Source organism: Nilaparvata lugens, chromosome 14 (genome assembly GCF_014356525.2).
Source record: "Nilaparvata lugens isolate BPH chromosome 14, ASM1435652v1, whole genome shotgun sequence".
In the NCBI taxonomy this organism is placed as follows: domain Eukaryota; kingdom Metazoa; phylum Arthropoda; class Insecta; order Hemiptera; family Delphacidae; genus Nilaparvata; species Nilaparvata lugens.
Genome location: NC_052517.1, coordinates 22,029,081 through 22,101,169, shown reverse-complemented (window position 1 = coordinate 22,101,169; position 72,089 = coordinate 22,029,081). Strand labels below are relative to the sequence as shown.

Sequence of the window (72,089 nt, the reverse complement as noted above, 5' to 3'; positions counted from 1 at the left end):
TGTTCTGTCCCAAAAATTTAAACTTTGGGCGCTCATAATTATCTGAAAAAGTAATGATTGGAAAAAATATTTTTCCTGAGAAACCTTTTTCATTTTGATAGCTTGATGATATACAATTCGAAAAACTTTGAAAAATAACACCAGTAGAAAGTTTATTTTCAGCCTTTGCACAGTCTTAAGGGAGTTTTCCCAGGGATGAGACCTAGTGCAATCAAATTTTTATATCATAAACCTACTATGTTCCAAATTTCGTGAAAGTTGTTAGAGCCAATTTCGAGATCTGTTATACATAAATAACCAGATATAAATAAATATAATCAAGCAGATATAAAAATACAGAAATTGTTTTCTTAATTGACCGAGTGAAGTGAGGTCTAAGATTCAAGTCGACGGTTTGGCATTTCTCTTAATGTTTGAATGTTTATATGTTGTGCATTTACAGCAAAATGCGGTAATAGATTTTTATAAAATTTGACAGGTATATTCCTTTTTTTAATTTTTGGAAATTTTGCATTTTAAGGATAATGTAAAAGCAAAAAGGAGCCTCCTTCATATGCAAATATTAGAGTAAAAAGCAGACTATAGAATTATTCATCATAAATCAGCTGACAAGTGATTACACAGATGTGTGGAGAAGCCAGTCTATTGCTGTATTTCCATAAGGTCCATAGTTTCAATCATGAACTTGTGGATGAGAATACTGTGTGATGTCTACTGTTCACAGAACTACTAGTATAATAGGATTGGAAATTACTCATTACTTTACACTAATATTACACACAAACACACTCTTCATCTAAGTAGAAACGTTCCCACATTTTTTCAACTTGTTCAATGTTTTTGTGGAAAAATCAAGTTGAAGACTAGCTGCATTTAATTAAATAACATCTTTTTCGCCCCACTTGAATGTAATGAGCTGGTTTTCGTGAGTCATATGGAGGCCGAAAGTGATTGTTTTCTGACCAGGCCGGTAAACTTTTTATGGCCCTAGGGCTGTAAAATAACCTTTAAGTCAGCTGATTCTGATTTGATGTGAACGTGTTTACAAAATAGTTTATGAAACAAAATCAATTCTATGCTTCTAGAATTGAATAAAGTATTCTGCAATAAGATACCATTATTTTATTTGGTAAATAAGATATATTATGAACTATTCAAATTCGATTTTCAGAGTAGGATAGAACTTCTAACCTCAACTTTCGCAGTCAACGATGACAAGCATTGTTGACTAAACAGCTGATCAAAAAACGTTTCATTATTTGTGTTTATTGTTCAAAATCAAACCATTCATAAAAATACCATCTTATTGCCATTTGAAAGAATAAAAAAGTATAATCTCAACCTCCCATTTAAACATAGAAACATAAAATTAAAACATAAAACATAATTGAACATAATCTTTTAGGTTATTTAGACAAATTGAGATCCTCACCCTGTCATGGTCAATAGATTTTTATGAAATTTGACAGGTATGTTCCTTTTTTTAATTGTGCGTTGATGTATATACAAGGTTTTTGGAAATTTTGCATCTCAAGGATAATATAAAAGAAAAAAGGAGTCTCCTTCATACATCAACATCAGAGTAAAAATCAGACTATAGAATTATTCATCATAAATCAGCTGACAAGTGATTACACAGATGTGTGGAGGAGCCAGTTATTACTGTATTTGTATAAGGTCTATAGTTTCAATTAAAGAGGTATGCATCTTTAAGCTGGGTTTACACACAGCCTACTATAGATATTATTTAAAGTAAGCCATGATTTACACCAAAGTTGAAATTGAAATTCTTCCAAAAAATACATTAAATTACAACATATTACAATGTATAACTGAAAATAGTGGAAAAATATTGCTTTAAACAACCCCTGAGTTACTACAGTGTGGGCTCGTTCATGTTCCATATGCATTTTTTATTCTCTTGATTAGTATGGTTACAGTGTTAAACAAATATAAGAATTAAACGAAAATAAAACAGCAGAGCTCTGCATGAATAGAAACGTAAATATAAACTATAAATATAATGCCTTCAATATGAATAGTAAATATGATCAGATCCAGTACTAGAAACTATCAAGTTGACGTACTTTGTGAGCACGTTGTTATTGACATAATGTTAATAACTCAATCCTTATGAATTATATTAGATTGTACAAACTTGACAAACACACATCTTCATCATGTGTATGATAAGTTATGTCCAATCTAATAGAATCTATAAGGATTGAGTTATATACATTTTGTTAATAACTTTGGTCTAATTGCAGCTTTAAGGTATTTGGTTCCAATATTTTGTTTTGCAGTCATGATATTATGCATGCCCATTAGTATCAATATTCTCACCTTCCAAAAACCTAATATAATAGGTGATTAAAAATAAACAAATTAGCTAAATAATGCTGGAGAAATTATAACATTTTTGATTGTGAAAAATTAATTTTCATCAGATAGAAAGATTATCACAGAACTGGATAAATTATATCATATGGAATACAAATTCAAATGTGAAATGAGTTTGTTAACATTTAAAACAAGTGACATCAGGTACTTGTGGATGAGAATACTGCGTGAGGTCTACTGTTCACAGAACTACTAGTAATAATAATTTCTCTGATTGTCATTACTCTGAGAGCAGTACGGAATTGGTTACATGATACTGGAATTTACCAGGCCGAGGAGCTCATTGTAAATAGGATATAGGAAAACTACTGTCATCTTTTTATAATATATCTATAAGTATTATATTGTACCTAACCTTCATAACTGAAATTATTAAATAAATTTTTATACATGTTTTAGAAAATTATTATGATCACCCCAACTACAACTTATTATTATAGTGGAATATCATAATTAGGACTAAGTTTAGTATTAGCAACTTTTGTATGAATTATATAATAATTATGTATATGTTATGTTATATTGATTCATATTCACAGAAATTACCGCAAGAGGCATTTTTCTCCAGTGTGTGACTTTGAATGTCTGATAAGGATTGATTTACGAGTTGTTTTGTAGTCACACAAATTACAGCTGAAGGGTCTTTCTCCTGTGTGTGTCATTAGATGACGGATGAGAGTTGATTTCCGTGTTGCTTTGTAGTCACACAAATCACAGCTGAAGGGTCTTTCTCCTGTGTGTGACTTCAAATGTCTAATAAGATTTGATTTGTGTATTGCTTTGTAGTCACACAAATCACAGCTGAAGGGTCTTTCTCCTGTGTGTGACTTTAAATGTTCGATAAGATGTGTTTTCTGTATTGCTTTGTAGTCACACAAATCACAGCAGAAGGGTCTTTCTCCTGTGTGTGTCCTTAGATGAATGATAAGATGCGATTTCCGTGTTGTTTTGTAGTTACAGAATTTGCAAGCATGTTTTCCAGCTGTGTGTATTCTACAATGAAGATTCAATTCTCTAGTGCTGCTGAATGCTTCATCACACAACTGACACTTTGTTAATTCACTATCAATCACATTCTTCCTTGCATTTTCGATATGTAAGTCCACCTCATTGCAATTTTTTTCAGAATCTTTCATCATAAAGTTTCCAGGAGTTGCATCAACAGACCTATCAGAGCTTGAACCTTCTCGTTCCTCAAAGTATGGTATACACAGTCCAGATGATACACTTTCACTTTCATAATTCTCAGATACTCCATCAGAAGAAAAACCTTCAATTTGCATCAATGCATCTGAATGGTCTGTTTCAAAAGATTGTTGTTCCTCCTTAATTTCCCCAGTTTCAAATTTAATTTTTTCAACAACAGAGAGGTCAGAATTCAGTCTATCTGAGGAGAGAGAATAGATGCTTTCAATCTGCAGACAGGTGTCACTCTCTTGCTTTATTTCTCCACTTCTCACTCCAATATCTACTCCACATTGTTGTTGTTGTTCTTCTTCTTCTTCCTCATCTTCTTCAATTAGTTCCTCTGGTTTGATCCGAATTATTTCAATGGGATGTTTGGAGTAATTGTGGTCCAAGTATACACTTTGATTATCCACATTGAGTTGGATGTGATGCTTATCTTCAATGGTGTCTTGATGTTGATCTGGTTCATGGATTGGCCAATCACAGTTGTCCATGTCTAGTCCTTGATGTTGTGAATGGGGCATTGACCTTGAGTTGTCTTGACCTTGACCATCCAAGTAGTCTGGCTGCATCTGGATTGGACTGGATCCACTGTGGCTTCCACACTCTTCTCCCTGTAAACAAGTCAGTGGCTGAGTTAGTCACATTTGGTGGAGTATTTTGACAAATAAGTTAACACTAATTTATGGCTTGAAACAGATTTAATGAGCTTGAATTTAATGAATGAACTTTCAAATAATGGATTTGATAGAGTACTTGGATAGTACATAAGTTACAACTATTTCATGGTTTATAACAGATATATGATGAATGAACTCTCAATGAATGGTGTTGGAATAAAATTTAGGATGAAATGAATATCAGCCTTTGATGGTGTATCTCTGAAGTGGGATTGACATTGGTCAACTTCATTTGAATTTAAGTTTTTCAACATTAGTGTAAAATAGGCAATTTAAAAAACATGTTCAACATCTACAAATTTTGAAGAAGAGTCAAGTTCCTGTTCTTGTAAACTTGATGTCAAGTTTGCAAATTACTTTCATTTTATACAAAATTTGAATTCAAGTATCTTGACTAATGTAAATTCTACTGGAGGGTTTGCTTTAACTAAAGTTTGTTTGAACTCGACTTTATCAACTTCTGACAAAACCAAGCTTTTGATTTCGACTTTCCCCCTGATTACTATGAGGTAGAGCCTGAAACACTACCATCAAACTGGCTAACTTGAGACAGTTTTCAACTTTGACTTGAAATTCAGTTCCATTATTATTTTAATAGTTTATTTCTCCTGTGATCAAAACTTAGGTCTTTAATAATACTTCAAATATATACATTCAATTTCATTATTATTCCAACCTGTTCTGAAAAAAAATTAAAAAATATGGTGTCCCGAGTTACCCGCAGAGGTTGGGTAACTTGGGACACCAATATTATTTGCCTGAAATAAGACAATTGGGTGGTTGAAGGCTAACTTGGAACATTAGATTTTAAATAATATGTTTCATAATATTCATAATAAAAATACTCAAACTGTAAAATAATATTGATAAAATAATTGTGTGTAATAATTGAGTGTTCATAATAGAAGTTATTAAAGGCTCAATTTCTAGGTTAGAGATAGTAGATTGTTATGACTGTTAAAAAAGTATCTTAGCTCTTAATTAGATGTTCAAAACGTTATTAAATATTTTCAATGATGTGTTCCCAACAAATCCACAATGCCAGAACTCGGAATGAATTGCACAAACAGCTGGTAAGTTGGAATTGGAGGGAAGGGGTTGAACTGTCCCAAGTTAGCCAGTTAGACGGTACTGTGAAGTTCACATATTGAACCTTCTAATAATCATAACCTCATCAGTAATATTGTAGAGGGAGGAATTGGCTTATACATGCATTAAATAGGAAATAGGCTACATGATTGACACTTCATCACTATTGAAGGGATCAACTTGCAGTTCCACATTATTAAGCTACAGAATTTGACAATAGTTAGGGTTATAGGTATTTTTTGTTCTTATTAATCAATCAAGTTTTCATTTTATAATTAAAAGCAAATTCATTCAATTTGTGATTGAAAGTAAACACAACAAAAGATCCAAACCAAACAGAGAGCTTTCTCCAAGTGAATCACTGGTATGATTGGTAGGTTATGGAGTCGAGACAAATCCAACTCTCTCAGCCTCCTTCTATTTGCTGAGAAATCTCAACATTAACAAAGATTACAGATATTAACTTGATTTTGATAAAATAATAGATAATTATTTATTATTTTGATGTTACCTGGATGAAGCAGATTGCATTTCAAAATACAAAAGTTTCCTCAGGGCAAAGCATGGATTACCTGCCAGTCATAGATAGGCTATTTGTTCCTGTTATTAGTAGGCTAATATAGCATAGTGCTTTTAATGGTTTATAGGCTATAAATTCATCATAATAAGTAAACTTTAATATTATTAGAACTCGTTTAAAAAATATTTGGGCGTGATACTTGATAGGACACTTTCATTCAAAGAGCACCTAACAAAGACAGCAAAAAACTAAAAACCCGAAACAATATTATGCAAAAACTTTGCGGAACATCATGGGGAGCTTCAGCATCTACATTACGCTCTACAGCCCTAAGCCTTGTCTTTTCAGCTGCTGAGTACTGTGCTCCAGTCTGGATGAATAGCTCTCATGTTCATAGGGTTGATGTTCAGCTAAATAACTCAATGAGAATGATGGGTGGTGTTCTAAAATCTACCCCTGTGGAATGGCTCCCGGTGTTGAGTCACATCCCACCCCCAAATCTTCGACGCATGAATGCCCTTACTAGAGAGTACAAGAAGATACAGGAAAATCGAAGCCTGCCAATACATGAGGATATACAAGATGCCAATCAGAGACGTCTGCAATCTCGTAAGCCACCGGTTAGGACGGCAATTACAGCCTTAGATTCAGGTTTCCGTATAACTGAGGCCTGGCAACAAGCGTGGTCAGCAAAGCAGAACATTGACATCCCATTTGTAACCAAAAGGCCACCAGGCTTCGATTTGCCTCGTAAAACATGGTCGGCATTGAATAGGTACGAACTCATCATGGTAGATGTGCCTATCTGATGCATAAGTGGGGAAGGCTGACTCCCCTTTCTGTGAGTGTGGAGCAGTCCAGACTGTGAGACACATAGTGGAGGAATGTCCCAGATCAGCATACACAGGTGCACATGAAGATTTCCTGGTGGCTAAACCAGCATCAATAGCCTACTTAAATACCCTGGAAGCATGCCTCTAATTTCCAGGTCAAAAGTGACTAAGATATTTTCATTCGATTTATATATGAATTTTCTATTGTTTTCTTTTTTTTTTTCGAATTTTGTGATCATAAATGTGTTGTGTATACTGCCATACGCTAAATAAATAAATTAGTAGGCTAATATAGCATAGTGCTTTTAATGGTTTATAGGCTATAAATTCATCATAATAAGTAAACTTTAATATTATTAGAACTCGTTTAAAAAATATTAGAAATTGATTGGTTTTACAGGTTATGTTAGTCGTAGGTTCTTAATTTTCATACAATAGTAATACCATAATATGAAGTAGAATGCTACTTACTCCTAAATCCATCGCAGGGGAGATAATATCATTATTTCATTTTTAATTTTGAATACGAAAAGGGGCAATAGTATTCAAAATTTATGTAAATGAACAAATACCAGCAAACTAAAATATTATTTTCGACTACAGTATTATGAAATGAATAGATCTCGATCTCGATATATCTTGATATATCGATATTTTCACCTCGATAGATTCATCGATATTTTTCTACCGATGTATCAGTAAAATATAATCGATTATTGGTCTTCCAATGTTTAATTTTTACTTTCCTTGCCCTATTACCAAAGGTAAGGAAAGTATTGCTTTCCGAAAAAATTAAGGTACCTCAATTTCCAAATTTCTATACGTTTCAAGGCTCCCTGAGTCCAAAAAAGTGGTTTTTGGGTATTGGTCTGTATGTGTGAGTGTGTGTATGAGTGTATGTGCGTCTGTGTACACGATATCTCATCTCCCAATTAACGGAATGACTTGAAATTTGGAACGTAAAGTCCTTACACTATAAGGATCCGACACAAACAATTTCGATCGAATGCAATTCAAGATGGCGGCTAAAATGGCAAAAATGTTGCCAAAAACAGGGGTCTTCGCGGTTATCTCGAAAACGGCTCCAACGATTCCAATCAAATTTACACATAAAATAGTCATTGATAAGCTCTATCAACTGCCATGAGTCTTATATCTGTAAAAATTTCATAAGCTCCGCCTCATCTATGCAAAGTTTGATTCTAGATTCCCAATTATCTGGCTTCAGATACAATTTGAACGAAAAATTTCATGAGGAAAATATTGAGCATGAAAATCTCTACAATTAATGTTAAGTGACATTTTCACCTGAAATTGGAAATAAGCTTGAAATTTGAGAAAATGTGATTATCCGATTGCAAACTGTTGGCAGCTGTTGATTATATTGAATCATTCACTATTAAGAGATAGCAGACTTCGTGTATCTCCAGGGTTATTGACCTGTCACCAGCTGGCTCTGATCTGTGAATAGTAGACTTAAGATGCGCGTGAACACTAGCGTCTGGTGATCAATTTTCATAATGGCAAGAATGTTGTGTGAGTGCACCACACCACACCAGATTTTTATTTAATTATATCTTACATTGATATCTTCCGATTTTTGGGGTATCATTCAAAAAGCGAGTTCCCTATTTCTACTTTCAATTCTACATGTTTAAAATTTTAATTAATAATGCCGTTCAAAAGTTATTGGTTATACTTAATACAAAAATTATTGGTTGTGATATACACTGATTAAGATCCATGATGTTTTAATAGTTTTAAATCTTAAAACTATACTGTCATGATATTCACATAAAATAAATACATGACCTCCTATAGAATTGAATTTTCCACAAATTTGATTCATATCAAAACTATTGAGCTATGTCTAACCACTTAAAAGTTATTGACAAAATACTGTAGAAGAATCGAAAGCGACAGTGCAATAATTGTCATGTTTTGAATCTCTATATAACACTGTATATTCAAATAAGTTTATGAACATTTTAAGGTAAACATATTAACTTATTCTCTACAAATATTATTATATTGATGAAACACTTCAAAAAAATTCCATGCTCCCTCAGCAGTTTTCCCATTTTTGATGCTTAATATCTCTCTTTCATTTGAGTATTTTTGATACACCATCTTGTTGCAAATTTTGTTCTCTTCAAAAAAAGGACAGCACAGTAAGTGAAATCAAGCTTCCGTCTATAGTGAGGTCCACGTTATAATGACAGTATTTGATCAACTTTGGTTTTGCTATTCTTGTCTATCATTCGACTTAGCCGGTGGTACTATCCTTTTCTAGGTCCACAACGATGCCAATTATGTTTTTGAGAGTGTAGAAATATAATTAATTAATGCAGAGAATCGGCATCGCTATTCTTCTATCTTTATCCACTGCCATTATAACGTGGACCTCACTATAGAAGTTATCAATAGAAATGCACAAACGAGTGCAACGATAATGTGGATTTTCCCGTTTTTCAAGCTATATAATTTCTTATTTATTCAGACTCTATCATCTATCTAACTACATTATCTTGTAGAAAATGTTGTTCCATGGTTTGTTGAAACCATTCAACTACTACAGAAAAAATGCATAAAAGACAGTATTCTATTATGTTTTATTCGTATAGTACTTCTGTGGATTTGTCTCACATCATAAATCTTTGATCAATCATAACTTTCTTGTTTATGAACCGATCCTACTCAACTACAGTTTAGTTTATGCAGCATTTTAAGAGCTATGTTTTCAATTCAAATATATTTTCCAATAAAATCGACCGTTTTCGTGTACACTTGAATTAAATGGTGGTAATACACCCATTCATACCGAGAATAAAATAATCGATGTATTTTTCATGATATTTTAGTATTCATGCTAGTTTCAAGTGTCAATAGATCATAATGAGCATTATTTATTATCATTTTATCACCATAATATTCGAGGTAATTGAAAATATGTTCCAGACTATTTCAATATAGAAAGTAATCTTTCTATAAGTAATCTTTCTAATGAGTATAGATTCAAATGTTAACGAGAATCGCTCAATTCAAATTGGCCGCCAAAGCGGTATTTCACTCGTAGTAGTTCCGGAGTTTACCGCTAGATGTCGTGGGCTGTATCACCTGATTCTTGACCCATCACTGGCAGCTTTTCTACTGAGAAGTGAGAACTGATTCATAGCTGATACAACTTGGGAGAATTTTGGTGATTGTTTCAGTATTTTGATAATAACTTCTAAATGGTTAATCAAACTCCAATTTTACAGAGAACCAATTTTGAAGAGAACAAAATTTCCTACAAGACAATGTAGTAGGTTTGATAATAATTTGCGACACTGATAAAATATATACAGTACTAGCTTTACAAACGGCAACACCCGTATTGTGTTGTACTTGTTTGTAGATTCTCATTAATAAATTCTGAACGGCTCATTGGAGCTTTATTCTATTGATGATCATTTTTGAAGAGGACAAAATATTCAACAAAATGGTGTGATCGAAATACTTGAAAATTTCTTTACAAAGGAGTAATAGATTATCAGAAATGGGGAAAACCGAGTGAACGTTCAAGAGTTGTTATAGAGACTAATATTATGACAAGCAGTTTTTCAAATTAAAGTTATTTCTTTGATTCACATTTTACTTGTATATTGTCAACAATCTTTTTTGAAGTTATCATCCTTCAAATTGATAAAGAAGTAATATGCTACACCAAATATTTATTACTGAACCAATCAAATTATAGTTCTATAGTGAGGTCCACGTTATAATGACAGTGGAGAAGATAGGAGAGAAACGTTGCCGATCCTCTGTCTTGTCAATGCCTTCTATAGATGGTAGCTGATACAGGTTTATTGATGTAATATTAACTGTTCATTCTCGTTCAAAATAATCAATTATATTTTATTAAGCAAGAAATTAAATTTTTAAATAATTTCTTAATGAATTTTTATAATATTTTATTATAATATAATAATATTAATATTTTTAATATTGAGATGAAATATTTTGTTAATTAATTACTAATTCTACTTTGTTGAAAGACGGTCTGGCAACAGAGCAAAGCGAGAAAGAGATAACGCTATCCGCTTTGTTGAATAATAGATAAGGATAGCAATAACATTGCTAATCAAACACTGCCATTATAACGTGGATTTCACTATAGTAACAGTGTGTGTGTGTGTGTGTGTGTGTGTGTCTGTGTACACAATATCTAATCTCCCAATTAACGGAATGACTTGAAATTTGGAACTCAAGGTTCTTACAATATAAGGATCCGACACGAACAATTTCAATCAAATGCAATTCAAGATGGCGGCTAAAATGGCAAAAATGTTGTCAAAAACAGGATTTTTCGCGGTTATCTCGAAAAGGCTCCAACGAGTTTGATCATATTAATACCTAAAATAGTCATTGATAAGCTCTATTAACTGCCACAAGTCTTATATCTGTAAAAATTTCAGGAGCTCCGCCCCATCTTTGCAAAGTTTGATTTTAGTTCCTCAAATATCAGGCTTTAGATACAATTTAAACAAAAAAATTCAATTGGAAAGGATTGAGCATGAAAATCTCTACAATTAATGTTCAGTAACATTTTTACCTTAGATTGAAAATAAGCTCGAAATTCGAGAAAATTTGATTATTCAATTGCAAACTGTTGGCAGCTGTCGATTCTATTGAATCATTCACTATGAAGAGATAGCAAACCTCGTGTGTCTCCAGAGATAATATATTATCCTGTCACCAGCTGGCTCAGATCTTTGAATAGTAGACTTGAGATGCGCGGTAACACTAGCTTCAGGTGATCAATTTTCATAACGGCAAGGAAAGTTTTGTGAGTGCGCCACACCAGATTTTTCTATCAAATAAAAAAATTAATATATTTCAAGCTGTCATCATTGGTTAAATGAAGGAAGCATTGGTATAATTTATAAGGAAAACTGACAGTCTAAACTGAGTCTCACAATACCTTCTATTAAAATATTTTTCTGAAAGAAGAAGCAAGCAAAATTTAGTCATATGAATCTCAAACATATGAGCTATTACACTGTTATAATTTTATTCAATTTCTAACTTGTTCAAGCATATTAACCAAAGATTATGATGTGTTTGCATTACTCTAATGATAATAACGTCGCTATTTTCATAATGAAGAAAATCAACAACCACGGATAAGTATTTAGAAATATTATTTATTGTATCTATAATTTTATCACTGATCACTCTTAATCGATTCTACAATTTATTGAATAATAATTTGCGAAATGGTTTCAAGGATCTGTTCTGGGATAAAAAACTTTCAACTGAGACAAGGGTTGAGAGGATGGTACAGCTTCAGTTATGATAACACGTTAAATCAAAACAGAAGTGCAGTTCATGAGTTTGGGAAATGCAAAGATATTTCGCACAGTGCTAATTCGAGATTGGTGAGAACTGGAATAGACGATGCTCAAAACACTTACAATAATTTGGCTTACAAGAAAACAAACTTTCATCGATATCAACAATCAAAATTATTAGATGAACAACAAAATGGTGAAGCTTCAAACAATATTTATAAAAAATCTCAAAATATCAAACAATTTTGTGTTTCCAAAAGTTGTGATGAAAAACCACTAAGAAATCACAATGAATGCCAGAGCCTCAAATATCTGAGATTTCAACACTCACAAAACCAAGTAAAAACAAATATTTTGAGCCAGAAACAAAAATTATTCAATGGTCATCAATATCAACTCAAGGAATACTTGCATGGGTATCAGAATTTTGGATCCCCAGCACCATATATTCTTGAAACGTGTTTGGAATCAAGTAAAGATGAAGTAATCTACAAAGGACATGTGAACCAACTGAAACCAGCAAGTGGAAATAGAGTATTCTTCAATGAAAATCAACCAAAACACAGCAATAACTGCCTTGAAATTCCACATCAGAATGTAGGAGCTTGGAACTTATTTGGCATCAGATACCCAATAAAACCATCCTCAATTTTGTATCAACCCCGCCGATACCTGAATTTAGGACCTGAATACTTAGGAAACCGACTAAAATCATCCACAATTCTGTTTCAACCCCGCCGATACCTGAATCTAGGGCCTAAATACTTGGGAAACCGACAAAAATCATCCACAATTCTAGGACCTAGAAAATCATTTGATTTAAAAAATCAACTAAATAAAGCATCCCCCAATGTGTATTATCAACCTTGCCAATACCTGAATTCAAGAGCTAAAATCTCATCAAATTTCGAAAACCAACTAGAAGTATCTACAAGTTTGGGACCTAGAAACGACATCAAAAACCAACTGGAACAATCCACAAATTTGTGCTATCAAAGATTTCTGAATCTAGGAACTGGAAACTTATTAAACTTTGAATACAAATTGAAACCATCCACAATTCTAGGACCTGAGAGCTCATTTGACATCAAAAAACCAAATAAAATCATCTCCCAGTTTGGACTACCTACCCTGCCGATTGCTCAATTCAGGACCTAGAACCCTTTTCGACTTGAAAACCCAACAGAAATCATCCACAATTCTGTACTATCAACCCTGCCGATTGTTCAATTCAGGACCTAAAACCCTTTTCGACTCGAAAACCCCAACAGAAATCATCCACAATTTTGTACTATCAACCCTGCCGATTGCTCAATTCTGGACCTAGAACCCTTTTTGACTTGAAACCCCAATTGAAATCATCTCCCAATTTGGACTACCAACCCTGCCGATTGCTCCATTCTGGACCTAAAACCCTTTTTGACGAAAAACTGAAACTGAAACGATCGACAAATGTGTACTACCAACCTAGCAGATACCTGAAGATCATGGAATACCAGGGTGACGAGATTCTGCAGGAATCAGGCATACCAACCGGCAAGTTTGTGGTGGTGAAGAATGCTGACGATGCGGAAAAGATGGCCGCCAGTCTGGACACTAATGACTTCATGGTGAAAGCGCAGGTCCTGACCGGTGGGAGGGGGAAGGGAAAATTCAAGAATTCAAGAATCAGTGGAGTCAGAATTGCTACGTCACCGGCTGAAGTGGCAAAGACCTGCAAGTAAGGGATGCAATTATAGTGAGGTCCACGTTATAATGGCAGTGTTTGATTTGCAATGGTATTGCTATCCTTGTCCATCATTCAACAAAGCAGATAGGGCTATCTCTTTCTCGCTTTGCTCTGTTGCCAGATCGTCTTTTAACAATGTAGAATTGATAATTAATTAACAAAATATTTGATATTAATTATGAAATTATTGAAAAATATAATTTCTTGCTTGATAAAATATAATTGATTATTTAAACGAGAATGAACAGTTAATATTACATCAATAAACCTGCATCAGCTACCGTCTATAGAAGGGATTGATAAGACAGAGGATCGGCAACGTTGTTCTCCTATCTTTCTTCACTGCCATTATAACGTGGACCACACTATATACTGTTTTCCTCTTCTTCTTTTCCTACATCTACACCTTTCAATAATGCTTCTACACCTTCTTCTACTTCTATTTCTTCTTCTTCTCATTCTTCCACTGCTTTTGCTGCTTCTCCTTCACCACTTCCTCCACGATTTTCTCATTTCCCCTTCTCCTCATTATTCTCCTCCTCTTCTTCCTATTCCTTCTACCTCTTCTCTTGATTTTCCTCCTCCTCTTCCTCCCCCTTCTCCTCCTACTTTACCATCTCCTCCTTTTCATACTTTTCTTCTTTCTCATCCTTCGAATCCTCCTCTTCCTCCACCTTCTCTTCCATCTCCTTCTCCTTCTCCTAGTTTATCATCTCCTCCTTCTCATACATCTCTTCTTTCTCGCATGCTTCCAATCCTCCTCTTCCTCTTCCTTCTCCTCCTTCTTTTTTTCTTCTTTCTCACCCTACTCATCCTTCTCCTTCTTCTCTTTCTCTTCATTCTCACCCTACTCTTCCTCCTCCTCATCCTTCTCCTTCTTCTCCTACTACTTCATCATCTCCTCCTCCTCCTCCTCCGCCACCACTTTATCCTCCCTCCACTTCTTCTATTTCCTCATCGCCCTATCCTTCTCCTTTTCCAAATGAAAAGAAAGAGACTGAGGAAGAGGATACGCTAGTAGAGATAGTAAAGCAAGAGGAGAAGAAGAAGAAGAAGGAGCAGAAGAAAGAGAAGTTGGAGAAGAAAGAGGAGATGAGGGAGAAGGGGGAGAACGTTGAGAAGCGTATAATGAGTAGCGGGAAAAGGAGGTGGAGGAGGAGGAATTGGAGAAGGACAAGAAAGGCAAAAAGTAGAACTTAAATAATATTATGAAACAGAGAAAAAGGTAGGAAGGGAGCAGAAGGATAATATTGTTTTTAAACTGTATGAATTCAGGGCTACTTTCCTGTATATATAAATAAAAAAGAATTATAGTACCCTTTGAAATAAATAATGAAATAATAGAATAAAAATACAAATTATAACAACTAGTTTTGGTGATCACACCGATAGCCTGACGATGGTGTGATCACCAAAACTAGTTGTTATAATTTGTATTTTTATTCTATTATTTTATTAATTTCAAAGGATACTATAATTCTTTTCTATAGATATGGATAATATTGTATTTACCTTTTTCTTTTTAATCTTTCTCCTCCTTTTTCTTCTTCTTCTTCTTCTCCTCTTCTTCTTCTTTTCCTCCTTTTTCTTCTTCTTCATCATCTTCTTCTTCTTCTTCTTCTTCTTTTTCTTCTTCTTCTTCTTTCTTCTCTTCTTCTTCTTCTTCTTCTTCTTCTTCATCATCATCTTCTTCTTCTTTTTCTTCTTCCTCTTCTATTTCTTCTTAGTCTGCTTCTTTTCTTCTTCTTCTTCTTCTTCGTCTTCTTCTTCTTCTTCTTCTTCTTCTTCTTCTTCTTCTTCTTCTTCTTCTTCTTCTTCTTCTTCTTCTTCTTCTTCTTCCTTCTTCTTCTTCTTCTTCTTCTTCTTCTTCTTCTCTTCTTCTTCTTCTTCTTCTCTTCTTCTTCTTCTTCTTCTTCCTTCTTCTTCTTCTTCTTCTTCTTCTTCTTCTTCTTTTTCTTCTTCTCCTCTCTTTGTTTCTATTCATCTCTTTTTCAACCTGCGTGCCTGCCTTGTTGTTGCAGGAAGATGCTGGGTGATTACCTGATAACCAAGCAGACGTCTGAGGATGGCATAGTGTGCAATGCAGTGCTGGTGGCCGAGAGGCACTTCCCAAGAAAGGAGTTCTACTTTGCCATCACTATGCACAGGGCCTTTGACGGCCCGGTCGTTATTGCTTCCACCCAAGGTACAATAGAAACAAAATTTGTTTTTCCTACAGTTACGTTGAAAAGTGGCCATTGCTGCACTGATTACAGAACGCAAAGAATCACTTTTCCGCTCTAGTGCGGGAAAAATTTTTCTGCACTCCAGATTTGCAACATGGCAACGCAAAATACTTAGTAGGTTATATGGAGCAACAGTGCAGCAAAATCAAAATGAAGTTGGTAACAGTGACTGCTGTGGCTGCTATAGTGAGCAGAGGTGCAACCAAGCACAACGCGCTAATTATTATTCATTATATATTATAACCAAGGACAACGAGGACTTTAGGATTTTAGGATTAAGGTTTTTATCAATAATAAAATTACACAGAAAAACATTTGATGGATTTCAGCCAATTTTACCCATAATTACCCACTTTTCATATTCAATGGTAACTGTAGGAAAAACTTAATGTGAAATATGTGCGCAAAGTTCCTCTGCTGCACTCAAGAAACCATTCCGTAAACGTTTCTTTCGGTGCAGCAAACTGTCACTTTGCGCACTAGTTGCACAAATAACTATTAAAATATTGCCGAATAATGAATAATGAATTTCTATTGTTTTAAAATATCGTTCATCTATACTAGTAGTTTGTATGTACAGGAAACTCAATAACGAATTGAAAAGGGAGACAGATTGATTGATTGAGTACTTTATTTATGTAGATTACAATATATACTGGCTTATACACTTATATCCAATAGCTTACAATACAGCAAAATTATAGATGAATTTACATAATATAGACTAAGAAAATAATTATTGAACTGTATATGATATGAAAAGTAATTTGTAATATAATAACTATAGATAATTATATTGTTATGCATCTACATAAATTGGCGGAGCTTTGGACATATCAATGTCCATTCTTCGGAAAGAATATTAAAAATATCCTCCCCACTAACTCTCTACCAAAAACAGAGACAGAGATTGATTGATTGATTGGGTACTTTATTAATGTAGATTACAATATATACTGGCTTATACACTTATATACAATAGCTTACAATACAGCAAAATTATAGATGAATTTACATAATATAGACTAGGAAAATAATTATTGAACTGTATATGATATGAAAAGTAATTTGTAATATAATAACTATAGATAATTATATTGTTATGCATCTACATAAATTGGCGGAGCTTTGGACATATTAATGTCCATTCTTCGGAAAGAATATTAAAAATATCCTCCCCACTAACTCTCTACCAAAAACAGAGACAGAGAGAGCAAGGCAGATATGGTTAAAGGACAAGTGTGATGAAATTGAGAAACTAGAAAAGGAGGGTAAGTTTGAAGAAATGTATAAAACGGTAATGGAAATTGTATCCAAGAGGAAACAAGGGGGAACTCGAATGGAATTAGAGGACAAGGATGAATCACAATGAGGACAATGAGGCATCACATTGAACAGGTGTCATCATTCAGGTACCTTGGGTGTATGATTAAAGAGGATATGCGATGTGATTTAGGAGTAAAAGTGAGAATTGCAAGAGTAAAGGAGGCATTCAGCAATATAAGGAGATTGGTGAGTAGCAAAATGCAAATAGAACTGCGGAAGAAGATGGCTAATTGTGTGGAGCGTGGCTCTCTATGGAGCGGAAACCTGGACTCTCAGAAAGCAGGAAGAGAAGTGATTGGAGGCCTTTGAAATGTGGGTGTGGAGGAGGATGGAGAAGATCAGCTGGATGGATAAAGTGAGGAATGAGGAGGTACTGCGTAGAGTAGGAGGAAATAGTTATTTGTGCAACTAGTGCGCAAAGTGACAGTTTGCTGCACCGAAAGAAACGTTTACGCCCGAGCCGTAGGCGAGGGCGGAATGGTTTCTTGAGTGCAGCAGAGGAACTTTGCGCACGTATTTCACATTAAGTTTTTCCTACAGTTACCATTGAATATGAAAAGTGGGTAATTATGGGTAAAATTTCCTGAAATGCATCAAATGTTTTTCTGTGTAATTTTATTATTGATAAAAACCTTAATTTATTGTCAAATTGAATAAAAATGTTGTCCTTGGTTATAATATCTACTTAATGCTGTGCGCGTTGTGCTTGGTTGCACCTCTGCTCACTATAGCAGCCACAGCAGTCACTCTTACCAACTTCATTTTGATTTTGCTGCACTGTTGCTCCATATAACCTACTAAGTATTTTGCGTTGCCATGTTGCAAATCTGGAATGCAGAAAAATTTTTCCCACGCTAGAGCGGAAAAGTGATTCTTTGCGTTCTGTAATCAGTGCAGCAATGGCCACTTTTCAACGTAACTGTAGGAAAAATGAATATTATGGCAGTGATAAGGAGACGAAAGCGGAACTGGCTGGGACACTTGCTGAGGCATGGCGGACTACTTGTGGAGAGGAGACAATGGAAGGGACTGTGCAAGGAGGGAGGGTGCTGGGACGAAAAAGAGTGAAGTTGGTGGATGATATCAGGGAGGAGGGAAAGTACTCCAAGATGAAGAGAATCGCACAGGACAGAGAGGAATGGAGAAGGAGCAATCATGTTTAGACCTGCCCTAGGGCAGAACACCAGTAATAATAATAATACTAGTAGTTCTGTGAACAGTAGACCTCGCGCAGTTATAAACCACAGCCTCCTCTTATACTGTCCATCAGAGTAAATCCTGTCTGTATGTGGTGTCGGCGAGATATCGGTGTGAAAACGGCTAATGGCTGTTGGGGTTGGTGTATCAAAAATGCTAACATCAAAAGCTGATCTCCTTCAAGACATACTGGCAACAGGACAGCCCGAGTTCAAAGCAGAGAAAGGTCGAGAGAAAATACTATGTAATTTTGGTTATTTATTGCATGCGTTAGTGCATTCAATGAGGGATGCAATTAATAGTCCACACAGCAGCTGATTTTTCACAAAGTTACATTGAGGTATTGAATTGCATGCAACATGGCATGCAATTTATAATCCACTCAATCTGTAGGATAATTTCCATCTGTAGGATAAATATACTAGTAGTTCTGTGAACAGTAGACCTCACGCAGTATTCTCATCCACAAGTACCTGATTGAAACTATAGACCTTATGGAAATACAGCAATAGACTGGCTTCTCCACACATCTGTGTAATCACTTGTCAGCTGATTTATGATGAATAATTCTATAGTCGGATTTTTACTTTTAATATTGGCGTATGAAGGAGGCTCCTTTCCATTTTATATTATCCTTCAAATGTAAAATCTCCAAAAAAAACCTTGTGTATACGTCGACGCGCAATTAAAAAAAGAACATACCTGTCAAATTTCATGAAAATCTATTACCGCGTTTCGCCGTAAATGCGCGATATATAAACATTTAAACATACAAACATGAAGAGAAATGCAAAAACCGTCGATTTGAATCTTAGACCTCACTTCACTCGGTCAATTAATAAGGATATGAATGATTTTCTCAAATTGTTTTGTTTTTTCGTAATTTCCAGGACTTGGAGCTGTCTTCAGCAAGACTACGCACTTTGTATGTTTTAAACATACAAACATAAAGAGAAATGCAAAAACCGTCGATTTGAATCTTAGACCTCACTTCGCTCGGTCAATAATACTATTTAACCTCAAAATTGTTCCAGCAGATTTTTACCTTAAATATGTGTAATGTTAGTTCGCCTCCATGGTGCACATTGGGTAACGCTAAATGGACTAGCAAATGATGGCGGTCAGACAAACTTATGTTCTCCTAACCGAAAACTACATAACATCTCAAAGAATTTGGAAACATACAGTGTATATCTTAGGCATTTGAGACTCATGAGCTATATATTTGTTGTGTATCTGCCATAAACTAAATAATAATAATGATAGGCCTACTAGCAGGTAACCCGTGCTCCGCAAGGATCTTTTTTATAACTTGACAAACTGCAAACTGGGAAAATGAAATCTTGGAAAATTGGGATTAGGTCTATAACCATCCTCGGTTAATTAAGAATCTATATGCAGAATGTCAAGTTAATGAGTTGAGTAGTTGAGACGTGATGATGCGTCATTCGTGCATTTCTTATCCCGTACGTGTAAGCCATGAGATTTCGTGTCCCATGAATGAAATTTGAACATTAATTCTGAAAAATCTATAAGGAAAATTGAAATTTGATCTTCGAGGTGCAAACATCAATTTTCCTTCTAGATTTTTCAGAATTGATGTTCAAATTTCGACATTGAAACTTACCCATATGATCCGATATCACAATAGACATTTATAATTTATCATTGTTTATTTTCAAATTAACAGGAGGGAGACCTGAAATAATTTTCTCAATTCTTGCTTAACTGAGGAATTTAATCTTATTTGAAATGAATATTGGAAATTTGCAACATATCATTTTTTTTAATAATTGTTATTTTTGGTCTGTTGGTTATAGGAGGAATGGACATTGAAGAGGTAGCCATAGTCGATCCTGAAGCTGTCCTTTATGAACCAGTTGACATAATGACTGGACTAAAAGTCGAGCAAGCCTTGGAGATCACGAAAAAGTTGAAAATTGTTGAAAAACCTGAGAGTTTGGCTGAAATACTGGTCAATTTGTACAAGGTGAGTGATTTCTTGGGGTTTGGAAGCCACCTAGAATGTGACAGATAAAATATGGTTGAACTAGAATACGATATACAACACAATATTATATACTTACTATTGCAATTCAAATTGCTTTTTCATCCAAATATCAACCAATAATTATTATCCACTTCATACTTTGGAAAATTTATTGAAAAGTATAAACATACAATTATATTACTTGAATACAATTCTTCATAGCATGAAAAAAATGTGTGTAGAGTTGGAAAAGGATAGTGCTATCTATCTATACTAAATTTATCTCTATGAAAACACAAACCCATAATTGATTTATTTCAATAATCATCACCATTACACTTTCATAGATCCTCATCCTTCTTTGTCAAAACCCATGTCTCTGCTCCATACAAAACAATAATTGGCTTTATGACTGTTTCATATACTTGTATTCCCACTCTCTTGGACAGGTTTTTGGATCTCAAATATTCATTCATTCATTTATTGTATAAAATACTATAATCATAATACAATTATGACATTGGAGGAAAAACTAGGCTGAGCCTGTACTATTTCTCTCCAAAATGTTGATAAAATGTTAATGTTGTCCAAAAGTTGAAATTAAGTAATCACACACTGCTTCGTGAGCAGTGATATTGGGTCAGAGCATGATAGCACCTGTTTGCGGCAGCTAGTTTTGCTTTTATATCAGTCTTGAATGATACTTTTTTTGGAAAAGTAATGAAATCTTTTTTTGGTTTGCAGATATTCGAGAAAGACGCCATCCTAGTAGAACTGAACCCGTTAGCACTGGATATACACAATAATTATCTGTGCCTAGATTGCAAGATGGAATTTGATGAGAGTGCCGATTACAAGCAGCCTGAGATTTTCGCCAAGAAAGACATCAGCCAATTGGATGCCAGGGAATTGGCAGCCATTAAGGAGAACATAAACTATGTGGCCCTTACTGGTAATATAGGGTGTATGGTGAATGGAGCGGGGCTTGCTATGGCTACCATGGATATCATAAAATTACATGGCGGTGAGTAAGAATTAAAGATTTTTCTTTTAATTTTCAAATGTATATGGCCTTCTAGTATAACCGTTTGTTGTCCTCCTCCTACTTTACCTCCTCCTCCTCCTTGTAAACAATTCCTTCACCTCCTCCTACTCCTCCTCTTCCTCTCCCTTCTCTTCCTTTTTGGTAGAGAGTTAGTGGGAAGGATATTTTGAATATTTTTTCCAAAGAATGAACATTGATATGTCCAAAGCTCCGCCAATTTATGTACATGCATTACAATATTATCTATAGTTATTCCAAATTGCCTTTTTCATATCATATACAGTTCAATAATTATTTTCTTAGTCTATATTATGTGAATTCAACTATAATGTTGCTGTATTGTAAGCTATTGTATATAAGTGTATAAGCCAGTATATATTGTAATCTACATAAATGAAGTAATCAATCAATCTCCCTCACTCTCTCTATCTCTCTATTTTCCAGCCCCACAGTTAGATGCCATCTTCTTCCTCTCTATCTCCTTTTACTTCTCCTCCTTCCATTCCTAATCCTGCTCCTTCTCTACCTCCTCATCCTTATCCTCGTGCATGGTGTCAGAAGTTTAATTAGACCTTTAACAGAAAAGAAAGGAAGTGGAAGGATAATGGATGAACGTTGAAGAATAATGAATCATGAAGACGTACCTATAAAGTGTCCTGATTGATACTCCTACTAATCTCCATTAATTCATATTATTTTCTAAACTGTTGACGGTCACAAATCAAACCAAGCCGTATAGTGTAGGTCTATTTCTTTTAAATTTATCTGATACTAGCAGAAAACACGTTCTCCGCAAGGTTCTATTTCAAAACTTGACATACTGAAAACTAAGACGTAATGGTATCTTGAAGAATTGAAAATAGGCATATAACCATCCTCGGTTAAATAAGAATCTATGTGCTAAATGTCAAGTTAATCAGTTGAGTAGTTGAGACGTGATGATGCGTCGGACATAATTTTCCTATCCCGTACATGTATAAGCCAGTTCATTCCTTTATTATAGTAGTTATAGATGAAAAAGGGTGAGATCACATTGGATGCGTGTATGTGCAAGTGTGAGTCATGCATATGAGCAAGCGTGCAGATGAGAAACAACATTGATATATATAGTCTCTATATATATTCTCTATATCAATGAGAAACAAAATGTGGAAAGAGCAATAGAACACTCACACTGATCGCTTGCCCTGCTGGTTGCATGCAGTGTGAGCAGCTGCATGCAAGTCACAACATGTTCCAATTTCAATGGCAATTTTCAAATTCTGTTTCTTGACTCATGCATGTTTTTTGACTTGCGCTTGCATTCAAGTGATTACACCCTGATATTTTATATCATCTACCTATCATTTCCTAAAACTTCCCCAATTTTCCCCAGGAGAACCAGCCAATTTCCTAGATGTGGGCGGTGGAGCAACTGTGAAAACAGTGGAGACGTGTTTTGAAATAATCACCAGCAACAAGAATGTGGACTGCATCTTTGTCAACATTTTCGGGGGCATCATGAGGTGTGACGTCATTGCACAAGGCATTGTAACAGCTGCTCATAAACTCAAACTTAAGCAACTTCCAATTGTCTGTCGGTTGAGAGGAACGAATGTTGCTGAGGCGAAAGCGATAATTGCTGCATCTGAAATGAGGATTTTGTCAATTGATGATTTGGATGAAGGTGCTAAAATAGCAGTGAAGGTTTCCAAGATCAGACATTTGGCTAAGGAAGCGCAATTGGATGTGAATTTCGAGTTGATCGGGATTTAGGTTAGGTTAGTTTTTGTTAAAAGTTTCGTTAGTTTTGTTATTAATGTCAAGTTTTGTATAATAATTTATGATTTTGAGTCTTTTTTATAAGAGAACAAAATTGTAACAGCCTCACATATTACAAGCTCAAACTCAAGTGACTTCCAATTGTCTGTTGGTTGAGGGGAACAAATGTCACTGAGACAAAAGCAATAATTGCTGCATCTGAAATGTGGATTTTGTCAATTATTGATGATTTGGATGAAGGTGCTAAAATAGCTGTGAAGGTTTCCAAAATTTGCCATTTGGCCAAGGAAGCTCAGTTATAGATGTCCAATTTTTAGTTGATCAGGATTTATTTTAGGTTAGTCTTGGTTACATGTAATCAATGTAACACATGCATTTGACTAAGGTCAATTTGGTTGATGTTAACTTTGTTTGTGATGTTAAATTCTGTTGTTGATTATCAATTTATGGTTTAAATAATTAGACATTTGGCTAAAGAGGCTCAGTAGGATGTCAATTTTGAGTTGATTGGGACTTTAGTTAGATTTGGGTTAGGTTGGGTTGTATAAATTTACTTCAGTTTTGGTTGAATGTAGGCCTAAAGTTTATATTGTTTATTTCGATTGATGATTTATATGAAAGAGGTAAGATGGCTGTGAATGTTTCTAATAGACATTTGACTAATATCCAGTTGCACCAAAGCCGGTTAAATTTGAACCATGATTAATTTCATGAGAACCAATCAGAGAAGCCTTAATTTTACGAGAACTAATCTGAGAAGGCCTTTTTGATAAGACAGCTTCTCTAATTGGTTCTTGTGGAATTAACCACGATTAAAATTTAACCGGCTGTTGTGCAATTGGCACTAAGAATGCACAGTTTGATGTTGTTGATTGGGATATTCTGTATTTGATTGGTTAGGTTGGGTTGAGTTGAAGTTATAATAGGTTGTAGCTTTATTATAGATTTTTATTTCATAAGAGGACCAACGTCAATGAGGCAAAAGTGATAATAGATGCATCTGAGATGAGGATTCTTTCAATATTGTATTATAAATATCAATGTATAAATAAATTGAGACAGGAAACACATGACATAGATAGATTTAAAAAACTTAGAAACTTACATTATTGTTATGCGCTTGAGATGGTTGAAGAAGGCAACACAGCTCGTCGAAAATTTCGAAACAATAATGTAAGTTTCCAAGTGTTTTTAATCTATCTTTGTCGTGTGTTTCCTTAAATAATATTGTGTCTTGTAAATATAATATTGTGTTAAGACGTGTGTCTTAATAAATATTATAAAACTGTAAAGTGTTTCTGTTATGTGCTACAAATTTATAAATAAATACATAGATGAATAGATAAATAAATATTGATAATCTTGACAGAGGGACTTGGATATCTGTCAAAGTGAAATTCGAATTGATTGGGATTGATTTGATTTGTGTGAAGTTGGGTTCAGTTCTGTTTAATTATACCTTATTTTATTGAATGTTTATTGATTTTAGCTGTATTGTTCATAATGAATAAACGTGAAATATTGAATCACTTAACTTGTATGGGTTACTTTTGTTCAAATTAAAAATATAAAAATCAAGCAATAAAAATCTTGAAGTACCCTTTCTTTTTAAAAAATTTAAAATACCTAGTTCAACAACTTCCTAGTTTCGACACTCAGGTCATATTTTCTGATATCACTATATATACCATCTTTAATAGTTGTTGAACTATTTTAAAGTTTTTGAAAAGAAAGGGTACTACACGTTTTTTATATTGTTTTTATTAATTTATAAAATTTGAACTATGAGTATATTTCAATCAGTTTTGTTCTTTATTTTGGGCCTTCAAAGGTGTTGAGGTAGATTGATATAGCCTACCAATAAATATCATAAATTTATACTATAATATAGGAAAGAACTAGCTTATAGGCTACACGTAGGGGATGGGGAAATGATGTTAGATGCATCAACACGTCTCAACTACTGGACTGATCAACTTGAAATTTTGCATGTGGGTTCTAAAGGTAGACGCACACAGATCGTCATCAGACGGACGTCACGCATCGGACGGATCGGATTATTAGATTTGATGCATTGCTTTTTCAATTGGAGTGCGCATACCTATCCGCATCCATATAGGTATGCGCACTCCAATTGAAAACAATGCATTTTTTTTTAAAACATCTTTATTGCCCATAAAAACAAAATACAAAATAAAAACTTACAAAAGAAATATTCTAGATTATAATATTATGCTATTTTACAAATAAATTAAAATTACATGGCACCACCCAGCAAGGGCAAAACCCTGACCGCTGAGTGAGCATTAAATCTAATCATCCGATCCGTCCGATGCGTGACGTCCGTCCGATGTCGATCTGTGTGCGCCTATCTTTAGGTACTTTTACACCAAAGTTATCAACAAAATATGTTAATAACTTGATCCTTATAGATTCTATTAGATTAAAACGGAACTTGACAAACACATAATGTTCATCATGTGTATGATAAGTTATGTTCAATCTAACAGAATCTATAAGGATTAAGTCATTAACGTTTTGTTAATAACTTTGGTGTGAAGCCAGCTTTAATTAACCAAGGATTGTTGATAGGCCTATTTTGAATTCTTCAAGATATTATTACATTTATTACATTCCTTAATCACAACATCAAATTAATGATTGGGAGAGAATCAACAGGATAAACCCAAAACTGTTCCTCTCCCTAATTTTGATAAAAATAGTCCAAATGAGGTTATGAAAACACTTTTATAAAGATCACAAAAATTTACAGTCCAAATAGACATTATACTAAAAATGTTGTATTTCGGTTGATCAGAAATATGAAACAAATTATTATTACACTTGAAAATGCATTAATAAATTGAAAAATATTATTAAAACACTTGATAAATTTGAAGCCAGAAAAATCACAAAAACATTCACTATCCACTAATATTAAATATTAGTAAATATTAAATATTATTAAAATACAAAATATTACATCCACTTTTCAGTTTGTCAAGTTTTAAAATAGACAGTTTGAGGTTGAGCATTGGTCGAATGAGTGGCATTGATATTATGTTGTAGATGATGCTATTTGTAAGGGGTGTTGTCAGTTTGTAGTGAATCTTAGGGTCACGTCAACACGTCAACTTGTCCCCTAAAACCAGTTTCAAAAGGGCACAGGTTGACGGGGTGTCAAGTAGTCGGGGTCGCACCTAGTCGCGTTCTCGAATCTTACTATAGTGAGGTCCACGTTATAATGGCAGTGGATAAAGATAGAAGAATAGCGATGCCGATTCTCTGCATTAATTAATTATATTTCTACACTGTCTAAAACATAATTGGCATGGTTGAGGATCTAGAAAAGGATAGTACCACCGGCTTTGTCGGATGATGGACAAGGATAGCAAAACCAAAGTTGATCAAATACTGTCATTATAACGTGGACCTCACTATAGGGTATTGAGAATGTAAAACATTATCGACTTTCCAGTTGTTTACTAGTTGCTAGGCAACCTGACAACTTCATTGTTACTTCTGTTTACTACTTCTTTTTCTTCTTCTTCTTCTTCTTCTTATTCTTCTTCTTCTTCCTCTTCATCTACTTCTTCTCCATCATCATCATCCTCTTCTTCTTCTTCTTCTTTACCACTTCACACCCCAATCTTCTTTCACTTCCCCTGCTCATATACAGCTAAAACTCTTGCTCCTCTTCCTACTCCACGTCTTTCTTCACCTCCACCTCCTCCTTGACCTCATCTTCGTTCTCCTCCACCTCCTCCTCCTCCTTCTCCACCACCTCCTCATCATCCTTCTCCATCACCAACTCTTCCTCTTACTTCATCTTCTCCTACCTCTTCATTTCACTTTCTTCCTCTCTCTTTCAACTCTGCTAATCATACTGCATTACTAGCTCTGCTCCCCCTCCTACGCCATCAACTCCTCCTCCTCCTTATTCACCACCTTCTTCTACTCCTCCTCCTTATTTCTCACCACCACCTTCTCCTCCTCATTCACAACCTTCTTCTTCTTCTACTCTTTCACTCCACGACAACCTCTGCCATCTTCTCCTCTCCTCTCACACCTCCTCCTTATTTCTCACCACCACCTTTTCCTCCTCATTCAATACCTCCTTCTTCTTCTACTCTAAAACTCCACGTCAACCTCTGCCATCTTCTCCTCTCCTCTCACACCTCCTCCTTATTTCTCACCTCCACCTTTTCCTCCTCATTCAATACCTCCTTCTTCTTCTACTCTAAAACTCCACGTCAACCTCTGCCATCTTCTCCTCTCCTCTCACTCCTCCTCCACCTCCACCTCCTCCTCATCCACCTCCTCCTCATCCTCACCCTTCTCCACCACTTCCTCCTCCTCCTTCACCTCCACCACCTTCTAATCCTCCTCCTCCTTCACAACAAAACCGTATTCAACCACCGTCTGTTTGCTCAGTTGCGACTAACATTCATTGTGAACTCCATCCATATTTTCCTCCAGTTCTTCTTCTTCTCCTCGTTCTTCTCCTTCTTCTTCTTCTTCTCGTTCTTCTCCTTCTTCTTCTTCTTCTCCTTCTCCTTTTTCTTCATCTTCTTCTTCTTCACCTTCTCCTTCTCCTTCTTCTTCTTATCCACATTCTTCTTTTTCTCCTCTTCCTCCTCCTCTTCCTTCTTCTTCTCTTCCTCCTCCCCTCCTCCTCCTCCTCCTCCTCCTCGTTCTTCTCCTTCTTCTTCTTCTTTTCCTTCTCGTTCACATATACATATTGTTTTTCTTTGTCCCCATTCTTCTTCCACCACCTACCATTGTTCGCTGTGGATTATTCTCTTTTGTCAGCAGATTCGTCCTTTGTCCTTTTGCTGTGTCCTTGCCGACACATCCTTCCGTTTTGTTGTCCTGTGGTTGTTTGTTGACGTGGTCTGTCCTTCGGACTTTTATCAATGGCAGCCGGTGGTGGTAGTAGCACAAACAGGTTTTACTCGGTGTCAAACCCAACCTGGAAGACAAGTTTAGTGAAACTATTGAACGGATTTTGGAAAATCATCGTAGAGAAAACGAGGAAATTAATAAAAAACTGAAAGAATTGTGAGTGTTTTTAATGTTTCAACTATTTCTTATCATAATTTGTTGATGTTTTATCGAGGTTTGTAAATCTATGAAAGAATTGTGAGTTCTTTTTAATGTTTCAACTATTTCTTATAAATTTTTCATGTTTTTTCGAGGTTTGTAAATCTATATATATAAAAGCGAAATGGCACTCACTCACTTACTGACTGACTAACTCACTCACTCGTAGAACTAAAAATCTACCGGACCAAAAACTTTCAAATTTGGTAGGTATGTTCAGTTGGCCCTTTAGAGGCACACTAAGAAATCTTTTGGCAATATTTCAAATCTAAGGGTGGTTTTAAAGGGTTTAAAGTTCGTCTTTAGCATGTATATTCTTCTTCTTATTCTCTTAATTATAATTGAAAAATGTCCATACCATAATTATGTTAATATAGAACTATAATCTAGAGAGAGTACCTCTTCGAAACAGTTGTTAACTGGTAACTAAATTAATAATTTTGTCAGGTTGGCATTAAGTTGAGTTGACTTTGTTAGGTTGGCACCAAGTTGAAGATTAAATCCCGGAAAAATTGATTGGGCACTGCTACCTCAATCAGAGCTATTCCTGGGAATATTATATTACTAGCCGTCAGGCTCGCTTCGCTCGCCATATCCGTTTAGCCAGACGTTTAGTCTGGACCCCCGACTGGATCGTCCTAACATAATATGATAAAAATACTCAAATGAAAAATGAAGGCAAGCGAAGCGAGCCTGCTGATCTCATTCTTGGACGATCCAGTCGGGGGTCCAGGGGTGAAGCCCCCTGGCTCGACGGATATGGCGAGCGAAGCGAGCCTGACGGCTAGTGGTTCAATATTACAATACAGTAGGGAAACAATAGCGTAAGTAGATATTCCATGGTATAGGGAATTTATGTCGCAACTTTTACTGTTATCTCAAGCCGATTACTGTTGATTATTGTCAATTTTTACTGTTTTGTTGGGGTGATAGTGTATGAACGGCACAATTTGAGAGACTACTAGCGTCACACAGTTGCTTAGGAAAAACTATGTGGACTTTTGGCTTGAGATAACAGTAAAAGTTGCGACATAAATTCCCTATACCATGGAATATCTACTTACGCTATTGTTTCCCTACTGTATTGTAATATTGAACCACTATACCATGGGATATCTACTTCGTTATCTATGGGTATCTGCTATCGTTTCTCTGTGATATTATTTTGTAGATAAGGGCTACCTTATCTAGAAAGGTAACTCACTCTTTTTAAAGTTACATAAAAATTGAAAAGTATTCTTAAAATGTATGTATTTAGAGCTACTTACTTTTAGTAGCCACTTATTTGGATGTGATTTTTTGTGTAGTTGAGAAGTTGATATTGTGGTAAATATTAAATAAAAAGACTACATAACTGTCAAAGTAGAACTATTTAGATCTATATAGTGAGGGTTCACGTTATAATAGCAGTGTTTGATTAGCAATGGTATTGCTATCCTTGTCTACCATTCAACAAAGCAGATAGCGCTATCTCTTTCTCTCTTTGCTCTGTTGCCAGATCGTCCTTCAACAATGTAGAATTATCAATTCATTAACTAAATATTTCATCTTAATTTTGAAAATTCATTATGAATTATTGAAAAATATCATTACTTGCTGAATGAAACATAATTGATTTTTTAAACGAGAATGAACCTGTATCAACTATCGTCTATAGAAGGCATTGACAAGACGTGAGGTGGAGGAGGAGGAGAAGGAGGTGGAGAAGAAGAAGGAGGTGGAGAAGAAGAAGGAGGAGGAGGAGGAGGAGGAGGAGGTGGAATGGAGGGGAAGGAAGCAAAGAAGGATAGCAACACCAATGTTAATCAGATACTGCCATTATAATGTATAGAACAAGAACAACCACAACATGATACAGTATCAACACAATATGATACAGTATCATCTCAACTTGATACACAACACTGTGATTTGATACATTCGCTATCTGCTTTGTGGAATGATAGACAAGGCTTGCAACACTAATGTTAATCAAATACTACCATTATAACGTGGACCTCACTATAATATTAACTATACCATCTAGTACCGCTAGTATCGGGTATGAGAAAATTGTATTAAAACTAGAAATTGCATGTTTTTTTAAAATCAAATTACAGTCAGTCTGTAAAGGCCTGACTGACAAAGAGTAATTAAATTTCCCAAACTATAGCATTGTATGACATGCTGTAGATATAGTTTCTTCCTCCTAATATTTTCCTTATCATATTTCTATCCACCACCTTCTTCCTTCTATTCCATTCCTACTCTCCCTCTTCCTCCTGATTCTTTAGGAATTATTGTAGTATCTCCTGTAATATTCCTATTTTTTATATGCATGCAATTGGATCACCTGTCGTCATCATATCATACACTTTTTCCTGTCATTTCTTTTATTTTCTGCAACTCCTTCTTCTCACCCTTCTTCTTCTTCTTCTTCTTCTTCTTCTTCTTCTTCTTCTTCTTCTTCTTCTTCTTCTTCCTATTCTTCTTCTTTCTTCTTCTTCTTCTTCTTCTTCTTCTTCCTCTTCCTCTTCCTCTACCTCTCCCTCTTCTTCTTCCTCTGCTCCTTTAGCTGACATTTCCCGATACCTTTATGTTAGCACAAATTTTTTGTAGGTAGCCTACCCTTGCGTGAATTTATGAACAGTATGATAGAAAGTATTCTAATAGACCTGTCTATCAAATAATGTATTTCATGTCATACCTACATTTTTTGTCAATTTTTATTTTGCTCTTATTGTCTTGGAACATCCACTATTATGCTGAGAAAATTGTGAATATGCAGCAGTAGATTTTAGGCTTCAGTCTCTGAACTACTGTGCTGGTAGCTACATCTTTTCGTTTCCAATTTCTTTTACAACTTCTCCATCTTCTTCTCCTTCTTTTTTTCTTCTTCTTCTTTTTCTTTTCCTTCTTCTTCTTCTCCTCCTCAATCTTCTTCTTCTTCTTCTTCTTCTTCTTCTTCTTCTTCTTCTTCTTCTTCTTCTTCTTCTTCTTCTTCTTCTTCTTCTTCTTCTTCTTCTCCTCAATCTTCTTCTTCTCCTCAATCTTCTTCTTCTCCTCAATCCTCTTCTTCTTCTTCTCCTCAATCCTCTTCTTCTTCTTCTCCTCAATCCTCTTCTTCTTCTTCTTTTTCTCCTCAATCCTCTTCTTCTTCTTCTTCTTCTTCTTCTTCTTCTTCTTCTTCTTCTTCTTCTTCTTCTTCTTCTTCTTCTTCTTCTTCTTCTTCTTCTTCTTCTTCTTCTTTCTGTACTACTTCTTCTTCTTCTTCTTCTTCTTCTTCTTCTTCTTCTTCTTCTTCTTCTTCTCCTCCTCAATCTTCTTTTTCTTCTTCTTCTTCTTCTTCTTCTTCTCGTCATCCTTCTCCTTTTAGTACGGTACTTCTCTCATCAAAACTGCTGCATCTTCTATATTTTTCTATTCTACTGTATTCTTCTCATTAGAACAAACGACAAAACCAAATGTATTAGAAAGATTTTAAATAAATTTGAAATTTTCCAGACGTACCCACCCTCCGGAGGATATAGAAAAGCCTGAACTACCCTATACAAGTGACAGTGAAGAATTTGAGGAATTTGTGAAAGAGTCTACTATTAGAAATAAGAATCTGATCAAGGTAAGAAAAGAAGTTTGACATCTTCCAGTCATCTTGATATAGTATTATATAAATGTAAAATCCCCACATTTTAACAGTAGGCTATCTAATTTACATGGAGCCTATTTATAAGAACACTATATCCTATACTATTAAACGAGCAATTTCTGTTTATATGTTCAGATATTTAGATGTTTATATGTTTTCGCCCCACTTGGAAGTAATGAGCTGGTTTTCTTGCGTCATATGGAGGCCGAAAATGATTGTTTTCTGACCAGGCCGGTAAAAATTTTACGGCCCTAGGGCTGTAAAATAACCTTGAAGACAGCTGATTCTGATTTGATGTGAACGTGATTACAAAATGGTTTATGAAACGGAATCAGTTTATGCTTCTAGAATTATTGAATAAGTATTCTGCAATAAGATACTATCATTTTATTTGGATGAATAGAATACAGATAATATAAATAATATAAACTATTCAAATTCGATTTTCAGAGTAGGATAGAACTTCTAACCTAAACTTCCGAAGTCAACGACAACAAGCATTGTTGACGTTGACATTCAGATTGGTCAAATTTCAAGTGTGCTAAAACAGCTGATCAAAAAACTTTTCATTATTTGTGTTTATTATTCAAGAATCAAAATATTTATAATAATATCATCTTATTGTCATTTGGAAGAATAAAAAGTATAAACTCAACCTCTTACATGATTGAACATAATCTTTTGGTTATTTAGACAAATCAGAATAAAAAATAAAAATACTTGGACAATTTCCTGATATTCAGATTACCTCAGATTTGCTACAGCTATCACCTTCCTGTTTTGCTTTCGGAAGTGCCTAATAAACAATTATTCTCATATTAATATAGTTTATTTTTCTGTGTGGCGAAAAATAACGTTCTCACCATGGGCAAAAATGTTTTTTCGGCTCTCAATCTTTTCTAGTCCTCGGCTTGAGGCCTCGGACTTGAAAACCGATTTCGAGCCGGAAAAATCTCATTTTCGGCCCTAGGTGCGAAATATACTATTGTATTTCACCGGATCTCGAAAACAGCTCTAACGATTCGCACAAAATTCAGAACATAGTAGGCTTATAATATAAAAATTCATTGCACTAGGTCTCATTCCTGGGAAAACTCGCTGAAAGACATTAAAAGGATTTATTCATCCTTGGAAAAACAGCTGGTAATTTTGTCGTCTGTTGATGACTGAAGTTAGTGAGCGAGTGCCTGTGTGTGGGACTGAGACAAAATATGGCTGTTGAACTTTTGTAATCATTCAATCAGGTACTTAGTGCCGGTTGCAAAAAAGTCGGGCTATTTTCAATCCTGATTAATTCCAGTAGATCCATCTTTTTTTAATGGTCTTCTCTGATTTGGTTCACGTGAAATTAATCAGGATTGAAATTTAACCGGATTTTGTGCAGCCAGGCCTTTGTGAGGGAAATTTTTGCATTCCTCTGGGAATTAATCTCAATTTTTTATTCTTTTGTACTCCAGATCGAAGCTCGGTCCCCGATATTGTTCTAATGAACCGTAATAAAATATTATTTCACAATAATATTAAAGGGTTCTAAAAAAAAATAAGAATTATTTATCAAATAATAAGTTACAGTATGTTTGAAAGATCAAAGATCTCCTTTGAAATGAAAGTAACAATAAATTATGGCAAGTTTAAAAACGGTGGTGAATGATAAAAATTTGAAATATTGCAACGTACCTCTATTTAATTATAATGAGAACCTATAATTTACTCATAATATCAAAGAGAAAATATAGAACAGAAAAATATTCTATGGTATAGGTCGTTTATGTTCCAAATTTCTTCTCCAATTACTGTCGACTACTGTCTATGATTAGTGTGTTGTTGGGAGTGTAAGAGTGTAAGAAGGGCACAGTATGAGAGACTACCAGCATCACATAGCTTCACCAAAAACAACTACTAGGACTATCGGCTTCAGTTAACACTCACATTTGCAACATAGACACCCTATACACTGTCTATTATTAGTGTGTTGTTGGGAGTGTAAGAGTGTAAGAAGGGCACAGTATGAGAGACTACCAGCGTCACATAGCTTCACCAAAAACAACTACTAGGACTATCGGCTTCAGTTAACACTCACATTTGCAACATAGACACCTATACACTGTCTATTATTAGTGTGTGTTGGGAGTGTAAGAGCACAGATAAACTAAGTCCTATAGTATGGGACAGTACCTATATATGGTAAGAGTGTAAGAAGGGCACAGTATGAGAGACTACCAGCGTCACATAGCTCACCAAAAACAACTACTAGGACTATTGGCTTCAGTTAACACTCACATTTGCAACATAGACACCCTATACACTGTCTATTATTAGTGTGTTGTGGGAGTGTAAGAGTGTAAGAAGGGCACAGTATGAGAGACTACCAGCGTCACATAGCTTCACCAAAAACAACTATTAGGACTATCGGCTTCAGTAACACTCACATTTGCAACATAGACACCCTATACACTGTCTATTATTAGTGTGTGTTGGGAGTGTAAGAGCACAGATAAACTAAGTCCTATAGTATGGGACAGTACCTATATATGGTAAGAGTGTAAGAAGGGCACAGTATGAGAGACTACCAGCGTCACATAGCTTCACCAAAAACAACTACTAGGACTATCGGCTTCAGTTAACACTCACATTTGCAACATAGACACCTATACACTGTCTATTATTAGTGTGTTGTTGGGAGTGTAAGAGTGTAAGAAGGGCACAGTATGAGAGACTACCAGCGTCACATAGCTTCACCAAAAACAACTATTAGGACTATCGGCTTCAGTTAACACTCACATTTGCAACATAGACACCCTATACACTGTCCATTATTAGTGTGTTGTTGGGAGTGTAAGAGCACAGATAAACTAAGTCCTATAGTATGGGACAGTACCTATATATGGTAAGAGTGTAAGAAGGGCACAGTATGAGAGACTACCAGCGTCACATAGCTTCACCAAAAACAACTACTAGGACTATCGGCTTCAGTTAACACTCACATTTGCAACATAGACACCCTATACACTGTCTATTATTAGTGTGTTGTTGGGAGTGTAAGAGTGTAAGAAGGGCAGAGTCTGAGAGACTACCAGCGTCACATAGCTTCACCATAAACAACTACTAGGACTATCGGCTTCAGTTAACACTCACATTTGCAACATAGACACCCTATACACTGTCTATTATTAGTGTGTTGTTGGGAGTGTAAGAGTGTAAGAAGGGCACAGTATGAGAGACTACCAGCGTCACATAGCTTCACCAAAAACAACTATTAGGACTATCGGCTTCGGTTTACACTCACATTTGCAACATAGACACCCTATACACTGTCTATTATTAGTGTGTTGTTGGGAGTGTAAGAAGGGCACAGTATGAGAGACTACCAGCGTCACATAGCTTCACCAAAAACAACTACTAGGACTATCGGCTTCAGTTAACACTCACATTTGCAACATAAACGCCCTATACCATGGAATATCACCACACAGTATCAACACAAAATGATACAGTATCGCCTCAACTTGATACACAACACTACAATTTGATACAAAACTTCCAAACTTTGAATGAATTCTACAAACCATGGCATATTTTCTTATGCTATCTTTTCTCTATTATTATAACAACAAAATGACAACCTAATAATTAATTAATTGATTTCTATATTGATTGATACAATGAGTACATCATCAAAATGATAGGGAGAGAAAAAATAAGGTAACCTTGTGCTATTCCTCTCCCAAATTTAGATAAGGTTACACATAGTCCCAAATAGGTTGAGTCTTGTAGTTGTTCACTTCACAACATTTCAAGTTCTCAAGTATTCTCACAAAGTAGATTTTTTAATTCAGATGCTTCAAAAAAAACATAGATGTAATCCTGTATCTATGTAAAGTGTGTTCAATTTCCTGTAATGTATATTTTTGAGGAATAAAGCTAATTTGATTTGATTTGATTTGAATCATTAATGAGGATAAATAATAACTATTATATCAAACGAAAATCTCAATTGAATTCTGTAAATCAGCCCGAAGACTTCTGCTACTGCAAATAATGACAACAGGGTAAACAGCTAGATGGAAATTCGATGAGTGCTACTATACAAAAGTTATTTGTCAGTCCGGGAAATTTCCATCTGTAGGATAAATATACAAGTAGTTCTGTGAACAGTAGACCTCACGCAGTATTCTCATTTACAAGTACATGATTGAAACTATAGACCTTATGGAAATACAGCAATAGACTGGCTTCTCCACACATCTGTGTAATCACTTGTCAGCTGATTTATGATGAATAATTCTATAGTCTGATTTTTACTCTAATATTGGCGTATGAAGGAGGCTCCTTCTTCCTTTTATATTATCCTTGAAATGCAAAATTTCCAAAAACATTGTATATTGTCACCTGGTCATATGGGACATATATATGATTCATATATTTATCTCATATTGATCAGGATTTTAGAGTTTTATTTACGAAAAGTTTAATGAACGGTGTTTCTGCCTTTGAACAGTTTTGTCATCGACAGAAAGATTGTTTATTTCACTTGTTATCAAAATTATTGTAGTTTCTCTTTTGTTTTTCATAAACAAACGTGCTCGGCTTGTGCGACTGATAAAAATATGTATTTGAAATGGCTTCATGTTTGGCATTGACTGAGTTATATATTAATACCAAAATTTTACTAGTGGTGTGTGAGCTCGTTCGTTAGGACTGAGAGTAAAAGTCCGGCTGTTCTGGTGAAGGGGATAGATTTTGTTCTTGTTTTATAATACAGTTTTCCTGTCACAGTTCGGGCAGTTTAAAGAGAATTGTATTATTGAATAAGAAGGGATCTGAACCCACTTCATTAGATCAGTTTTTTTTATTTATTTTTCATTAATAATTAACGTCGCGATTAACCAGTGGATGCCAAATTGGGGGCCATTATCAAAAAGGTAGGTGACTACTGAGTCATTGCTTTAATTTTTCCATAACCACAACAAATTTATCTTCACTAGCAGCCAAGCGAGTAGCCCTTGAAATATTCATATTTTTATTGTTATTCATAATTATAATTATAATTCTAATTTTTTTGTACAAATAATTTATTGTTTTGTTTTAATTATCAAAACCAGTACGATCATTTCTTGTTTTCATTTCCCACCTTTTACATACTCGGTGTAGGCACATATTGCTTACATATTTAGTGGAGGTTTATCCTGCCATCCATATTGCTTTACATAATTGGTGGAGGCGCCGGGTATGTAAAAGGGTATGTTGGTCGTTCCTGAAAGTTTGGTGACAACTGTATTGAAACAATATCATGATTCTTTGCAGTTCGGGGGACATTTAGGGATAGATAAAACGTTGTCTAAAATCAAGGATAGGTATTATTGGCCTACTGTCAGGAAAGATGTAGTTGAGTATGTGAAATCATGTGAAGTTTGTCAAAAGGCAAAGGTGTCGAGGTTGAAACCGGCTGGATTTTTGAAACCTATAACAATTTCAGGTGAGCCTTTTCATACAATCTGTATAGATGCAGTTGGTCCATTATCGAAAAGTAATAATTGCCAGTATATTTTGGTAGCGGTAGATAGGACGACGAGATTCGCATTCTGTAAACCAGTGCACGCTGTTGATGCTAAGAATACTGCTAAGTTCATTTTAGATTTTGCGTCTTTATATGGATTACCTAAAGTTATTCACACAGATAATGGGTCAAATTTTCGAGCTGAAATTTTCAAGGATTTTGTGTATCATTGGGAGTAGAGCAGAAGTTCGGTTCTGCTTATATGCCTTCCACTCAGGGTGTAACAGAGCGGTATAATGACACTTTAGTAACTATGTTGCGATGTTACGTATCTGGTGATCAGTCTAATTGGGCGAGCTGTATTAGGCATGTATGTTTTTCTTATAATATAGCAGTTCAAGATTCAATTGGGTTTTCGCCGTATTACTTGGTGTTTGGATTCGTTCCTAGAAGTCCTGTGGATATTGCTTTCCTTCCTTCTTCTATTTGTAGGGATAGGTTAGAGGAGTTAAAATCGTTAGCAAAGGTCCGTGAGAGATTACCGGAGATATTAAGAGAAGTGCAGGAAAAACAAAAAGATAGTTTTGATAAAAGACATTACAATTGGTTGACGCTTTGTCTAGGGCGCCAGGGAAAAAGGTTATTGAGAACGATTTTTTTGAATTCTCTTTTGTCATTACGAGCGAAGAAATAATTCTCTACAGAATCAACTTATTAGAGATGATGCGCAAGAATCCGCTAACATGATTACTAGTATAAATATAGGATTATTGCAAAAACAGGATCCGTTTTTGAAAAAGATATATGACGCTTTGTTGGATTTAGAGTCAGCGGAGAGAACTATTGCACGAAAAGCTAGAAATATGTTTTAAGAGATGACATATTGTACTACAAGGAAGCACAGGTCAAAAGCGCAGCCTTATTTTTGTTGGTCGTTCATTGAGTGACAAACGTTATGATACTTTTAAACGTTCACTAATAGAAATTCATAATGAAGCTGTTATAAGACAATTATATTTTTGATGGATGAATTTATTTATTCACTTTTATTTTGACTTGAATTTATTTCTCAATAAAAATATAACTAGAGTATAAGTTTTTATATTCTGATTATTTATTGTATGATTGTGATTTTGTTTTCATATGACTCATATATTGTTCTGATTTCAGAATTGTTCCAGTATATATATATATAGGCCTATGCACTTCTAATAAATTGTATCATTTCTAGGTTTCTGATTAATAATATATGCTAACCAGCCAGTCCAGTTGTTAATTGTAATATTCACGTCGAGTTTATTAATATTATTGTAAACGTTTCTCTTGATTTTTTTTTATTACGATTTATTTGCGGTTGCTTCAAGTAGAGTTTTTTTTGTTTGTAAGAGGTTCTGTTACGCATAAACATGTCAATTATGGTACATTTTGCGTCATTTCTCATTCTCACGACTTTCACGGCGCAACTGGAGGCAGTCAGGGTCTTCGTGGGAGTTTTCTACAAGGAGCTACGTCACGCTGTAGCGTATGAATCATCGGTTCCACTAACATACGAGGTAGATTTCCCGGCAGCTCAGCTCGACATCTTGCAGGCGGAAAGGGTGTTCTGGCCTAACTGTCAACAAGAGGATTGCAGTTTAGCGGATGCGGTAGAAGTTTTGTATAATTCTACAAACGGAATTCTTCGCAACAGTCATGCTGCTTTCAACTCTTCAATTCGTTTGGGAACTCAAGCTTCACGAAAGACCAGAGCGATCGATGTTGTCGGCGATTTTCTTCATTTTTGTTGCGCGGTCGCGACGGATGGGGAACTTCATAAGCTGGAATTCAACGAAAAACATGTAGCTGATCACCTCAACGCATTCCAAGGGTTGGTTGCAGACGACCACAAAGATTTAATTCGGATTTCTCGCAACTTGAGGCAGTTTGCTGGAAATTTTTCTCAGCAATTTCACGATGCGTATAGCAAATTAACAGACAGTATGAGATTATTCGTACAACAGAATGTATCGGAGGAGAAAACACTGTTCACAAACCAGTTATTAATTTACATTTTTCACCTCTACTCACATGTAAATATTTTATCACGGCAGGAATTCATAAATACTGCGAAGGAACGCTGTGATAAAAAGCTTTTACCCTTTTCGCTGGTACACCCCAATTTATTACGTTCAGATCTCTTCAGATTGGAGAAAGGATATAAGTCGAAAGGACACCAGTTAGCTATACCTCTATCGGATTTGCAGCGATATTTTGATCTTCCACTTACGACTTGCGTGGTGAAGGAGAACTCCATGGTGTTTAGCTTAAAAGTACCGTTGGTCAGCATCGGCGGACAGTTTCAATTGCACAAGTATGTGAGGACACCTATGTATTTCGACGGCCAGATTTGTCAGCTTCAGCAGCAGGATTTCGTTTTGGCGCGGAGACAGGAGGACGGTGAGATTCAGGTCATCTCGGGAGATCATCTCTCTTCTTGTCGGGCACAGGACGATTTCTTATGCTATCTTCCGCGGCTGGTGCATGGAGGACATATGTCATCGAGATGTATGCATCACTTGTTTGCGGCGACAGAGCTGAAGGACATCCAACAATATTGCAGTTTAAGCTGTCGTCCAGCTAAGCAGGAGTTGGAGATCGTCGAATTTTCGCCTTCGGAGTATATCGTCGCGAATATACAGGCCAACACTACAGTCACTTGCGAAGGAGGTTCGTTTCATCATCTTCAACCTATTCCGGGAGCAATGTATGTGGTTTTACCCTGTCATTGCGAGATTTCGGTCGGCGGGAGAATAATGGTGAGAAAGACTTTTCCGTGTGACGCAAATGTTGATAAACAACCTCAGGTTCTCCATTACTTACCTTTGCATTGGGTTAAGTTTAATTCGTTGAAAATTGATGTTTTGCAACCGCATTTCAATCCTAATTTTGTTAATTTTAGCGAAATTTTAAAAACTGATATAGATATAAAGGTTCCGGAATTTACAGTTCAAGACGTAATATCGTCAGATATATTTCACAAAGTAGATCTTCCAAATTCTTGGGGAGATGTTGTAAATTCCTCTAGTTTTGTTTTTTATATATTATTTGGCTGGTTAGGGTTTTTAACTTTATTCTGTGCATATTTAGGCATCAAGTTGTATGTGTGTAAATTATCTGCTGTAACGGTAGCACAACCCAAGATACATATAATCGATAGTTAGGAGTTATATAGTTACTTTTTGATGGATTAACTGTTTTATTGTTTTTTTTTCTTGACTATAATTATAGTTATGAGTCATAATGTACTTATAAAGTTTTTTTTTTTCTCGATTTTTATTGCAGCTTTTGAAGTAGTTCAATGTTGATTCACAAATAAATTATTGTCAATTGAGATTTTCTTTTCATAATAAGTTGAATATTCATGTATATTAATGGGTATAATATTGAAAGTTAGTTTCATATATAATCAATGTTATTGTGCAGCATTGTTTCATTTTGATTTTGATTTGAATGTTTGTAATTAGTTTGAGTAACCTACCTTTCTATGTAAATGTTTGATTTCAATGTATAGTAGCATTATCAAGTCAATCAGGCACACGTTTGTTTCCGAGTATATTATTTTGTTTAATCATTATTATTTTTTTTTGTTCCCCTCTTGACACAGACTCAGGGACGAGTCTTTCAGCGGGATGGGTGATGTGTCACCTGGTCATATGGGACATATATATGATTCATATATTTATCTCATATTGATCAGGATTTTAGAGTTTTATTTTACGAAAAGTTTAATGAACGGTGTTTCTGCCTTTGAACAGTTTTGTCATCGACAGAAAGATTGTTTATTTCACTTGTTATCAAAATTATTGTAGTTTCTCTTTTGTTTTTCATAAACAAACGTGCTCGGCTTGTGCGACTGATAAAAATATGTATTTGAAATGGCTTCATGTTTGGCATTGACTGAGTTATATATTAATACCCAAAATTTTACTAGTGGTGTGTGAGCTCGTTCGTTAGGACTGAGAGTAAAAGTCCGGCTGTTCTGGTGAAGGGGATAGATTTTGTTCTTGTTTTATAATACAGTTTTCCTGTCACAGTTCGGGCAGTTTAAAGAGAATTGTATTATTGAATAAGAAGGGTATTATTGAATAAGAACCCACTTCATTAGATCAGTTTTTTTTATTTATTTTTCATTAATAATTAACGTCGCGATTAACCAGTGGATGCCAAATTGGGGGCCATTATCAAAAAGGTAGGTGACTACTGAGTCATTGCTTTAATTTTTCCATAACCACAACAAATTTAATCTTCACTAGCAGCCAAGCGAGTAGCCCTTGAAATATTCATATTTTTATTGTTATTTCATAATTTATAATTATAATTCTAATTTTTTTGTACAAATAATTTATTGTTTTGTTTTAATTATCAAAACCAGTACGATCATTTCTTGTTTTCATTTCCCCACCTTTTACATACTCGGTGTAGGCACATATTGCTTACATATTTAGTGGAGGTTTATCCTGCCATCCATATTGCTTTACAATATACGTCGACGCGCAATTAAAAAAGGAACATACCTGTCAAATTTCATGAAAATCTATTACCGCGTTTCGCCGTAAATGCGCAACATATAGACATATAAACATTCAAACATGAAGAGGAATGACAAACCGTCGACTTGAATCTTAGTCCTCACTTCGCTCGGTCAATTAATAAGGATATGAATGATTTTCTCAAATTGTTTTGTATTTTTTCTGATCTCCAGGACTTGGAGCTGTCTTCAGCCAGACTACGCACTAGTGCTATATACTCGCCAACCGAGCATCTACTAGAAAGGGCCAAAACAAAATATATTCAATATTTGAACAGCAAGGGCTGTGGAATGGACAGGCAATGATTACATCAGCTAAGTAAGTGATATTACAATTTTTTTAATCTAAAATTTGCGTATTTATTATAAAATTTTAGGAACATCCACTTAAATTTGATACTTTTTTATTCATTTACATCGAGTATACAAGTCAAACTCTATTATTATAGCTCAACACTTGAATAATTGAAATTGAAAAATAATAAAGTTAGCGATAAAATCATAAATTTGAATGACTATCATTCTTAGGGTCGTATGCACGGTTTAGGTTACGCTTATCTATCTAGTATCATCCATAATCTATAAATATCGGGGGACCGAGCTTTGCTCTGGAGTGTAAAAGCATAGAAAATTTGTAACGAAAGATTTAATTTAAAGTTTATATTTATCTATTCATTTCCTCAGTTGTACAATTATTTTTACAGTTATATGAGGAGGCACAACGCAAAGGGCTTATGCCCTTTTCAAATTTATACTACAGTCCAAATCAAAATCTAGGTTAAGCTACTATCACTCATCAAAATAACAATTTATTCACACTTCAAAAAACAAACACATCATCAATTACAATAATAGATATACTATAAATTCTATTTACTATGATTTACTATGTTTGCTACAATATTTGTTTATAACTATTCTACACTAACAGCATCTAGTTACTATTTTGGACTTTCTGAAGTAAACATGTTTTCTAAAAAAAGAGAAATAAACAAAAATAAGTTTCTCTTGCTGAATTTTTCTTCTCGTGAGATCAGCTGGATGATCCCACACATGCACTCGTTCACTCTCTTCCATTACGGTATCGACAGACGACAAAATTTCCAGCTGTTTTTCCAAGGACGTATTTATCCTTTTAATGTCCTTCAGCGAGTTATCCAAGGGTTGAGACCCAGTGCAATCGAATCTTCATATCATAAACCTACTTTGTTCCAAATTTCGTGAAAATCGTTAGAGCCGTTTTCGAGATCCGTTGAACATAAATATATACCCATATAACCACATAACCATATAAATAAATATATAGAAATCGCTCGCTTAATATAATAATATCTATATATAATAAGGAAAGAACTGGCTTATAGTTGTAGGGGATAGGAAATTCACTTATGACGCATCATCACGTCTCAACTACTCAACTCATTAACTTCACATTTTGCATATACATTCTTTATTCACCGAGGATGGTTATAGGTCTATTTTAAATTCTTCAAGATCTCAGTAGGTAAAGTTTTTGATGAAACCCTTGTGGAGCACAGTCTACCTGCTGGTTGTTTAATAAATGTCATATTAAAGACTAGGGTACCAAAAATATTTATTTTATATAAGTAATAAACTGAATTTGAGAGCAAATAGCAATATATTCTTCAAGAATATTTATTTTCAAGTAATAGGCTAAATTTTATAGCAAATAGCAATATATTCTACAAAGAATATTTGTTCTATATATTTATTTTCAAGTAATATGCTACATTTTAGAGTGAATATGTTGCAGAAACTATTTTCCTACCTTTAATAATATCGGTGTGCTGAAGACTTTCAACTTCACAAAGAAATAAGAACTCTTGTAACCATCTTGAAGGACATATTCTGACATTTCAAATTTGTAACACATACATTGATTTTTCTGTATCCTCTCTTGTTTTTCTTCTCTTTCTTCTATGCACTTTTTCCTCTAGTTGCACTCATTGTAACACCTTTTATATATTTCATAAATCATGTTCCACCTTGATAAACCTGTCTTTTATTTGAAGGAAGCTTATTCAATAGCCTCCATACATAAAGCTCATTGAAGAAGTGCTAGAGCTTTATGTGTTAACTTTGCAAAACTCTTTGATAATAAATTCAAATTCAAATTTTCACTGCACAAAGAAGCGGCTTTCAATGACCTTTTTTGGAGTTTAAACCAGACAAACGAGCAGTTTTGAACTATTATATTTCATTTTTTTCAATGTCACCCAGTACTTCAAGTTCAGTCCATGTAGAATTTTTTAGTTGCATCAAGTCTGGGTTACAAACAGGGCTCAAGTTAATTTTGTAACAGTTTTTATGAGTTGGGTTTTCTACTGTAAAAATTTTAAGAAAGTTGTATTAATCTCAATTATTGTAGCCTGCTTTTGTTATCGGATGGGCACGTTGTGTCAACTGTCGGTCCCGGCTGAAGTATGACAGTCGTAAGGCCCATTGACGGCTTAAATTATATATATTCAGGCGGTGGGACCTTCCCGCAAGGGACTCCCCACCAACAAAAGCCATACGAATTTACTTTTTACTATTTATTAATTCTCAATTTGTGATTCGACTCTATAGTATAACATGCATGATTAAATCATCTGAATATTTTTGTTTGAATTCTAAAATAGTTTGGTATTGTAATTTATTAAGATTACATCACGTTGGTTTTTCTACTAGACGTACTAATACTTACATATTAATTGTATGTTGTATTATCAACTCTTTATAAGACAATTATTATTCCAATCTACATCTCTGGAAACAATATTGAATGTTGCTGATGAATAGCTGAAATTATAATAATATTCGATTACAGTCACTCAATAAAAATATTTAAAATATATAACAGTAAATTATATTATATATTATATAATTGTATATAATAAATAAATTATATAATTGTTCCATATCATAGTAGTCCAGAATCACAGTATTGAAATTATATACTAGGCATCGCTTTTTTACAATAATTGTTTTAAAATCATGAACTCAGTGTTAGACATGAAATTCAAACAAGAAAAATATTTAAAATAAAATTTTATAAAACAATATGCAGCCTTGGACGTGGGCGTAAGTATAATATTATAAATACTAGGTATTACCTATAGGTACCTGTATCAATAAATTTAAATCATCAATAATATTGATGATTGAATAATTTTATTCATTTTCTTCAGTTTAATCATTGAATAAGAATACTGAAATTTATGCTTCCTCCATATGTTTTTCTGTATGATTCTACCTAGCATTTATTCCGCATCGAAATTATCTTTATTCCTGTAGATCTTTATCTACAATGTTTATCTTTACATACCGTAACGGTTTATATCATAGGTGTATTCATCATAAGGATTTGTAGATTTGGGAAATCTGTCTTGGTAATTTTTAATAATGTATTTCATCAAGGCTACGTCAGTTGAAAATAATTTTTCCTACAGTTACGTTGAAAAGTGGCCATTGCTGCACTGATTACAGAACGCAAAGAATCACTTTTCCGCTCTAGTGCGGGAAAAATTTTTCTGCACTCCAGATTTGCAACATGGCAACGCAAAATACTTAGTAGGTTATATGGAGCAACAGTGCAGCAAAATCAAAATGAAGTTGGTAACAGTGACTGCTGTGGCTGCTATAGTGAGCAGAGGTGCAACCAAGCACAACGCGCTAATTATTATTCATTATATATTATAACCAAGGACAACGAGGACTTTAGGATTTTAGGATTAAGGTTTTTATCAATAATAAAATTACACAGAAAAACATTTGATGGATTTCAGGCAATTTTACCCATAATTACCCACTTTTCATATTCAATGGTAACTGTAGGAAAAACTTAATGTGAAATACGTGCGCAAAGTTCCTCTGCTGCACTCAAGAAACCATTCCGCCCTCGCCTACGGCTCGGGCGTAAACGTTTCTTTCGGTGCAGCAAACTGTCACTTTGCGCACTAGTTGCACAAATAACTATTAAAATAGGGTACTATAGAATTATTTTTAACTATCTTTTTAAATAAATTCCGTACATATTTTATTGGTCATAAATATTCCCAGAAATATTGCCGGCCAGATAGCCGAGCGTTGTGTAAAGCCAGGATAGCGTTGTGTGTAATGAAAAGAATAATAATGATAGGATGAGTGGACGGCAGTTTTAGGTGGGCTCCGAACCACCAGGAAGCGATTGAACTCGTATATGGTATTAAGAGGAGTTCGGTTCTTAAAGTGGTCACCCTTACAACAGGAGTAGCAGGCGAATGGAGCTTAACTTTCATATTGAAAGTTTATCAGCACGACCTATACACCAATCGCTTTCCTAAGCTATCATTCTCTATTATTGAACAAAAATATATGTTTCCTATTATGTTTTTTTTTCAACCATTTGTAAAATCAAAAATCATTCACTTGTATAAGAATTAAGAAAAAAAAATCTTATAAAAAAATGACAGGGCCCAGTGATATCACTAGTCCTACTACGGTATGACTATAGTCATTATTATGTAACAACCATGAAATGAATTCCAAGATCTACTGGTAAATAAGAACATGAAATATACCGCTCTTTATTTAAAAATAGTTAGTCTACTTGAAACTAAAAACCAATTATATTTCAGGCTAGTAGGCTAAGATCCAAAAAACTGGCCTAACTCCATATTACTTGGCAAAGACCAATAATTATTGTTTCTTCGTCTTCTTCTTCTTCTTCTTCTTCTTCTTCTTCTTCTTCTTCTTCTTCTTCTTCTTCTTCTTCTTCATCACCATCTTCTATTTCTTCTTCTTCTCAAATAACATGTATTTTGATCCATTCATGTACCCTTTTATATGAAATGAAAATAATATGATATTCTAATGAACCTGTTCATCAATAGTGTAGACTATTAGTTATTTCATGTCATATCCTTTTTTCAATTATTTGTTTCGATTCTAGAACCTTTTGATATTATCTTCCAGGTTACTGAGATCCAACGAAACAGGTCCACCTCTCGATTACTCGTTCAAAAGTTTGTCATCCATAGAAGAGCTGAAAATGCAGCGACCCAGACGTGGAGTGAAGAGATACCGCAAAGCATCGACTGGCAGATATAATTGCACCGCCCTCAGACTAAATAACAATCAACTGGTCTCTGTACATGGAATACATGCTGTCGCTTATCAGGTAATTCTATTAACTATAGCGAGGTCCACGTTATAATTGCAGTATTTGATTAACATTGGTGTTGCTATCCTTGTCTATCATTCCACAAAGCAGATAGCGAATGTATCAAATCATAGTGTTGTGTATCAAGTTGAGATGATACTGTATCATATTGTGTTAATACTGTATCATGTTGTGGTTGTTCTTGTTGTATAGTGAGGTCCACGTTATAATGGCTGTATTTGATTAACATAAGTGTTGCTATCCTTCTTTGCTTCCTTCCCCTTCATTCCTCCACTCTTCTGCTCCACCTCCTCCTTCTCCACCTCCTCATCCTCCTCCTCCTCCTCCACCACCATTGATATCAACTGGATTTGTAGGCTATATGGAATAGAATTTATGCTCTAGCTTATAAGGTACCTATTACATTAGTTTGTAGAATTTATTGTAGATGTAGATTAATAATGTTTCATTAATTTTTAAAATTTTCTTTTTTATCTTATTTTTTTGGAATATCACCTCCACTTCAACACAGGCTTCAGTTATGAGTATGTTGATAAATTACTTACATCATTTTATTTATTGTTTCTTGTAATTTTATCTTGTACTTCTTGTATTTTTCGTGCGAAAAATATTTTTACTTTCCTTGCCCTATCACCATAGGTAAGGAGAGTATTGCTTTCCGAAAAAAATTAAGGTACCCCAATTTCCAAATTTCTATACGTGTATGAGTGTATGTGTGTCTGTGTACACGATATATCATCTCCCAGTTAACGTAATGAATTGAAATTTGGAACTTAAGGTCCTCACACTATAAGGATCCGACACGAACAATTTCGATCAAATGCAATTCAAGATGGCGGCTAAAATGGCGAAAATGTTGTCAAAAACAGGGGTTTTTGCGATTTTCTCGAAAATGGCTCCAACGATTTTGATCAAATTTATACCTAGAAAAGTCATTGATAAGCTCTATCAACTGCCATAAGTCACATATCTGTAAAAATATTTCAGGAGCTCCGCCCCATCTATGCAAAGTTTGATTTTAGATTTTCAATTATCAGGTCTCAGATATAATTCAAACGGAAAAAATTGAGCATTAAAATCTCCACAATTAATGTTCAGTAACATTTTCACCTAAAATTGAAAATAAGCTCGAAATTCGAGAAAATGTGATTATTCAATTGCAAACTGTTGGCAACTGTTGATTCTATTAAATCATTCACTATGAAGAGATAGCAGACCTAGTGTGTCTCCAGCGTTATTGTCCTGTCACCAGCTGGCTCAGATCTTTGAATAGTAGACTTGAGATGCGCGCGTGAACACTAGCGTCATGTGATCAATTTTCATAACGGAAAGGAAAGTTGTGTGAGTGCGCCACACCAGATTTTTAATCTTAATTTTGTCATATTTTTCAGTTACTAGAGCACCCAGAGACGCTGACTTGGCTGGATCTTTCCTTCAATAGAATAACTGTAGTACCACCGGAGATAACCTCTTTCAATGCTCTCAAAATCTTATATCTACATGGAAATCAGTTATCGGATTTGAACTCAACTCTGAGGCCATTGAAGTGAGTGAAATAACATTATATAAGAGTGAAACAAGTTCAGAAGTATGTGAAAAAAGATCCAAGTTCATTCCGAACTGCGATATATTAATACACTAGTAGTTCTGTGAACAGTAGACCTCGCGCTCAGTAAGTTACATTGACCTGTTGTTATGTTTCCTCAAGAATTAATAAATAGTTTATCAATTCAAAATGCCTAGAAAAAATCCTAAATAAATATAGAGCGTTCTGTCCTATTGTACCGTGACATGTAGTCCCGGAATGTGAGTGTGAGCGCTGTTATCAGGTCTGACTGCAACTGTCTACAACGTTGATGGAAAGATACAATTTTCAAGATATTCGATGTTTTTGAACGGGTAGTATTATAGTCAACTGTCTACTAACGTTGATGGAAAGATAAATTTTCAAAATGTTCGATGTTTTTGAACGGGTAGTATTATAGTCCACTTGTCAGCTGATTTATGATGAATAATTCTATAATCTGATTTTTACGGGAATATTGGCGTATGAAGGAGGCTAATTTTTCCTTTTATATTATCCTTGAAATGCAAAATTTCCAAAAACCTTGTATATACGTCGACGCGCAATTTAAAAAGGAACATTCATGTCAAATTTCATGAAAAACTATTACCGCGTTTCGCCGTAAATGCACAACATTTAAACATTAAGAGAAATGCCAAACCGTCGACTTGAATCTTAGACCTCACTTCGCTCGGTCAACTATTTTGATTCTCGAACAACCACCATGCCATTTACAGATGAAAATAGATTGGAAGTTTTTTTTTAATAATTCAGAATTACACAACTTACAGAAAAGTAGCACAGGCTTATAAGCCCAAAACGGTTCCAATTCTAATTTATACAACAGTCCAAGTTGCATTTGTTTAAAAGCTTATTAATGAATAATTATTATTAAACGAAAATCCAAATTAAATGTTGTAAATCACCCCGAAGACTTGTGCTACTGCAAATATTGACAACAGGATAAACAGCTATTTGAATTTTCATCGAATTTCCATCTATCTGTTTACCCTGTTGTCAATATTTGCAGTAGCACAAGTCTTCGGGGTGATTTACAGCATTTATTTGGGATTTTCGTTTAATAATAATTATGAACAAAATATATATTGTTTATAAATAATTAACTAGAATATGTTGTATGGAACATCAAATTAGTGAGATAGTATTTGAGTTAAAAAGAAGGTTTCTATTCTTTCAAAAGTTTATATGTATAATCCTATACTATTAAACGAGCAATTTCTGTTTGTATGTTTGGATGTTAAGATGTTTGTATTTCACCGGATCTCGAAAACGGCTCTAACGATTCTCACGAAATTCAGAACATAGTCGGCTTATAATATAACAATTCGATTGCACCAGGTCTCATCCCTGGGAAAACTCGCTGAAGGACATTAAAAGGATAATTATTATTCATTCTTGGAAAAACAGCTGATAATAATTATTTTGTCGTTTGTTGATGATGGAAGTGAGTGTGCGAGTTCATGTGTGTGGGACTGTGTCAAAATTATGACTCAGCTGTTGAGCTTTTGTAATCATTCAATCAGGTACTTAGTGCCGGTTGCAAAAAAGCCGGGTTATTTTCAATCCTGATTAATTCCAGTAGATCCATCTTTTTGAAATGGTCTTCTCTGATTCGGTTCACGTGAAATTAATCAGGATTAAAATTTAACCGGCTTTTGTGCAACCGGGCCTTCTCTTTTGCATTCCTCTGGGAATTAATCTCAGTTTACTGTGATTAGATAGAACATTTCTGTATGAACTATGAATGTTATTAGTTAATTACTTCTTTCGTAATAATTTTTTTATGCTTTTGTACTCCAGAGCGAAGCTCGGTCCTCGATATTTTATATTTATAGATCGAAATCCATAAAAGTTTTAACATTATTTTTGTTTGATTTATAGGTGTCTTGAAGAGCTCTACAGCCTAACCCTACATGGAAACCCTTTAGAGGAACGTAAGGGTTACAGGGCAAGGGTTCTGGTGAATCTAGCACAACTGAAATCCCTGGACTTCAACAATGTGACGTCAGCTGATAGAAAACGCGTCATCGCGCGTCAAGAAGCTGCGTCAGCAAAATCAACTGGACGCTGTCGGTTATCGGCGTTTGTCTGACCGCCGTTCCGATAAGAAACGTGTGTAGTCTTATGGGAGCTTTCACATTGAGCTGGTTTTTGAAACGTGTGTAGTCTTATGGGAGCTTTCACATTGAGCTGTTTTTTGAAACGTGTGTAGTCTTATGGAAGTGTTCACATTGAGCGGATTTTTGAAACGTGTGTAGTCTTATGGTAGCGTTCACATTGAGCAGGTTTTTGAAACGTGTGTAGTCTTATAGAAGCGTTAACATTGTGAGGGTTTTTGGAAAGTGTGTGGTCTTGAGGAAGTGTTCACATTGAGCGGGGTTTTGAAACGTGTTCTCATGGGAGCGTTCAGATAGAACGGGTTTAGGACCTTTCACATGGAGCAAGTTTTTAAAACGTGTATAGTCTGATGGGAGCTTTCATATGGAGCTGGTTTTTGAAACGTGTGTGGTATTATGGGAGCGTTCACATGGAAAGGTATTTTGAAATTTGTTTGATCTTATGAGAGTATTCATACTTGGAGGTTTTTTAACAAGGTGGTTTTATGTTAATGTCCCACAGGTAGCTGAAACTTGTGTGGTTTTATTCAAAGAGTAACCCGTGCTCCGCAAGGGTCCATTTTAGAACTTGACAAACTGAAAACTTTGACGTACTGAAATCTTGGAGAATTGAAAATAGGCCTATCCTCGGTTAATTAATATCTATATATACAATATTTCAAGTTAATGAGTTGAGTAGTTGAGACGTGATAATGCGTCATTCGTGAATTTCCTATCCCGTAATTGTATAAGCCAGTTCTTTCCTTTATTATAGTAATAGATGACAGGTTTTCTAAATGATGGGATATTATAAGAGTGTCACAGATTAATTGATTGATTGATTGAGTACTTTATTTATGTAGATTACAATATATACTGGCTTATACACTTATATACAATAGCTTACAATACAGCAACATTATAGATGAATTTACATAATATAGACTAAGAAAATAATTATTGAACTGTATATGATATGAAAAAGCAATTTGTAATAACTATAGATAATATTGTAATGCATTTACATAAATTGGCGGAGCTTTGGACATATCAATGTCCATTCTTCGGAAAGAATATTAAAAATATCCTCCCCACTAACTCTCTACCTACACAGGGAGGTGTTTTGAAAATTATTGGGTTTTGAGAGCGTTTACATTGGTTTTTTGTATAATATTGTATCCAAGGGAAACGTTCACATGGGTGGTTTTATGAAAAGCATTGGGTCTTATGGAAGCATTTTATGTATTTTTCTTTCTGCATTTTCTTACCTCGATTTTGACTCTGAAAATCAGAAAGGATAGATAGCTTTTGAACAATAGTGAGATTCAAGTTGTAACTGTCAGTATTGGTTATATGGGAAACAGTGATGTTATCCTATAAGGCATGCTGACAGTTTCAAGTAACTCTCACTATAGTTAGGTCCACGTTATAATGGCAGTGGAGAAAGATAGGAGAACAACGTTGCCGAACCTCTGTCTTGTCAATGCCTTCTATAGACGGTAGCTGATACAGGTTTATTGATGTAATATTAACTGTTCATTCCAGTTTAAAATAATCAATCATATTTTATTAAGCAAGAAATTGAATTTTTCGATAATTTCATAATCTATTTTCATGATAAATATGAAATATTTTGTTAATTAATTTTTCAAATAAGTGCAATATTTCTAAAGTTTTTAATTTTTTGTGATACATTCTGTGATTCATTTAGAGTATAAAATCAACCTTCAAAATTCAAAATTTTGAATCATCATTCCTGGACCGAAAATCAAGTAACGAAGCAGTGTGTGATTACATAACCTTATCTTTTGGACAATATTAACATTTTATCAAAATTTTTGGAGAGAAATAGTACAGACTCAGCCTAGTTTTTCCTCCAATGTCATAATTGTATTATGATTATAGTATTTTATACAATAAATAAATAAAAAAATTTATTATTTATTCTACATTGTTAAAAGACGATATGACTACAGAGCAGAGCGATAAAGAGATAGCGTTATTAGCTTTGTTGAATGATAGACAAGGATAGCAATACCATTGCTGATCAAACACTGCCATTATAACGTGGACCTCACTATATAGGTCTATTTCTTGGGTCCGAGTGTGTGCGCTGATTAAATTAATAAATCTAATTTAATATATTTAACGGGAGCAGACCAAAAAATAACTCTATAAGCCGTAATGTTAACATATGTACCTTTTTCTAGAGATCTATCCAACTGATCAACCTGATATTTTGAACACTGAATAAAATGGCCTTTTCCTACAGATACCCTGAAAAGTGACCATTTCTGCACTGATTGCAGGCTGCAAAGAATCACTTTTCCGCACTAGTGCGCAAAGTGAGTACTTTGCGTACTCCAGATTTGCAGCATGACAACGCAAAATACTTAGTAGGTTATATGGAGCACCAGTGCAACAAAATCAAAATGAAGTTGGTAACAGTGACTGCTGTGGCTGCTATAGTGAGCAGAGGTGCAACCAAGCACAACGCGCTAATTATTACTATTAGATATTATATCGAGGAACAGCACAGTGCCACCACAGCACACACCACACAGCTGCCCCCCGCCATTCAAACACTACTACATTATTCAGGCAATTTTACCCATAATTACCCACTTTTCATATTCAATGGTAACTGTAGGAAAAACTTAATGTGAAATACGTGCGCAAAGTTCCTCTGCTGCACTCAACAAACCATTCCTTACTCGCCTACGGCTCGGGCGTAAACGTTTCTTTCGGTGCAGCAAACTGTCACTTTGCGCACTAGTTGCACAAATAACTATTTTACATACCTTAGCACAAGCTTTTTAGTTTTCAACCATTTTTTCACCAAATATGATTTTTCTTTGAATGACAGCTCGAAAACACAGAAAAAATCATATTTGGTGAAAAAATGGTTGAAAACTAAAAAGCTTGTGCTAAATTATGTAAAAAGGTCATTTTATTCAGTGTTCAAAATATCAGGTTGATCGGTTGGATAGATCTCTAGAAAAAGGTACATATGTTAGCATTACAACTTACAGAGTTATTTTTTCGTCTGCTCCCCTTAAAGCATCCAGTGACCTCCTATATTAAAGGGGTATAAGGTATATTTTTGACGTTAATCTCACTGAAACTTCATTAAATGAAATCACTATATTATATTATAAAATAGAATAATATTACAGATCAACAAAAATGATTGATTTACATTTTAATTAGAATCAAATAATTGTCATTAGGTCATGTCAGAGGCCCTGAAATTGATCAGTTGCGACCTGAAAACTCTGACACCAGACCTGAGCCAGCCAGGTCACTCGATATTATTATTATTATTAGAATCGAGATCAACTGCAAATGAACTAAAACAGCACGACTTTCTCTTTACAAGTATTATAGGCCTAGTACTTTTTTTTAATTAATAAAAAGATAATAGATTAAAAATACAAATTATAACAACAAGGTTTTAAAACTTGAAGATGTCGTGGATCACTGGAACTAATTATTATAATTTTATTTATATTTTTACACAGAAGAAATTTTATAATTTGTATTTTAATCTATTATTTTATTAATTTCGAAAAGGGTAGGTACTATAATTCTATTTTATAATATTAAATATTAGTAGACCTGAATTCATACAATTTAAGAAATCATCACAATTAAGCAATTTTGTCATCGCAACAGAATCATTACAAAATATAAAAACGATATTTACTGAAAACTAGAAATGAAAACTCAAAATGTATAAAAAACGTAATTTTATTCCTCTTCAATATTTCGTACAACTTATAAACTATTACTTAATAAGAGCTAAATTCTTATTAACAAAATAATAAGCTTATTGGAGATCAAACTTTCATCTCATATTTTTGTCATAGTACATAACACTCATTCACAATAAAAATTAAATAAATATAAATGATTGAAAAGATGGTTTTCAATCCGGCTTTTCAATTATCATTAATGAAATTACAATGATTCTAGTAATAAGAGATTCTTTCACTTGACTATAATAAAATAATAAACAAAGAATCTATTTTAGATGGAAATGAACTAGTCAATAAAAACTGATTCAATAATCAACTAATCAATAATTACTAATTATTATTGACATCAATATTGTAAGAACCACTTCATGGAAAGTCCTACAAAATGCATTCACAAAAGTTTTTTTTTTTCTTTTTCTGTAGTTCCATCCAAATATCAACCAATCATTCTCCACATAATACTTTGGCAAATTCATTCAATAGTTAGCTATATTGTCACTCATTGTCAATTGTTTTATTAGTCAGCATAATATTGTAATCTACATGAAAAAGAAATCTAATTTGATTTTTCACTTCTTGTGTAGTTGAGAAGTTGATATTGTGGTAATTATTCATATTGAATGAAAAAGACTAAGAAATTTTCAAAAAAACACTGATTTATTGATAATTGGAAAGACCGGTTTCGGTTATTACACGATTGTCAATCTCTGATAAACTGAGATTGACAGATGAGATTGAGTTCATCAGAGATTGACAATGGTGTATAACCGAAACCGGTCTTTCTAATATTATCAATAAATCAGTGGTTTTTTGACAATTTCTAAGTCTTTTTCATTCAATTCACAAAAGTGTTTAAAAAATCTTGAAAAAACATCGGAAAGTTTTATCGATTGAGGATTTCTGAAATATTTCAGAAATTTAAACTGGACACAGAAATATTTCACATATAATTGGATACTATTATATGCCTATGGAATGCACTAACATATGCATCAAGGTATAAAATCAATATAAAGAGTGTTTCAGAAGTAGTGTCGGAGATTTTAGGGTATTGTTCCTGGATGATAGGAGACTACAGATGTCGTATTTTAAGTGTCCAAAACTCAGCGGTTATCCTTATAGCTGCCATTTTGTTTTTTTCACTTGGGAATTTTTATCTCAAGAACGAAGTGTATTGATCTGAAAATTGGTATGAATATTTATGCTATATAAAGACTCAACTTTAAAAAATAAAATAAAAAAGTTTCTATGTAAATTTCAAATTTATTCAATTTTTTAAAGTTGAGTCTTTATAGCAAGAATATCCATGCCAAATTTCAGATCAATAAAACATTTCGTTCTTGAGATAAAAATTCCTAAGTGAAAAAAAAAACAAAATGACAGCTATAAGGATAACCGCTGAGTTTTGGACACTTGAAATACGACATTTGTAGTCTCCTATCCTCAAGGAACAATATCCTAAAATGTTCGAAACTACTTCTGAAACACTCTGTATTTTGAAATTTTGAAAAGCACAGTAGAAACATTTGAAATATTCCACTTGAAACATTCTAAACCAAGCAACAATTTTGAAAAACACTCACAAATTAGTACAAAATATTTTACTAAATTTCTTTGAATATTTTAATGATTACAAATCAGTAGAATGTAAAAAACAGTCATAGCCACCTCTAATACAAGACCCCGGCCTACGATATTGCAACGTCGCAGTGTAGGCCTAGAATCTAATACATGATTGGTGAAAAAAATCAGCTGGTATTTTTTTAATCTTTTTCGCCACACTGCACAGAAAGCAGCTGTTTTCCAGTCCCTACGTAGATCTGGAAGACCTTGTTTGCAGACGACTCTCATCTGATGTCAGAACAGGTTTATTTCCGACCTAGGCCGGAAAGAGTACCCTTTCCAGCCGCTAACATGGAACTAAGAAAGGTGATCAAAAAACAGCTGATCAGAAAACTTTTCATTATTTGTGTTCATTATTCAATAATTAAAACATTTATAATAATATCATCTTATTGTCATTTGAAAGAATAAAAAAGTATAAACTCAACCTCCCACATAATTGAACATCATCTTTTAGGTTATTTAGACAAATCAGAATAAAAATACTTGGACAATTTCCTGATATTCAGATTACCTCAGATTTGCTAGAGCTATCACCTTCAACTTCTGCTTTCGGAAGTGCTTAGTAAACAACTATTCTCATATATATTGTTTATTTTTGTGTGAGGTGAAAAATATTGTTCGCACCACGGGCAAAAATGTTTTTCCGGCTCTCAATCTTTTCTAGTCCTCGGCCTATGGCCTCGGACTTGAAAACCGATTTCGAGCCGGAAAAATCTCATTTTCTGCTCTAGGTGCAAAATATACTATTTCACCAATAATGTATTAGATTCTAGGCCTACAATGCGACGTTGCAATATCGTAGGCCGTGGCCTTGTATTAGAGGTGGCTATGAAACAGTACATTATTACCATGTAAGATACATCCTACTATTATAGTATATTCATCACATGTATTTATTGTAAATTTGTATTAAAATTCACCTGAATTAACTATAATGATCCTGAGTAATATGCTACTTATTATTAACTATTTCACCTGAAATAACTATTATCAATTTATTTAGACTAAGATCATAAAATTTACGATACATTCTGTGAATTCTTATAATAAATAGCAATATTTTTCTGGGTGATATTTTTTTACTTGAAGATTATTTTATTGTAATATACCTGAGCGCATAAAATTATTTTATTCTATACTAGCAAGTAACCCGTGCTTCACAAAGGTCTATTTTGAAACTTGACGTAATGAAATCTTGGATAATTGAAAATAGGCCTACAACCATCCTCGGTAAATTGAGAATCGATATGCAAAATGTGAAGTTAATGAGTTGAGTAGTTGAGACGTGATGATGCGTCATTCGTGAATTTCCTATCCTCCTACGTGTATAAGCCAGTTCTTTCCTATATTATATTATAGATTAGTATTGGATTGAATGTAAATATTATATTTGAGATTGGATCATCTTATCGTCAACTTCTTGAGTCAACAGTCAATATTATGTCAGATATACCGGGATGACTTGAATCACAGCCATCTACTATAGAAGGCGGTGGAAAAATAAACTTGACAACTATGTGATCCTAAAATTTCCACTGATTTTTATAATGTGATTATCACTACAGATGATGTCAATATGTAATTCTTATCTATGATAAAAATAAAAATAAGCCCTTGAAAAAATACTAAAAAATATAATTTATTTATAAAAAATATTGGAGAACACATTCCTTTACATTACTATAGGAACTATGGAGAGAAAATTACAAAAAAAATCATTTTTAAAAAAGTTACAATTCATGAAATAAGTTGGGTAAAATCTAAAATATTGTTCCACTACTGAAGCACCGCAGAAAAACTGGACAGAATATGATTTGCATTAGTTCTTATGGAAGTTTTCACACAATTACAGTATATCTATGTGTAAAGACTCCCATAAGAATCAATGCTATTCTCTTTCTGCCTAGCATAACATATTTAACCTTCCGGCAGTCGCGCTGTTGTAAAAAGTACAACACTGTCAGTTTTTGTGCTGCACAAAACTATTGAATGGGGTGGTGTCAGTGAATGAGTCACCTATGCATTCCAAAACTTTCCCCCATCACTCCACTGAGTTGCAGTATCAACCGAGCAATGATTCAGTCTTTAGGTGTCATTTAATCGCCACAGTGCATAAGATAGGGAAAGATAGGGATATGGGGACTGTAAACGAACCAATAACACAGAATTGATGGCTTTGCTTGATGTACCCTTATTGGGCTATGAAATGGTAATTATCCAAATGTTTGTAGGCGTAAAATAATCCAAAAAGATGGAAAAAGTAATTATACAATTAATTAATATGTTTTGACAGTAAACAGAGTGCATTACACTTGGAAAATTGGATGTTGTAAAAAGTACAACACGCGACTGTTCGTGTGATTGAGTAGGGCACGACTACCGGAAGGTTAATTGGAGAATAGTGCTCTATTTTCTTCATTTTAATAAAATTATAGAATTTACTATCAATAATCAAAAATTAATAATGTATGAAAGACTTCATTGAAATCTAAAATTAAAATAAAAAAAATGATTATAAAAAACTAAAAGTTTCTCACTACTTAATATATATATTGAGCTGTTCTTGAAATGTAATGTTATAGTAGAAATTACACAAAAAATCTTAAATAGATTTGTATAATCTAGAGCATAACTAAAGCACACATGGTATGCACGTTTTTAGGATAAATGTATGAGTGTAAGTACTTCAATCAAATACAGAACTGTATTTCATAATATTAACTTATGAATAGAACTTCATTTTTCAAATATGATTGAAAATTTAGTTTCTAAAAACTCAGTTTTCTAAAAAAAGTAGATTTCTAAAACGCAGTTAGCTCAAAACCTGAGTTTTGTGAACCCCAGTTTTTAGATTCACTTTTTAGAAACAGAGTTTTTCTCTATAACCTAGTTTTCAGAAACCCAGTTTCTTGTAAACCCAGTTTTGGCAAAACATGTTCAAAAGAAACCCCCATTTTTGAGAAACCATGTTCAAACGAAAATCCCAGTTTTGAGATAATCAGTTTTCTCTAAAACTCAGTTTTCAGGAACCAAGTTTTCTTGTCAACCAAGTTTTGACAAAATATGTTTAAAAGAAACCCCCATTTTTTAAAAACCATTTTCTAACGAAAATCCCAGTTTTGAGATACTTAGTTTTCTCTAAAACTCGGTTTTCAGGGACCAAGTTTTGACAATATAAGTTTAAACGAAAAGTTCAGTTTTGAGATACTCAGTTTCCTCTAAAACTCAGATTTTAGGAACCAAGTTTTGACAATATAAGTTTAAACGAAAAGTTCAGTTTTGAGATACTCAGTTTTCTCTAAAACTCGGTTTTCAGGAACCAAGTTTTGACAATATAAGTTTAAACGAAAAGTTCAGTTTTGAGATACTCAGTTTTCTCCAAAACTCGGTTTTCAGGAACCAAGTTTTCTCGTCAACAAAGTTTTGGAAATCTATATTCAAACGAAAACTTCAGTTTTGAGATACTCAGTTATCTCTAAAACTCAGTTTTTAGAAGCCGAGTTTTCTCGTCAGCCCAGTTTTGGGAAGCTATGTTTAAACAAAAACCCCAGTTTTGAGGAACTCAGTTTTCTGTAAAACTGATTTTTTTCAAGTCTTGAAAAAATTTAGGATTTTTTCTGAACGTCGGTTTGCAGGATGGAGTAAGACTGTAGATTGAAGTAGGTGGTCGCATTTTTCTGTAGGAATCTGAAACAAAATTGGAGATATTATTAAAATAGTAAGAGTAGAGAATCGTCTACTAGAGCTTTCTTTTTCAATGAATTTCTGCACTGCTGGACGAAAATAGAATACAATTGGTTTATATGAGAGTATTCACACATTGGCAGACTGCAAATGTGTGAATACTCCCATGTTAACTAATGTTGTCTATTTTTTCCAAGCAGATCAAAAAGTCATTGGAAAACAGATGTTTGGCGGACGATAACTGACCGAGCGAAGTAAGGTCTAAAGGTGCGTACAGATTCACGCGCCGCGAACATGAGCAATTTACTTTTAATCAGCTGATGCCAAGCTTTTTATATCTGTATCTTACCGTTTCTGTAAAAAACAGATATATCAGCTGATTAAAAGTGAATTTTGCTCATGTTCGCGGCGCGTATATCTGTACGCACCTCAAGATTCAAGTCGACGGTTTGGCATTTCTCTTAATATTTAAATGTTGCGCATTTACGGCGACACGCGGTAATAGATGTTCATGAAATTTGACAGGTATGTTCCTTTTTTCGACGTATATACAAGGTTTTTGGAAATTTTGCATTTCAAGGATAATATAAAAGGAAAAAGGAGCCTCCTTCATACGCCAATATTAGAGTAAAAATCAGACTATAGAATTATTCATCATAAATCAGCTGACAAGTGATTACACAGATGTGTGGAGAAGCCAGTCTATTGCTGTATTTCCATAAGGTCTATAGTTTCAATGAGGTACTTGTGGATGAGAATACTGCGTGAGGTTTACTGTTCACAGAAGTACTAGTTATTACTAATCAGAAATACTAGTTTAACAAGAAAACGTGAAAGTTTTGAGTAGTGAAGTGATTTTTGCTTGAAAATTCAATTGAATTGAGTTTCAAAATCAGAGTGGAGGGCAATAAAGGATAATAGTCTAAGAAAACTATCTATGATTGAGGAAACAAAGAAGGAGAAGTCATGGAATATAAAAATAGAAAAAGAAGAAAATAACGAGAAGATGAAGAAGAAAAAGTAAGAGAATTGAATGACAAACAAATTAATCTAGCAGCAGAAAAAAATGAACTTTGGAATGTGGTAAATTGTCCGATTCACAATTTACCAAGTAACAAGTTCCGCGTTCCATGGGAGTAATTTTGACAGATTCTGTTCCAGAAACCTGTTCCGGTCATACTTTCTGCCCCACAGTCGAAATATGGTAAATTGTCCGACCTGGTACAGTTCCAACTATCTGAGCTTTCATTGGTCGATTATTGTATAGTGTGGTCTACCTTATAATGTCAGTGAATGAAGATAGAAGAATAGCGATGCCGATTTTCTGCATTAATTAATTATATTTCTACACTGTCAAAAACATAATTGTCATCGTTGTGGACCTTGAAAATGATAGTACCTCCGGCTTTGTCGTATGATAGACAAGGGTAGCAAAACTAAAGTTGAACAAATACTGTCATTATAACGTGGACCTCACTATAGTCTGCTTGCTTCTCTGCGCATGCGCTGATAGTTTGTTCACTATAGCATAGAATACTTTACCAACAATATGATGTTTGATAACCATTCATTAAATGAATTTTTCTCGATAGAAAATTTGAGAGTAATGGAATAAAATAAATTTACACTTTTCTAGACGGTAGGTTTGTGAAACAGCCTTTTTTTCATTCACGCAGCTAGTAAACGACACAGTTTAGTGTAAATCAACTTTATATGTGCGCGCCAAAAGCTTAAACCAACGATTTTGAAATGGCGTTACATGGGAACATTTTGCACTAGTCACGTGATGGAACAATTTACGATTGGAACTGGAACAATTTACTGTAGGTAAGTGTGAAATTTACTGTAGATAACTGGAAAATTGAAACTATCACATAACACTCACCTATAAATATGATTTGAGCTATAACAATGGTGAATTTCCCAGGTGGTATGTTGTTGCTTGTTCAACTCAAATAAGATGGTCAAAAATTACTTTCCACTACACAAAACACTCTTTCAATTATACAGCCGCTTACAGTGGTCTGTCGGCAATGAGGCTCCATTAGGTATTACCAAACAGTAAGACAACATGTCTGACTCAAATTCTGTCCCTTTGCGCGTGCACCTACGTTCACAATATTAAATATATCAACCTGCCCCCGTATCAACTTGCCCCGCTCTCCCCTACACAATGATTTAATAGAAGGATGACAATGAAGAGGGAAAAGAAAAAAAATAGACAAATAGAAAGAAGAAGATGACAGGATGAGAAGCAGAAGCAGAAGAAGAAGAAGAAGAAGAAGAAGAAGAAGAAGAAGAAGAAGAAGAAGAAGAAGAAGAAGAAGAAGAAGAAGAAGAAGAAGAAGAAGAAGAGAAGAAGAAGAAGAAGAAGAAGAAGAAGAAGAAGAAGAAGAAGAAGAAGAAGAAGAAGAAGAAGAAGAAGAAGAAGAAGAAGAAGAAGAAGAAGAAGAAGAAGAAGAAGAAAAGGGTGTGATTTTGGATGAATACTATGACAAATTGATAAAAAATACTTTACCTCAGGAAGTCCTGGAAATTTGCCAACAGAATCTGGACTGATTTCTCGTCTAAAGCTGTATAGGCTAGGACACCGCCCAATTTCACTGAAAAATACAATTATAAATCTAAATTTGAAAATCTACTTTGTGAAAATACTTGAGGACTGAAAATGTAGTGAAGTGAACAACTACAAGACTCAACCTATTTGGGACTATGTGTAACCTTATCTAAATTTGGGAGAGGAATAGCACAAGGTTACCTTATTTCTCCTCTCCCTATCATTTTCATGATGTACTTATTGTATCAATCAATTAAAGAATTAAAATCAATAAATTTTGTGAAGTGAACAACTACAAGACTTGAACTATTTGGGACTAGGTGTAACCTTATCTAAATTTGGGAGAGGAATAGCACAAGGTTACCTTATTTTTCCTCTCCCTAACGCTTTGATGATGTACTTATTGTATCAATCAATAAAGAAATCAATCAATTAATTATTAGGTTGTCATTTTGTTGTTGATATAATCATCGAGAAAAGATAGCATAAGAAAATATGCCATGGTTTGTAGAATTCATTCAATGTTTAGAAGTATAAATGAATGAATGAAATAAATTCGAAACTATAGAGATAATTCAATAAATCATTGATAAATTGAAATTCATTTCGGAAAATGAGTGAATTTAATTTTAATGAATGAGATAAAGTTGATCATTATTGAAAAGAATCAGCTATTGATATCAGATCAGATATAGGGGGATGACTTGAATTACAGCTATCTACTTTAGAAGGCGGTGGTAACAGAGAATCGACAACCCTGTAGTCTTATAGGTTTCACTGACTTTTTAACGCGAATCTCTCAATATTTGAATCAGGACCATCACTTTATTCCATAGTTTATCACATAATATCGGGGACCGAGCTTCGCTCTGGAGTACAACAGCATAAAAAATGTATTACGAAAGAAGAAATTATAATAACATTCATACAGAAATGTTCTATCTAATCACAGTAAATTGAGATTAATTCCCAGAGGAATGCAAAACTTTCCCTCACAAAGGCCCAGTTGCACAAAAACCGGTTAAATTTTAATCCTGATTAATTTCACGTGAACCAAATCAGAGAAGACCATTTCAAAAAGATGGATCTACTGGAATTAATCAGGATTGAAAATAACTCGGCTTTTTTGCAACCGGCACTAAGTACCTGATTGAATGATTACAAAAGTTCAACAGATGTCATAATTTTGACACAGTCCCACACACATGAACTCGCTCACTCACTTTCATCACCAACAGACGACGAAATAATTATTATCAGCTGTTTTCCCAAGGATGAATAATAATTATCCTTTTAATGTCCTTCAGCGAGTTTTCTCAGGGATGAGACCTAGTGTAATCGAATCTTTATAATAAACCTACTATGTTCTGAATTTCGTGAGAGTCGTTAGAGCCGTTTTCGAGATCCGGTGAAATACAAACATATAAACAGAAGTTGCTCGCTTAATATAATAGAATTTAAATAGTGTAGAAGCCAAACTACTTTCATTCTTTTTTCTATGCATATAGAGAGGTCCACGTTATAATGGCAGTGTTTAAATAGCACTGGTATTGCTATCCTTATTCAACAAAACGGATAGCACTATCTCTTTCTCGTTTCTCTTTTGAATAATAGACAAGGATAGCAATATCATCGGTAATCAAACACTGCCATTATAACGTGGACCTCACTATAGTAGTTTAATTGAAAAATGAATAACCCGATATTCATACAGTTTACCTTGAATAATATAAGTATCAAATAATACTCACCAAATAATCTCAATAGATGTTGAGCTCCATATAGCTTGGTCATAGGTAAGTCAGGATTATCAGCTATCAACTGAAAAATAAATTTTAAATTCAATTAACTATAAATCTTACTATATCTGTTTAAAAACAGGATAATTAGGTATGGGCACCCATCATTGTATAGAGTGAGAAATCAGCACCTTATTAACATTGGTGTTGCTATCCTTGTCTTTCATTGGACAAAGCAGATAGCGAATGTATCAAACCGTAGTGTTGTGTATCAAGTTGAGAATTGTGTTGATACTGTATCATGTTGTGGTTGTTCTTGTTCCATAGTGAGGTCCACGTTATAATGGCAGTATTTGATTAGCATTGATGATGATCATGATTCAAGATATGATTTAGCATCTTAAGTTACCAGCTGTAATAAGCACGTCACCCTGTGATAAATTGTGTACTGGTATTAAACCGGTAGTTTGGAGCAAAGACCTTAAAGAGATATAGACCCACAATGCCTATGCCTTCCCAATGATAGCTCTTACTTGAAATTGAAGGCCGCCATTTTAGCACGAGATATGATATAGGCCTATTATATATTTTTAATACTATAGATCACAAAGGCATTGGTGGCATTGGTATGTAATAATCTTATGGGTTGCCCCCTCAATGGCGGATTTCAATTCCAAGTATGACACTAGCGCTGCATGTGAGTCTATGCATCTTTAAGGTCTTTGGTTTGGAGTTGAGTGTAGTTGATTAGTACCAGCTGTAGATAACATTAAATTCATATTTTTAATCACTGATTTAACCTATATATTTTTTTATTTCAACACTTAACTGATAGATATTACTACCAATTGATTGAGAACAATATGTTTTCGGAATAATACATGCTGCATGACTAAGCACATAGGAAGTCCGTATTGAGATGTAAATTAAAATATTGGTTGAGTTCAGAGCCACTGATCAATTCCATCGGGGTTTTTTTACGTTCAGTAAAAAACCTGATCACAGATTAGTGATCACAGATGAACCACAGAATGAAAAGTCGGCTAGTATCTTGACGCCATAATCTTTCTTGGAAGAAAGTGTAGCATTGTAATACAGCAGTAGTTTTAATTTCTAACAAGATGATGCAGTCATGTGTCGTGGTCTTGCTGCACTCAAATCTTGGTTAGATTGATACCTTCCATTTTGTGTGTATTCTGTGGCTGAACGGTTGCTCATGAGTCATGACTGACAGATGTTTCCCCTGTTGATCATATTTTGTAAACAAAACTAGAACTTAACCTATTTCATTGTAATCAATTAAAATGCAAAACCATCAGGTGATTGGAGTAGTTTTAAATGCTTTGTAAAATATTTAAAATGTTATTGAATTTATGTAATCATGCATTTCTCTGCTCCCAAATACATTATAATGGAGTCCATCATTTGTAAACAACCTCATATTCAGCCATGTCTGTTTACGTTCAGCTACTCTATTTACGTTCTTTTCCATTGGTGGAAAAGTACAATTAACTGATCAGTGAACGAACCGGATATGACGTATTTTTTTCTTATCAGTTAGACCAAAGACCTTGAAGAGGTATAAACGCACAATACCTATGCCTTCCCAATGCTAGCTCTTACTTGAAATTAAAGGTTCCATTGAGGTATTTTAGTGCGAGATATTATAATATAATATATATTTTTTGTAATATTATAGATCACAAAAATCGTCAAGATCTTTAGTATGTAATAATCTCCCAGGCTGTCCCCTTAATGGCCGATTTCAATTCCAAATCATCTAGCGCTGCATGTGAGTCTTATGCATCGTTCAACGACAAAACAGTACTTCGTTCAGAGCCACGTTCACTCACCGATCTCATCGTTCACTCACCGATCAGTGGCTTTGAACTCAACCATTGATTGTCAGATAAATTCCAGATATGAGATTTGGCACGAATATTCCTTTTTTAACTTCACGTCGAAGTATACACAAGGTTTTTTGAAATCTTGCATTTTAAGGATAATAATAGGATAAGGAATTCCCTCCATACTCCGATATCACTATATTATCATCTACTCTGAAGATGGGATAAATCAGACAATAGAATTATTTATAATCAATCAGCTGGCAATTGGATTACACATATGTCTGGAGAAGCCGTGTAAATTTCTACTAGTAGTTCTGTGAACAGTAGACCTCACGCAGTATTCTCATCCACAAGTACCTGATTGAAACTATAGATCTTATGGAAATACAGCAATAGACTGGCTTCTCCACACATCTGTGTAATCACTTGTCAGCTGATTTATGATGAATAATTCTATAGTCTGATTTTTACTCTAATATTGGCGTATGAAGAAGGCTCCTTTTTCCTTTTATACTAGTAGTTCTGTGAACAGTAGACCTCACGCAGTATTCTCATCCACAAGTACCTGATTGAAACTATAGACCTTATGGAAATACAGCAATAGACTGGCTTCTCCACACATCTGTGTAATCACTTGTCAGCTGATTTATGATGAATAATTGTATAGTCTGATTTTTACTCTAATATTGGCGTATGAAGAAGGCTCCTTTTTCCTTTTATACTAGTAGTTCTGTGAACAGTAGACCTCACGCAGTATTCTCATCCACAAGTACCTGATTGAAACTATAGACCTTATGGAAATACAGCAATAGACTGGCTTCTCCACACATCTGTGTAATCACTTGTCAGCTGATTTATGATGAATAATTCTATAGTATGATTTTTACTTTCCTTGCCCTATTACCATAGGTAAGGAAAGTATTGCTTTCCGAAAAAAATTAAGGTATTCCAATTTCTAAATTTCTATACGTTTCAAGGTCCCCTGAGTCCAAAAAAGTGGTTTTTGGGTATTGGTCTGTATGTGTGTGTGTGTGTGTGTGTGTGTGTGTGTGTGTGTGTGTGTGTGTGTGTGTGTGTGTGTGTTTGAGTGTATGTGCATCTGTGTACACGATATCTCATCTCCCAATCAACGGAATGACTTGAAATTTGAAACTCAAGGTCCTTACACTATAAGGATCCGACACGAACAATTTCGACCAAATGCGATTCAAGATGGCGGCTAAAATGGCGAAAATTTTGTCAAAAACAGGGTTTTCCGCGATTTTCTCGAAAACGGCTCCAACGATTTTGATTAAAGTTATACCTACAATAGTCATCGATAAGCTCTATCAACTGCCACTAGTCCCATATCTGTAGAAATTTCAGGAGCACTGTACCATCTATGCAAAGTTTGATTTTAGATTCCCAATTATCAGGCTTCAGATACAATTTAAACAAAAAAAAATTAAGTGGAAAAGATTCAGCATGAAAATCTCTACAATTTATGTTCAGTAAAATTTTCACCTAAAATTGAAAATAAGCTCGAAATGCGAGAAAATAAGATTATTCAATTGCAAACTGTTGGCAACTGTTGATTCTATTAAATCATTCACTATGAAGAGAAAGCAGACTTCGTGTGTCTGCAGCGCTATTGTCCTGTCACCAGCTGTCTCAGATCTTAGAATAGTAGATTTGATATGCGCGGGAACATAGCGTCAGTTGATCAATTTTCATAACGGCAAGGAAAGTTGTGTGAGTGCGCCACACCAGATTTTTACTCTAATATTGGCGTATGAAGGAGGCTCCTTTTTCCTTTTATATTATCCTTGAAATGCAAAATTTCCAAAAACCTTGTATATCCGTCGACGCGCAATTTAAAAAGGAACATACCTGTCAAATTTCATGATAATCTATTACCGCGTTTCGCCGTAAATGTGCAACATATAAACATTTAAACATTAAGAGAAATGCCAAACCGTCGACTTGAATCTTAGACCTCACTTCGCTCGGTCAATAAGGTCTATAGTTTCAATCAAAGACCTTAAAGAGGTATGTATATTTAAGGTCTTTGGTTTCAATATTTTGTTCTGCAGTCATGGTATTATTATGCGTGTCCATCATTATCAATATTCTCACATTTGAAAAAAAACTTATTTAATATGCATTTAAAAATAATCAAATGAACTAAATAATTCTGAAGAAATTATAATATTTTTGATCGTAAAAAATTAATTTTCATCACATGGAAAGATTATCACGGAACTGGATGAATTATATCATATGGAATACAAACTCAAACGTGAACTGAGTTTGTTAACATTTCAAACAGGTGACATCAGATACTTGTGGATGAGAATACTGCGTGAGGTCTACTGATCACAGAACTACTAGTATGAAAGGAAAAGGAATTCTTTCCATACTCCGATATCAATATATTATATCATCTACTCTGAAGATAGGATGAATCATACAATATAATTATTATTCATAATCTGTGCTTCTCTTTGACACACCAAGGAACCTTCCATTCCAATCAGAGCCTAATTCGGGTTGTGTTGCTACGTTTGGCGCGGTGCAGAGGGATGACGGAGACTCTCGTAACGTTCTCCGCAGTCCTTCAACATTTCTAGACTCTTTGACGGATACTGGTATTGTGCACGATTTAAACTCACTAACCCAGGATCAAGTGGGTGTGGATTAGTTTCAACTAAAGTTGCAAAGCCTCATGTTAGGATTGCTTACCTAAATGTTCAATGTTTGAGGGGCAAATTAAATGTTCTAAATGTTTTCCTATTGAATGAGGATATTGATGTCATCGGTGTAAGTGAGCACTGGTTGCATGCTGATGAAATTGAGTTCTGTAAATTGGAGGATTATATTGTAACTAGTAGTTATTGTAGATCATTACATAAGAATGGTGGAGTTGCTATCTTTGTAAGACAGGATCTCAACTCTCAAAGTCGGGAATTATGTTTGGACTTCCCATGCATTGAACGTGAATTTGAGTACACCTGTACCGTTATTAAAGCCAAAAGACTTATTATTGTATCTTTGTACAGATCACCTTGTGGAGATCCAAAACTATTTCTAGATAAATTGGAGGAACTTCTTATATACATGTCAAGAAGTTGCTATAATGGCTATACTCTTGTATTTGGAGGTGACTTAAATTCTGCTTTTGATATAAATCAAGAAACTTGTCATTTATATAATTTAAAAAATTTATTGAGACAATTCAATCTTAGACTTTTTAATACTCTGCCTACAAGAAATCAAGCATGTCTTGATAACGTTTTTTCAAATACTCAACCTGATACGACAATTTCAAGTGTCATGGAATTCCCAGATTCAGATCATGACTGTGTGATGATATGTGTACCAGATTGTTCTATTAAGGCCAGTATTAACAAATTTGTTACAATTATTTCAAGACCTGTCACTATCGATAAAATGTTACAATTTAACCAGGCTCTGACTTTGGTAGACTGGAAGGCTGTCTTGGATAAGCCAGATGCCAGCGTCATGTTCGAATCCTTTCTAAATGTAGTTTTGTATTATTTCAATCTGACTATTCCCAAAATGACCTGCAGGAAAAATAAATCCTTAGTTAAGAATAGAAAGAGAACCAAACGTAAGGCTGACTGGTATACACCTGAGCTTGGAAGGATGAAGATTTTATTGACTATCTCTCATGAAAACTTTAAAAAAGTAAATACTGAACATGCTAAAACTGTATATCAAAGATGTAGAGCACTTTACAAAAAATCATTAGATGAGGCCAAGAGAGAGTCTATTGTTTCAATTATAGAGTCCTCGAATAACAGTTGCAGGAAAGCATGGCATATAATCAAAACGATATCTTCAAGTAATAGTGTTCAAGATTTCACTACTCCAATGCCAAATATCTTGAATGAATATTTCATACAGTCGGTTGATGATGTTCATGAAAAGATAGTGAAGCCATCCATATCAGCCATCGAAATGCTAAATGGAAGTGTTGATAAAGAGCATAATGCCACTTTTAGTTTTCATGAGGTCAGTCAAGAAGTTATCTCTAGAGTGGTTCATAATCTAAAGCCATCTAAAAGCGAGGATTTCTAGGCCTATCCAGTTGCCTTCTTAAAAGTATTGCAGGTGCAGTGGTACCAGCACTGACTCGATGTATAAACATCTGCATTTCAAAAGGTATTTTTCCTAATGTGTTAAAAGTGTCCAAGGTCGTTCCGGTTTTAAGAAAGGTTCTAAAGAAGAACCGTCTAGCTTCAGACCTATTCAGATAGTGCCTGTGTTTTCAAAAGTGCTAGAGATTGTCATGTACATACAGGTATACGAATATTTGATAAATATTAGAGTGTTATCAGAACATCAATTTGGTTTTGTGAAGGGAAGATCTACCAATGACGCCTTTGATTCCCTGATAAAATTTGTGATTGAATCATTTGAGAGTAAGTGTTTTGCTCAGGCCGCATTCTGTGACCTGAGCAAAGCATTTGACTGCGTGGAACACAATATCCTGCTGAATAAATTGGCATTTTATGGAATCACTGGGAAGAGTCTCAGTCTCTTTAGGTCCTACCTTAGTGAACGCAAACAGGTTGTATGTGTGGGCAATAATAAATCAGATCTTGCCAGAGTGAAGTTTGGTGTCCCCCAAGGATCAATTTTGGGACCTCTCTTATTTGTGATTATGATCAATGATCTCCCTCTCTCACTCAATAGTAAGACTGTGTTGTACGCTGATGATACCACTTTTCTTCATTCTCACTCAGATGCACACACACTAAAGAATATGACAGCTAATACGTTAATAGAAGCTTCCAAATGGTTCAGAGCGAATGGCTTCAAATTAAATGAAGACAAAACTCAGTTTATGACATTTAGCCAGAGAGATCACACACTAAACAACAGCAATAGTATCAAATTCCTTGGATTAATGTTTGACCCCAAGTTGACTTGGGAACCCCACATAAATTTCATTACTGGTAGGCTAGCTAGAGTTATTTATTTACTGAGACAATTGAAAACTTAGTTCCAGAACAATATCTCAGGAACTCATACTTTGCCTTTTTTCAAAGCATAATTGCCTATGGTATCTTAATATATGGAATAGCAGCCACATGAACAAAGTATTATTATTGCAAAAAAGCAGTCAGAGTTTTGTCAGGTGCAGACTATCTGAGCCACTGTCGACCTCTTTTTAAGAAACTTAAACTATTGACAGTCATAAATTTGTATATCTACAATGTAACTATTTATACAATGAAAAACTTACCTAATTTGAAGACAAGATGCAAAATTCATGCTCATGATACAAGATATAAACATCAAATTGACATACCATATCAACGTCTCTCCACAAGCATGAAGCATTATGACAGCATAGGACTAAGAATCTATAATAAGTTACCTACAGAGATCAAATGTTGTGCTAACATTGTTCATTTCAAGAAATTACTATTTAATTGGCTTGTTGGAAGACCGTTTTATTGTTTGAACGAGTTTTTTGATAGTACCTGAATGAATGTATTTTGTGTTCTATATTTTGTTTACTGTGTGACTTTGTCAATTACCAATGTTGGTTTATGACAATAAAATTTATTTATTTATTTATTTATTTATTTATTATCTATCAGCTGACAAGTGGATTATTCACTGCATGCATTACACAGATGTCTGGAGAAGCCGGTGAACAGGTCACACCAGATACTTGTGGATGAGAAAACTGCGTGAGGTCTACTGTTCACAGAACTACTAGTTTCACTTACCTTGGTACACTGACTTCTTTCCACCTTATAAAGTAGCTGAGATTGTAGCATAACGTTAAAATAGTCTCGGATTCCATTCATAACCTCAGAGACTGCATATTCCCTAAAAATAAAACAAATTATGACTGAAATTCGTTCATAATTAACTGACATAATTATAATATTATTCATGATAACC

General features: G+C 34.4%; 4 protein-coding genes across 4 annotated transcripts in view; 2 read left to right on the top strand and 2 right to left on the bottom strand.

Moving 5' to 3' along the window:
• Positions 1–2,493: 2,493 nt before the first annotated feature.
• LOC120354244 (zinc finger protein 182-like) lies at positions 2,494–7,314 on the bottom strand. Its single transcript, XM_039441094.1, has 2 exons — positions 7,182–7,314; positions 2,494–4,202 (listed from the first exon to the last, which is right to left on the bottom strand). Exons 1-2 carry the CDS (start codon positions 7,191–7,193, stop codon positions 2,943–2,945), a joined length of 1,272 nt encoding a protein of 423 aa, XP_039297028.1. The 5' UTR covers positions 7,194–7,314; the 3' UTR covers positions 2,494–2,942.
• A 4,450-nt stretch (positions 7,315–11,764) lies between these two features.
• On the top strand, positions 11,765–24,060 carry LOC111053016 (succinate--CoA ligase [ADP-forming] subunit beta, mitochondrial-like). The gene is made up of 5 exons (XM_039441093.1): positions 11,765–13,763; positions 15,794–15,957; positions 20,341–20,510; positions 21,255–21,534; positions 22,931–24,060. Exons 1-5 carry the CDS (start codon positions 13,531–13,533, stop codon positions 23,308–23,310), a joined length of 1,227 nt encoding a protein of 408 aa, XP_039297027.1. The 5' UTR covers positions 11,765–13,530; the 3' UTR covers positions 23,311–24,060.
• Positions 24,061–28,045: 3,985 nt separating this feature from the next.
• Positions 28,046–51,397, top strand: LOC111052723 (leucine-rich repeat-containing protein 51). Its single transcript, XM_039441092.1, has 6 exons — positions 28,046–28,377; positions 31,903–32,017; positions 42,283–42,427; positions 47,065–47,269; positions 48,664–48,818; positions 50,739–51,397. The coding sequence occupies exons 3-6, from the start codon at positions 42,411–42,413 to the stop codon at positions 50,947–50,949; spliced, it is 588 nt and encodes a 195-aa protein (XP_039297026.1). The 5' UTR covers positions 28,046–28,377; positions 31,903–32,017; positions 42,283–42,410; the 3' UTR covers positions 50,950–51,397.
• Positions 51,398–59,520: 8,123 nt separating this feature from the next.
• Positions 59,521–72,089, bottom strand: part of LOC111052724 (mortality factor 4-like protein 1) — a 17,872-nt gene continuing 5,303 nt past the window's right edge. Inside the window, exons 6-9 of the mRNA XM_039441091.1 lie at positions 71,912–72,014; positions 64,330–64,399; positions 62,540–62,624; positions 59,521–60,024 (exon numbers count right to left, since the gene is read on the bottom strand). Of these exons, the coding sequence (XP_039297025.1) occupies positions 59,943–60,024; positions 62,540–62,624; positions 64,330–64,399; positions 71,912–72,014 (340 nt within the window). The 3' untranslated portion in view covers positions 59,521–59,942. The remainder of the gene's footprint in view (positions 60,025–62,539; positions 62,625–64,329; positions 64,400–71,911; positions 72,015–72,089) is intronic.

Bases quoted from the DNA above. Each gene is read 5' to 3' on its own strand.
- LOC111053016 (XM_039441093.1), top strand. From the start codon at position 13,531: ATGGAATACCAGGGTGACGAGATTCTGCAGGAATCAGGCATACCAACC. The intron at 15,958-20,340 runs GTACAATAGAAA...TGTTGGTTATAG, and splicing joins CGTTATTGCTTCCACCCAAG to GAGGAATGGACATTGAAGAG. The intron at 20,511-21,254 runs GTGAGTGATTTC...TTTGGTTTGCAG, and splicing joins TACTGGTCAATTTGTACAAG to ATATTCGAGAAAGACGCCAT.
- LOC111052723 (XM_039441092.1), top strand. The intron at 47,270-48,663 runs GTAATTCTATTA...CATATTTTTCAG, and splicing joins TACATGCTGTCGCTTATCAG to TTACTAGAGCACCCAGAGAC. The intron at 48,819-50,738 runs GTGAGTGAAATA...TTTGATTTATAG, and splicing joins TCAACTCTGAGGCCATTGAA to GTGTCTTGAAGAGCTCTACA.